Source organism: Miscanthus floridulus, chromosome 9 (genome assembly GCF_019320115.1).
Source record: "Miscanthus floridulus cultivar M001 chromosome 9, ASM1932011v1, whole genome shotgun sequence".
Taxonomy (NCBI): Eukaryota; Viridiplantae; Streptophyta; class Magnoliopsida; order Poales; family Poaceae; genus Miscanthus; species Miscanthus floridulus.
Window position 1 is genome coordinate 100,373,148 of NC_089588.1, and position 72,089 is coordinate 100,445,236.

The window sequence follows — 72,089 nt, forward strand, 5'->3', positions numbered from 1 at the left end:
TGGATCACCATGAACAGTTGTGATTTTTCTTTTTAATCTCTGGACAAAATTTGTAACTAGTCTTTCTCCCTCATACTAACTCCAAATATGATGATTTTTTCCCTAAACTTTTCTAAAATCGTGCCCTATCAAGTTATTATGTTGATTTGGTCATTCTTTTCGTTTTACAAAGTTTGAACCATTTAAATTTTTAAATTTAAAAAAAATGATAAGTTCTAACATGATTTTAAAACACCAAATGATTTCAGCTAAAAAAGTGATGAATACCAAAGTTGTATAACTCATCAAGATCTAAAACTTTTATTTTGATCATTTTTTCATCTGACAAAATGATAGTAAACATTATTCATAAATCAACATGTCTCTCGTATAGTTTATGAAACGATGAGTGATATGTGGATTTGTGAACAATATTTACTAACACTTTGTTAAATGAAGACATGATCAAAACAAAGTTATAGATAGTGGTGAGTTCAACAGCTTTTATGTTCATGACATTTCTAGTTGAAATCATTTAAAGTTTCAAAATCTTGTTTAAAGTTGTCATTTATTAAAATTCAAAATTTGAACTGTTCAAATTTAGTCAAATGAAAAGATAATCAAAATACAAGTTGTAGATAGTAATATGTTCAATAACTTTTATGTTCATGACTTTCTTATTGAAAATTATTTAAGGTTTCAAAATCTTGTTTGAAGTTGCCATTTATTGAAATTCAAAATTTAACCTTTTCAAATTTTGGCAAATGAAAAGATGACCAAAATATAAGTTGTACATCTTGATGAGTTCTACAACTTTGATGTTTATAAAATTTTCATTTGAGGTAATTTATTATCCTAAAATTTATTAGTTGTTTTGAAATTCAAAATTTAAAATTTTAAAATATTATTTTTGTAAAGAAGAAAATATAGAATTATATCTATATATATATATAATAAAATTGTTTATATATATATATTTGAGTAAACTGCACGGCCGGTCCTTAAAGTATTAGATGAGTTTCATGTAGGTCCCCAAACTACAAAATCGCACGTATGCTCTCTTAATGTATTTAAGTGATCTCATCTGGATTCAAAATAGACACGAGGAGGGTTAAAAGTTGACGTGGTCGTCCACGTGGTCAGCCATGTACCCACGCGCTCAAGACATGCTCGCCCAGCCCGCCATGGCCGCCGTCGGCCACGCTGGCCACAGCGACCCTGACCAACATCGCGCTCGACCTCGTTGCCCCGTGGCCACCCCTCTCCTACCGCCGCACCCTACCTCGGCGACCCATGCACTCGAGCGCTGCCCCAGCACCTCCGCGTACGCACGGCCGCGTGCTCCATCGCCTCTGTGGCTGGCCCTGCCTCGCGGTGCCGCTGCTGCCGCGTTCACGCGTTGCCACTGCCGCTCCTGCATGTTCACTGCATCTCGATTCCAAACAGCAGTAGTAGCTTCCCCCTGTTGCGTGCTCACTACATCTCAATTCCAGAGGGAGAAAGACAAGCGCTTCAAACACGACGATGATCGCGCCGCCCAGCTCTGTTCCATGTTTCTACGTGTTGTTTCTCCCTGTGGTTTCATCATGCTCGGCCGACGATGTTGACTTCATCTACCAAGGTTTCCAGCACGCGCACCTGACCCTGGACGGCTCTGCGTCAGTGCTGCACGGGGGCGCCCTCCAGCTCACCAACGATAGCAACTGCCTTGTCGGCCACGCGTTCCATGGCTCTCCCGTACGCTTCCTCGACGGTGGCGGGAGACCACTGTCGTCGTTCAGCACGGCCTTTGTCCTCGACATCGTCACCGTCGGGAGCGGCAGCGGCCATGGCCTGGCCTTCGTGGTGGCCCCATCCACCGTGCTTCCCGGAGCGGCCCCCGAGGTCTACCTCGACGTCCTCGGCCCAACCACCTACGGCAACCCCGACAACCACATCTTCGCAGTGGAGTTCGACACCGTGCTCGACCTGGAGATGAACGACACCAACGGCAACCACGTCGGCGTCGACGTCCACAGCCTCATCTCCAACGTGTCGGAGCCTGTCGCGTACTACACCAGCGATGGGGATGCCGGCCGAAACACCAAGGTGGTGCCCGTGATGCTGGAGAGCGCGCAGCCAATCCAGGCGTGGATAGACTACAACGGCGGCAGCGGCGTCCTCAACGTCACCGTGGCCCCGGTGTCCGTGGCAGACCGACCTCGCCGGCCGCTGATTTCGACAAAACTCGACCTACGACCGATCTTCAGGGAGGAGATGTACGCCGGCTTCTCCTCGGCGACTGGGAAGCTGGCGAGCTCGCACTACATCTTCGCGTGGAGCTTTCGGACCAACGGGCTCACACAATCCATCAATCTCCGGCGGCTACATGGTGGTCGGTGAACTACTACTATTATCGCACCCTGCCTCGGCGACCCACGCACTCGAGCACTGCCCCAGAGCCTTCGCGTGCTCCGTTGCCTCTGTGGCTGACCCTGCCTCGTGGTTCCGCTGCTATCCTTGCCTCGCGGTGCCGCTGCTGCCGCATTCACGTGTTGCCGCTGCCGCTCCTGCATGCTGCGCCGCGCCAGGCCAAGCCGATGAGGCAGTGCACGTGCGCCCCTCGCCGAGTCATATTCCGTTCGGTCCAGTCGCTACGCGATGACGGTGCCTGGCCCATCTACACCCATGCTGGCATGCTCTCTTAGCCTGGCCGGCCTTGATCGAGCCAGAAACTCGCCGCCCTCACCGCCATCGACGCCGGTAAACACCGCCACCTCCCCGTTTCCAAATTCGCACAACTCAAGGCCTCCTGTTCCAATTCCTTGCACACAACTATGCCCAGTTGTTGTTTAGCCCCTGGAAGGGACCCCGTTGCAAACCATCCACGGTGAGCGATGAATTTTGGAATCTCGCCGCTGCGGTCCGCCACGGTCGAGCGAGCTCCTGCAGCGCTCTCGTGCGTGGGTCATCGGGACGGGGTGGGGCGGCATCTGGCCAAAGGAACATCAGGGGAGGGGTGGCCGTAGGGCGATGTGGTCGAGCGCGATGAGGGTCAGGGTCGTAGCGCGGCTAGCGACGAGGCTATCGTTGTTGGCGGTGGCCATGGCCGGCTGGGCGAGCACGCCTTGAGCGCGCGTGTACGTGGCTGACCACGTGGATGGCGACGTCAGCTTCTAAGTCTTCTTGTGTGTATTTTGGACCTAGATCAGACGATCTAAATACGTTAGGGAGTCAAACGTGCGATTTCGTAGTTTGGGGACCTAGATAAAACCCGCTCAATACTTTAAGGATCGGTCGTGCAATGAATTTATAAATTTATATTATTTTCTTTATATATGAATGAATTACAGAATTAATAATTAAAATAAATTGAAAAATTATTAGGAAGTATATATGTGTATTAGGAAGCTTGTTCATTCCTTCCATGTACACTGATTGTATTCCTTATATACCAAGCCTGATTGGCTATATAATAGAGGTCACCCCCTCATTAGGGGTGAGGTGTTTTCCCAATCTCCTTTCTATACGGTATCAGAGCATTAGATCCTGAGCCTCCTCTCTTCTCCCTGCGCCTTCTCCCCCTGCCGCCCTGCGCCTTCCCCTCCTGGCCTGCTGTGCCATGGCCACCGTATCTGGATCCGGCGCCCCCACAGCCCCTACTGCTAGCCATGTGCCGCCCTCTAGTCCGCCTCCTGCTACCAATGGTGGCACCTCTGTGCCGCCCACTGCCACCGACAACTTCTCTGGTGCTCCTGCTAGCGACACGCCCGACGGCGATGGCTTCATCTCCCCTACCATCCAACCCTATGCCACCGTCAACGTCAAGTCCCATATTCCCGTGACGCTGACGATGAAGTCCACTGCCTACTCTAGATGGGCGTCGTACTTCAAGTCAGTGTGCGGTAAGTTCAGCCTCTGGTAGCACATCGATGGCACGATGGCCCCTTGCCCCCAGGATCCTGCTTGGGGTCAGGCGGACTGCTGTGTCCGCTCCTAGTTCTTTGGCTCCATCAATGACTCCGTCCTCAACCTCGCCATGACCAATGACAACCAGACCGCACGGGACCTCTGGCTCGCCACCGAGGGACTCTTCCGCGCCAACAGGCAGTCCCGGGTGATCTTCCTCAGCCATGATTTCCACTCCATGACGTAGGGCGACTCCTCCGTCGTTGAGTACTGCGGCTGCATGAAGACCCTCGTCGACACCCTTCGCGACGTCGGTCATCCCGTTCAGGACTCGTAGCTTGTCCTGAACCTACTCCGCAGCCTCAACCCCTACTTCACCACCACAGCCAATGACATCGCTAACTCCACCGCTGGCTTCCTGTCCTTCAACCAGGCGCGGGACATGCTTGCTCTAAAGGAACTTTGCCTTGCTAATGAGGAGAAGGTCTCCAACTCCATCCCCCTGCTTGCCGAGAACCCTTCATCCTCCTCCTCTGGCTGTCTAGGCGGGTGTTGCCCACCTGCTAGACCTGTTTAGCCCGGCGACAGTAGCACCAATGGCGGCAGCCGCAGCGGTAGCGACGGCTGCACCAGCGGCGACGGTGGCAGCAAGAAGCGGTGGCAGCAAAAGAAGGGCGGCGGCGGCTTCTAGGCCCCATCCGGCAACCCTCGCCCCACCAGCCCATGATTCTATTTTAGTCCTGGAGACACCTCCTATGGCGCTCCAGGCTTCCAGCAGGCCAGCAGTCAGGGCAGCGGGGGCTGGCGCGCCGGCGCCCCTAGTCTTCTGGGCCAACCCCCGCAGGCCCAAGCTGCCTACGTCCCCACTCAAGCGCCCACCTAGGATCAAGCAGGACTGGTCGCTACCTTAAACCAGATGGCGCTGTAGAATGGTGGCTGGGTCGTTGACTCAGGAGCCTCCGGCCACATGTCGTCTACGAATGGTATTCTTCTTTCCCGACTCCCTCTATCTCACTCCTCCATTACTATAGGTAATGGCCACACCCTTCCAATCACGTGCCGTGGCAACTCTACCCTCACCACCCCCACCTCCAGTTTTCAGCTTAACAACATCCTTGTTGTCCCTTCCTTAATCCGTAATCTGATTTCGTTCGTCAGTTTACTAAGGATAATAACCGCACCATAGAGTTTAACGCTTTTGGTTTTTCTATCAAGGATTTTCCGACCAGACGTGAGATTCTTTGCTGTAATAGCATCGGCGATCTTTACACCTTTCCTCCAGTCGCAAGCTCTATAGCACCCCACGCCGGTCTCGCCATCTCCTCCAATTTGTGGCATCTCCGTCTCGGTCATCCTGGTCCTACCGCCATCACTACACTTAGACAGAAAGCATCCATTACTTGTAATAAAGACAGTCACACTCTATGTCACTCATGTCAATTAGGGAAACATGTGCGGTTACCTTTCTCTAATTCCAGCTCTCGCGGTTCCACTCCTTTTGAGTTAGTCCATTGTGATGTCTGGACTTCTCCGGTAGGTAGTGTTTCTGGTTATCGCTACTACCTTGTCATTTTGGATGACTTCTCACATTTCTGTTGGATGACTCCTCTTGTTCACAAGTCTAAAGTCGCCAAACACATCATAGACTTCTGTGCATATGCCAATACATAGTTCAGTCTTCCCGTTCGCAGCATATAGGCTGACAACCGAACCGAGTTTGTCAATAAGACTCTCACATCTTTTTTGACTTCTCAGGGCATCCACCTGCGCCTCTCATGTCCCTATACTTCTCCTCAGAATGGGAAAGCTGAGCGTGTCCTCTGCACCCTTAATAATGTGACTCGCACCCTACTGATTCACGCCTCCATGGGCGCCCCATACTGGGCCGAGGCACTCGCCATCGCCACCTGTCTTCTGAATAGGCACCCTTGTTATGCTGTTCAGAATAACATTCCCTACCAACTCCTCTACTCCTAGCCCCCCGAATGCTCTCACTTGCGTGTATTCGGTTGTTTGTGCTACCCTAATCTCTCAGCCACGGCACGCCACAAGCTTGCTCCTTGATCTGCAGCCTGTGTCTTCCTTGGTTACCCTTCGTCCCAAAAAAGGGTACCGCTGCCTTGACCTATCCACCCGTCGAGTCGTCATCTCTCGCCATGTTGTCTTTGATGAGTCCATTTTCCTTTCTCCTCCCACCCTACTCACCCATCATAGCTCGACTTCCTCTTGTCGAGCCCCTCTGCTGCTCCTACTCTTGCCTCGGTCGCTCTGTCCTCAGATGTTGCGTAGCCACGGCCATCACCCGCTGTTTTGCAAGAACTTCCCGACGATGACCCCGCAATCCTGGTACGTGGCCCAGTCGTGTACCACGCTCCATCTATGGGAAGGACGCCGCCCTCTTCCTCAACTGCCGGTACGGCCCGCTTGGACATCGTCCCTGCTCCTGCAGTTGTGGGTTCCACCAGCCGCCCAACGCCTACAGCCAGCTGGTGCTGCCACTGCCTCATCACTACACCAGGCGGCCACCAGCGGCTACGGCACCTGCTTCGGTGCCTCCTGCAACGCCGATGCCCATGGTCTTGGCACCAGCAGCCCCGGTGCCCACACCTCTGCTGCCGCCACCTGCGCCCGTGGCACCTTAGGCGCCCGTAGTCCTGGCATCGTCGCCACCTCCTACTCCTACACGCCCTATCACTCAGACTATGACTAGGGCCATTCAGCGGGTGTCCTACCAGGGCTTGACTGGGGCCAAACTACTGCAGTGCTCTAGCTGACGCCAACTGGCGTGCTGCCATGGTCGACGAGTTCCAAGCTCTCATGGACAACGACACTTGGCGCCTCATCCCGCGGCCGCCCAGTGCCAATGTCGTGTTGGGCAAGTGGATATTCCGGCATAAGTTCCATGTTGATGGGTCACTCGCCCAGCACAAGGCACATTGGGTGGTCCAAGGCTTCTCTCAGCGCCACGACATCGACTACGACAAGACCTTCAGTCCGGTTGTCAAACCAGCGACGATACAGACCGTCCTCATCATCGCCGCTTCTCGCGCCTAGCCGATCCACCAGCTAGACATGAAGAACATGTTTCTTTACGGCCATCTCGCTGAGACTGTCTACTGCCAGCAGCCTCTCGGCTTCGTCAACCCCACCGCTCCAGATCACGTCTGTCTCCTCTAGAAGTCCTTGTATGGATTGAAGCAGGCACCGAGGGCGTGGTACCAGCGGTTCACCTCTACATTCGACAGCTCGGCTTCGTCACCTCCGTCTCTGACACGTCCCTCTTTGTCTACAAAGAGGGGCTGAGCATCGCCTATCTGCTGCTCTATGCCGATGACATCGTCCTCACCGCGTCGTCCTCGACTCTTCTCCAGCACATCATGGGGCGCCTTCACTCTGAGTTCGCCATGACAGATCTTGGAGCCCTGCATCACTTCCTCGGCATCTCAGTGACGCGTTCTTCCCAGGGCCTGTTCCTGTCTCAGCGACAGTATGCCCTGGATCTTCTTCAGCGTGCTGGCATGGCTGAGTGTCACTCTACAGCGACTCCCGTTGACACTCATGCCAAGCTCTCCGCACAGGATAGCGCCAAGCTCTAGGACGGCTCTGAGTACCGAAGCCTTGCTGGGGCCCTTCAGTACCTCACCCTGACTAGACCAGATTTGGTGTATGCGGTTCAGCAGGTGTGCCTCTTCATGCATGATCCGCGCGAGCCCCATATGGCCCTAATCAAGCACATCCTGCGCTATGTGAAGGGCACACTCTCCTCCGAACTTCACATCGGCACCGGCTCTGTTTAGTCTCTGACTGCCTACTCCAACGCCGACTGGGCTGGTTGCTCGGACTCTCGACGCTCCACCTCCGACTTCTACGTCTACCTCGGCGACAATCTAGTGTCTTGGTCCTCCAAGCGCTAGACCACGGTGTCTCGATCCAGCGCTGAGGCGGAGTATCGTGCTGTGGCTCATGCTGTGGCCGAATGTTGCTAGCTGCGCCAACTTCTCCAGGAGCTTCATGTCCCGCTTGCTTCGGCCACTATTGTCTACTGTGACAACATGAGTGCAGTCTACATGACAGCCAACCCGGTGCATCATCGGCGCACGAAGCACATCGAGATTGACATGCACTTTGTCCTTGAGCAGGTGGCCTTGGGTGAGGTCCCGGTCCTCCATGTGTCGTCCTCTCACCAGTTCGCGGACATCATGACGAAGGGCCTTCCAACTACATTGTTCACTGAGTTTCGGTCCAGTCTTTGCGTCCGTGATCCTCCCGCTACGACTGCAGGCGGGTATTAGGAAGTATATATGTGTATTAGGAAGCTTGTTCATTCCTTCCATATACACTGATTGTATTCCTTATATACCAAGCCTGATTGGCTATATAATAGAGGTCACCCCCCTCATTAGGGGTGGGGTGTTTTTCCAATCTCCTTTCTACAAAAATATTTGTAGGGGCGGCTAACTCAGGAATCGCCCCTATAAATAGAAACACCGAGGGCGGCTGGTGAGTGAGCTGCCCCTACAAATCCGACCCATTTGTAGGGACGTCTCGTATCACTAGCCGTCCCTACTGCTCCATTTGTAGGGGCGGCTGGTCTCCTTGGTCCCAAGCACGCCACTATAGGGGCGGCTCCATCACCAGCCGCCCATACAAAAAAATTATCCCGTTGCTACAAACGTTTCTGTAGTCGTGGAAAAAGCTAAAATCAGAACATTGTGTAAGTAATCAAAGGTCTATGCTGCACTGCAAAGCTACAGAAAATTAAAATTAATAAGGAAGGCTTGACAGATTGATCAACTGTAGAAACTTGATCAGTAAGCACAAGCAATATATGTGGACATGAGAATACACCATTTATCATTTTTCACATGTTCAAAACAAACAACAATTACTGATAAGTAGTAGTAGATGTAGAAATTATAGTAAGAAACATAAAAAAAAACTCAAATTTTGTGTGAATATGCAATACTGAAATAGTGAAATCTACTGGAAAAGGAAAGAAAAAAGATTGTAGGTTTGCTCCGCTAATGAGCCCATACAAAACTGAAAAATTGGTGCGATTGTATTTCTACCCTGAGCAAAAATTTGTTTAGCAATATAGTTAACCAATTATGGCAAACAATCGCAAATAAAGAGTGACTTTTTCAGTTGTCTCATAGCACTATTGTAATTTGTATATAATAGAAATACAGAACCAAATTAGGTCAGGACCACCATCTTTTATTTAGGCTTCATCAGAAATTCAGAAGCATATTATGTTAATATGAACTTTTGGAAACAAAAGATAATGCTATGTCAAATCTGGAACCTGACAAAATATGCAACTGAAAATTTTGTTTTGGACAACGGCAAGGAATTTCCTTCAAAGCATGAACCTTTTTTTTTGAACAAACATGAACCTGTATTTGCAATTAAGAAAATGCATTCATTTGATATAATAAAGTTGTTGCAATAGTATATGAATTTGTTGAAATTAGCAGTGCAACTAGCAAAGTACAGGATGGAATATCCTTCCATAAGTTACAATTATTTTCAGAAGTAGACTCCCTCTCCTAGTTTCTTTTGCTTCTGCGGAGTGCAGTTTCTCCTACCCTCTTGTTGGCCATGTTGTTTAGTTCTTTTGAACCTCTATTTGTACATCTTTTTTTTTCTCGAACACGCAGGAGAGCTGCGTAGCATTTCATTAAAAGGAGAAGAAAGAGTCGTACATAGACCCAGACACACACACGCACCTCCTAAAAACTTGATAAACTGATCACCTGAAAATTTTAAAAGAAATGACCGGACCAAAACAAACAGCCCCTAAGAGACCCCCCTGGCAGTGAGGGAGAGGCCCTTCGCTCCTGCCAAACACCATAACTCGGCTTCTTCCTTTGCAAGGAGCAGCGCCGTGTCCAGTCTGGGGGTGGCTCCATTGAAAACACAATCATTTCTATGCCTCCAAATGGTCCATGCACCAAGCGTGATGAGGGTGTTCAACCCTTTCCCTCTGTCACCGTCTACAGCAGCTTCTGCTTTCATCCACCAGTCCTCCCAGGAGAGTTCTGTTGCTTGTGGGGTGAGAATAGAGAGTCCAACACCATGCAAAAGATAATACAAAAATTGTCTTGCAAACACACAACCAATGAGAAGGTGCTGAATGTCCTCATCTTCTTGGTCACACAATGGGCATTTGCTTGGATGGGGAAGGCCGCGCCGGGCCAATCTATCTGCTGTCTTTTTCTTTCTTTTTCATAAATAATAAAAAGCTCTTATAGTGGGGGTCTCCCTTGCTGTATTTTTGGGTAAAAAAGATTTTGTACAGTGTGTAAATGCTAAGGAAGGATAGAAAAAAACAAAACAAAAAGAAAAGGCAAGATAGCAACATATTATGCCAATTTGTAGAGCCAAATACTTGTGTGTGTACCATAAAGCTATATGCTAACTTAAAATTACCAAGGTTTTTTCATTAATTAATTTTAGTGTGATGCGAATCAAAATTGGATAATATGAAATAGAATTGTAGTACAATACTTTAATGCTAACTGTTGCATGTGTTGAAACATTATTTGTTCTTCCAGGATGACTGGCTAGTGCAATCTTTTACCCTAAAATAGTTCTCAAAGAAGGACCATTGTTTAGTGTTTACAATGGTGGCATTTCTGCATTTGCTGAACACTTATCGTACTAGTTTCATTCTAATAGGATGCTTCAAATGGTTCATATTGTCAGTTCCCTGGTCTTTGTAGCGATATAGCAAATTAAATAATGAGGAAAAGAGTATTTCTACCAGAATATGACAAAGAGCTACAGAGTTGCAGTGAAGACATTGGTAACTCTCAGATATATAGGGAGAAGACTGTTGACTGGAAGTGTGCTTACCTGTGTTGAGCACTTGAGCAACTTCATAGTATATCAACCCTATATGGAGAATGGCGCCCCCCAAAGTGGAAGATAGAAAGTTATCAGTTGTAGAAGCTGCAGAAAGTTATCAGTTGTAGGAGCTGCAAGTAAGCACATTTAAATGAAAGAACTTCCAATATTCTGACAAAGTAAGGATTTCTGTTGGTAAAGCTATGCAAATTGTATTTTTCCTTTCTCTAATATAAAAACAGCTATATTTTGTAATCATACATTTCACAAGTGTGGCAGAACCCAAAAACATAAATGTGAAGCCTTTTTTGTAGGTTACTGTATAACAGCAAGAACTATGATGAGCAAGTGGTCAAACCATGTTGAGTTATTGGTGCTCTGAATTACTATGGTCAGTTGTTTACAGGGGAGGTTGTTGCTAAATCTACATTGATGGATCCAATTTTCTATAATCACATCATCACGGTAACTGAACATGAAACCGGCCTTCTAGATAAAAAAAGAAGGTACAAATGTCTTATCTATCCTTTAACCTTTGTGCCCCTGGATGTATTTGTTCTCAGCACCTAGCAGCCAACAAAGCTACCTGCAGGCTGCAGTGTAGGTCTAAAAATTTGACGCAGCTATATGACCCTAGGAGGTAACATAAATTAATTGACAAACTTCAAAAGTACACTGCTGAGAAATGAAACTTCCATCACCTTTCATGAACCCTTTTCTTTCAACAGAAAACTAAACAATTGTGGAAAAGTGGCCAAAACAAAATTTAACCCTGTTCAAGAAAAACAAATTTCAATTGAAGCTAGTCAAAAGAGAGAAAGGGAAAAGTGCATATAGAGCTACAAGGATTCAGGACTTAATGCCTTTATATTTTTCTTCCATGTAAAGGTAACAGTGACATGTTACTTTTAAATAAACAAAGACTCACAAATTATGATTGAACAGGGATAGGCACCAACTCTGCATCCAAGGAAATAACTAATAATGAAGGAATGATCACGCTGAAGCAAGAACAGAAAATACAAGCAGCATAGAACAATCATCCCAGTAATTCAACTTAGGATCGTCGCAGCACAGTTGAAATTTCAAGTTGCGCTACCCAGTTTCTCAAGAATATTCATATATTTGGTCACCCAACCAAACCAGCAAACCGATGTTAGCATTATGATTTGTGAAGCAGACATTTGATTGACACATCAAGTATCCAGCACCCAAAAATAACACCAGATGTTCCTGAGCAGAAATATATTAAAAGTATAATTTCACAACAGCACTTACTATTCGGGATTCGCGAAAAGCAATCAAAATCATAGGAGAGAAGCTACAGAGAACCTATGAAATCCAAACGTAGAATAAAATACACAATAAAAGGCTTAAAAGAAACAACCAACAACAACCTTGACACAAACACTGAGGACCTGATAACTTAACAAGTACATACCAGTACTGTGACAATTCAGTTTACTTTCCACAAACATGTGTACCACAGAGGAGGATACATATCAACAGAAGATAGCATGGTTCTGGATACATGAATAGGTTAAGCTAAGCAGAACACCCTAGAAGTTGACAGATTTGCCCTTGCAGTCTTGAGATTCAGGGAAGATCCTTCCTAAAGAAGGTCGGGAATAGCAGCAGGGTCAAGCTCATAGAAGCCACAGAGCTTGCCACCATTCTCTTTTGTCAGGCGGAATGATGGTATCCGATGAGAAAACCTCAGGTTCTCTTTCCTTGGTACCTCCAGTGCTCCTTTCTGCACATCAGGCTTGAACACAGAGAAGTGGCCATCAACTTTGGTCAGGAAAGCAAACAGAGTGGTAGTTCCAGTGCACATCCTGATCTCGCCAATGGCATACTTGGAAGGACGATATTTACTGGAATGAACCCAGTCGGGTGCCCAGTTCTTGTAGATGGCCCAGACCTCACCTACCTTTGGAAGAATATTGATCTGATGCTTTGTACCAATTTCCCACCTGCTTACCACTAAATGAGAGAAAGCACAGGTTTCACAATGCTCAGTTGTTGAATTCCGGATCACAAATTCACCACAGCTCACAGGGATGTCCTGCTCCAACCAATGCTTATCCACCCCCTGAGGAAAAGTCTCGAGCCAGGTCAAATGTACTTTGAATGGTTCCTTCTCAACTTTGTTTATCCAACCATAGATGTTGGGAAATGTATCAGTACTGCTGTAGAGAGCCCAAATTTGCCCACGCTCAAACTTCTCGCACGAGCGGTCTTGGACGAAATTGTAGAATTCAGAATCAGGATATGCAATACTGATAAACTCAGTAACTTTTTCCTTGTTGAGATCGATGAAAGAATCCAGAGTAATGGAAGGAAACACTGTGGCTAAGTCACAAGGAAGAGCAGCAGTATCCAGTTCCAGTAACCCTCCTACACCTACCTTTTCAGTTCCATTTGTTTTATAATAAGGTATGCTGTGAGAAAATCGAAGTAGCTGACTCGATGGTATCAAAATATGGGTTTTATCCTTGGGCTCCGCAAATAGGCTCACAAAGCCTTCAATTTTGACCAATGGGAAAACGATAATACCAACACTCGTTGAATCATCAGAAACTTCCACAACATCAAAGTCAACAGATTGATGATTATCAGTTTCTCTCCGCAGCAAACTTGATTCTTTGTAAAGAGCCCATATCTCGCCTTTCTTAGGATGAATTTCAAATGAAGTCCTATTTTTGCCTGCTACCCATGAAACTTTGTGAGATAAGTACATGGATGGGTCTTCTAGTACACATGTCTCTCCTAAGCGGAAGTTTCCACGTGCAACAGGCAATTCTTTACGAGTCCATCTGGTCTCTGGTAAATTCACTGTGTTGTGTTCCAGCCAAGTCAACTGAACATTATTGTTGGAAGCATCGACGTGATTTATCTGAGCATAATTTCTCGGCATGCAATCATGATCATCATAAATTGCCCAGATTTGATTAACTGCTATCCTGTTAACTTTTCTTAACGTTCCGAAGTCAAAGAAATCTGAACACTCATAGGTAATCACAGGATTATAATGCGTCTCATTAGCAATATCCATCCCATCCTTCTTGTACTTTTGCTGACTGCCTTCTTGTGTTGCATTTCCCTCGTCTTGGCTGTCCAATGTGCTGGGAACAGGTTCAACAGCTTGATTTTCACCAGCAGCAACATTATCACTACACACTTTATCATCAGTTGAATTAGTGTCAGCAAGTGAATTGTCCTTCCTTTGTCTGTCATTGTTACAAGGGTCCCTGCTGCGGATGCTACCAGTGCAGCCATAGGCAATCCCAGGATTGCCATGCGTCTGATTAGCAATATATGTAGCTTCCTCCTTGTACTTTTTCTGACTACCTTCATGTGTTGCATTTCCTTCACCTTGGCTGTCCATGGTGTCAGAAACATGTTTGGCAGCTTGAGTGTTAGCAACAGCAACATCATCATTATACATTTTATCAGCAGTGGAATTAGCATCAGAAAGTGAACTATCCTTACTTCGCCTCTTATTGATACAAGAGTCCCTACTATGGCCTCTGTCAGCACAATCATCATGCTTCCTCTTGCCAAACATCTGAAGATTGCATGACCCTGCAGCTTTTGGCACTATAGATGCATCCTCTCTACCAAAGTTCTGGTTGACAACATCAGAAGCAGGAGACTCTAACATCGTACTTCCAGTTGCACCTTTGTCTACAGAAGGTGATGAAGTGTGAGATTGGTTTACTGCTGAACACTGAACTACATTACTTCTTGTCTCTGAACTACCTTTCACATGGACACCTGAGATTCCAAACCACATTATATGTTCCTCAGTACATTTGGAATCCACTGTTGGTTCGGAATCCATGCTCCCTCCTGTACAACGAAGCTCTGTGTACTGTATCAGTTGATCAGGGACACCGCATTGTTGACGTGAAACCATTTGTAGTGAAACTTGAGAATTATCAGGTGCAACTGACAGGAATCTCGAGGGCACAGCCTGCTCAATCAACTTAAACGCAAAGAAATTTTTGCCACAGTCAACACACATGGCCAAAAAGTTCCGCTGGTAGTAGACAAATCGCTTCTGACAGTGTGGACATGCAGTCCAGAAAACAATTGCACAATCATATGGTTGTAAATGTCTAGCCCCGCTTCTTTTTCCAAGAGTTATGTCTGATAGCCCAGCAGTCTGTCTTTTGATGTCATAGCAAGATCGCTTCACATGATCAGACAATATCAGATGAGCTTCTGAAACCAACTTGAAAGCAGCTTCAGCACCAGGCAGAGTATTTTTGTTGGGATGAAGCCAAAATGCAAGTTCATCATATTTCTTCCTTATCACAGTGTCATCCGCTGTTACCTGTACTTGAAGGATACCATACCAGTCCAACTGCCTGTTGATCTTTGCCTCAGCCGCACAGTACACTTTGCAGACAGTTAACAACTGGGATAAGTTCTCCAGCTCTGGATAAAGCCTTTGAGCCTGAAGTGCAACCCTTTGGGCACCAGAAAAATCTCTTTTCTCCAACTTCTTTAAAGCAATTCTTCTAGCCCTTACGGCTTCTTCTCTATTGCATTCCATCATGCTATCTTGCAATTTATCCCAAACAATTTTCACATTTATGCAATAATCAGGTCCTGCATGTATAAAAAAATAATGTTGTTGGTAACAAAAATATGCGCCTCTGACAAAAGCTATAGATGAACCTGACAATTACACAAGGATACTACTATCATGGATATATAACAACATTAACCACACACATGAATTAAGAATTCAGAGTAGATGAAAATACATTTAAGTTTACTACTAGCAGAATTGGACATGACATAACAGACGAAAGCAATAAAGCACAGACAACAGTTCAGGCGTAAGCCTTGTAACCGTGACATTTCATTGGACTGGAGCTAGCCAGATATAACCTAAAATGGTAACTAAATCTTGAACTGACTGTGCCATTAGCCCATTACTTGTTTCTTGCAGTGATTTGATCCAAATTCGTTTACACTTCTATCAACACAAAAGGTATGATTTACTCACATTTCTTGTCTAATCAAGTCAGCCAGCTCCGATGCACGTACTGTTGAATAATGAATACGAATAGTCGCAGGTGACAGATGCGCAGAAAAGTTAGATATCACACAAACCACAGTAAACAGTCTTAGATCTGGCCATCGCATACACAGACATAAAACCCAATAAGAACAGGTACATGAAACAGAGATCCGAAACACCAATGTCTTGTATCAGGTAAAGACTTATTAGTAGTGGGCGCCTAGCCAAACCCAGCAACTCCTGCCGCAACCGCAACTCTGCCACCTCTTCACAATCGATTAAAATATACAGCATGTTAAAGGTGTTCCATTTCTTAATGCAGGAGTCAAGAAGTTCAGATACGAGATGCAGAAAGCCCCACCATCCGTGACTTAACTTACGAAAAAAAGTGCAACTTGCCCGCAGAGATCACTGCCTCTTCACAATCGATTAAAATAATGGCGAGCATGTGGGGCCGCAGCTGCATAAATCTAGCATCACCATCAACACTAATCCTCAGAATCCTACCGGATGAGGCGGCATTAACCCTCCAACGCGACTAAAAAAACGGAAATCTTTCTCTCAACGACCGGCCGGACAGGTCCCACGGGGCGAATGCGTGACCCGCGACCATTAACCTAGGCCAGCCTCGCGCGAGCGATCCAAGAAAGGGGAAGGGGGAAAGGGGACAAGGGGCGGGGTTAACTAACCGGAGCAGAGAGGTGCGCCTGAGCTGGGTGACTGGGGAGGACGGAGGGAGGCTGGCGACGAGTCGCCCGGCGTCGGGGGCGGCGGGTGGATCGGTGGCCAGTGGGGACTGGGGAGCGGCCGAGTGGTTGCGCCAGTGTTGAATGCGTTCACCTTGGAGCTGGACGTTCCGTGCGGCCCCACCTGGAAGAGACACAAGAGTGCCTGGCTGAGAGCTCGCCTGGAAGGTGGAAGCTGCCTGTGTGCCATTTGGATGAAGCCCTGAGAATCTTCCTGAGGCTAAGCGCACCGCTCCTCCGCTAAAGCAGCCTGTAAACTGGGCATGGCCCACATGGCCCATCAGCCTGTACAGGTTACTCACCTTGGAACGCTGCCAGCCGCCACGCTGCCAGCCGCCAGCCGCCAGCCGCCTGTATTTCGATCCCCGACTCAACGAACAAACGAACCTGCCGTTGCCGTCACTGAGCGTGGACTGCACCGCCGTCTCCTTCCTATCCGCTGAGCTCCTCGTCGATTCCTTGTAGCTAAGAGTGGTCATGGCCTAGAAGCATCCATTTGAGCTATCATATGCCCCATCTGGCAGCCCAAATAGCCGGATTTGATCTCGGCATGGCTGGCTGCTAGGGTTCGTCGCCTATTCCCTCCACTTCATCGAGGTCCTGTTCTATCCACCCCCGTCACCTGTTCCCTCCACGGCCATGGCAGGCTGCTTTGGTTCTTCCATGTGTAGAACGTGGGTGATAGAGGAAGAGGAGGACGAAGATGATTTTCATTTGATTGTTGATGACGACGTCTTAGAGCTACTGGAGTCGTTCGAGCTCGAGAATGCTGGACCACGGCGGGAGAGCGCCTCCAGATCTAGAGGTTGCACAGACTGCAGGGATAGGGATTACCTTCTCCGTCGATGGCGAATCGGCGACCGCGCTGTAGAGCTCTCCTCCGAGTCCGTCCGTGCCCGCCTCAACTCTCTCCGCCGCCGACGACAAGGTGAGTGGCGCCTCCCGGCCCCCTTCGCTGACCAGCCCCTGCACTGCCTCCTCCTCCCCTCCGCCCCCTATGCCCTCGGATTTGAGGGAGACCACCGGCTTCCCTAGGATGCCGTCGGGGAGAACACGGACACTTCGCAAGGCTGCCGCGAGAGGAGCGGTTGTTGCGGTGGAGAGGATGGCGGTGGAGAGGACGGACGCTGGGTTTGCAGATTCCCTGTAGCAAACGGAATGATTGGGGAGTAGATAGAGTTGTGCAGTGCGGGAGTCTGAACTGTATATTTGCAGTTCAGGACGGTTTGGAGCTGTGGTGCGGACAGCCTGAGCCAGGCAGCAGCACGAGCACCAGGCGTAGGGAAACGGTAGCCTGGCTCAGGCACCTTGATTTGCCTGCACTAATTACATACTGAACAAGTATTTTTTTATTGCTAATGGTCACTTAATGAAGTTCATAAAACAATGTTTACAGAATGAAACGCTATTTGCCTACTTTATTTCCTTTTTCTGGTAGACTATTGTATTATACCATACTAATATATTTTCTTTCATAGTGTTTTTTAGAGCTATTTTCTTTTGAATGTGAACCAGGAAAATAATATTAGTTCTAAAAAATTGCTATTATTAGCGAAAAATGAAATAACAAAAAAATACTGCAATATTAGTACTTTTCTCTCTCTCTCTCTCTCATATTAGGATGCAAAGCATAATTAAGTTATTAAGTACAATTAACTTTTTATTAAATTATTCTTTAGTTAATCAAGAAAAAATAATATTAATCTAAATCAACTAGTTTCTTAATCAAACTTTATAAGTATCTGTTAATCCCACATCATAGATATTTTAATACACATCCACGCCATGTATACCCTCTTATTAATGTTCTCAGGCACAGACCTCCAACCAAACAATATTTTTAGATTTGTTTGGCCAGACAAGAATAACTAACTTTCTAGGCAACTCCGAGGCAATATTTTCTTCCAAATAACTTCTCTAGGTTTCCATCAAAACAGGCACAGAGTGCGCGAGAGCTATAGCGAGCGAGGAACAGTAAGAAATAGGAAAAATGATGTTTGATGTCTCTATATAAATAAACGTCATTGTGTGTGTTTTGGATTATTCTAATTCTCTGTTTGGTAACTGAAAATTGTGATACCACTTTATGTTTCCAATTTTACTAGCGTGACATCCATTCATATAAAATGTACTCATTCGATCCCAAACAAAATGCACATTAAGTTTTTTAGGAGTTAAATTCTTTTAGATTTAGGCCCTGTTTGGCAGGGCTTCTCCACCGGCTTCAGGAGCTGTTTGAAGCCGTTTTCTACCAAACGGGGTAAAGTAAAATAGCTTCACTTGTGAAGCCCCTAAAAACATGCTATCACAGTGATTTGGGGTGGGATGGAGCCAAAAAAAGTGGCTTCTCCCGGCTCCTCCTCCAGGCCCCTAAAAACATGCTCTCACAGGGAAGCCATTTTGCCAAACGGTTTACCAAAACCGCTTCAGCTCCACCGGTGGAACTGTTCGTGGAGCTGAAGCAAAAAAAAATGGCTTCACTAGTGAAGTGAAGCCCTGCCAAACGGGACCTTAACTAGTTATATAGAAAATAGTATCAACTATCTATATCTCTAAATAATTTTATTATAAAAGTGTAATCCACGGACATTGTAATGATGTTTATTTTACACATCATAAAATATTATATTTTTTTATATATTTGGTCAAATTTATATAAAAAAACTTACTTCTCGATAAATAAGGTATTTATTTATTTTGGGATTGAGAGTAAGTACTTTTAGCATTTAAGATTTGTCCACAAATAACAAGCATTTATTGTCTACTTACATTGCATCATCCGGGATGATTCATCCCCTACTTTAATTTGGGCAAAATTTGCTACAGGCCACTGAAAGAAGCATTTATTGTCTACTTACATTGCATCATCCGGGATGATTCATCCCCTACTTTAATTTGGGCAAAATTTGCTACAGGCCACTGAAAGTGAGGTTGCTTTGCCAGTTGATGATATCGGAAAAAAAAAGATTTGCTGATGGACACTCCAGTTTGTGTCAAATCTGCTGGAGGATTCGAACGCATTGCCAGGAGGCGATAGAACAACTATGAAATGTCGTTTTTGCTCCTGACACTTTCTTCTTTCTCCTTCCCTCTCTATTGTCCTTCGTCGTGGTCATGGATGACACCATGGGCATCCGCCTCGACTCGTCGTTCAACCCATACGCCGGCCCCGTCAACTTCCTCCTTGCCTCCTACGTGTTCTGGCTGCGGGCATGCTCAGGCTCGCCTTGACTCCACAGGAGGGTACATACCAGCGTACCCAATGGGTATAGCCACCGGTTGATGTATAGCTTGATTTAAATATCACTGCTATAATGATGTTGGTACCAAGATTCCCACCAAATCAGTCGTCACAAAACTTCATTTCGCCAAATATGACATCGACACATCATTGTACGTTCTAATGTCCTAGCTTCCTTCATATGGCGGTGGAGGAAGTTCCCAGCCCATACAAAAGCGCAACTATTTCCTGAGCCGTGTGAAGATGAGTAAATAAAAAATATACGCATTTATAGATGTGCACCCAGAAGACCGCACATGCATGATAAAGCATGGCACGGCTAGATAGTAGCCACGGACAAGAAAGGCATGACTAGTAATCTGTACCGTACCGTGCCGGCCGTCGTGCAAAGGCAAGGGCCTAGGCACGGTCTTTCTTGGCCTTTCGCCGCGCCGTGCTAGCACGATAGGGATGACACGATGTGGCCATGACCATGGCCGTGCCAGCCCGAGCACGACAGCCATTAGAACACAAATCCACTCAATCAGTTCCAACTAAAATGATATCAATAATAAAACACAAGTCCTACATTTCAGTTGCCTAAAATTGTAGGAGACGTGTTCAGGTGACTCCTCCCCTTCCTTCCTGAATGTGTCTTTCTCCTCTTCCTCATCTCCAGCGACCCCAGAAAAAAGGAGGGGCTTGGGGGCGGCCGGCCGGACAGGCAGTGGTGGCGGGTTGGCCGGCGACGAGCGAGGCGGCGGGGTAGGACTCATATGGATGGGAAGTGCCAGCAGCGAGGGCGAGGGCGAGGGCTCGACGGCGTGGTCACGGGATTGGGATTAGGGGAGGGCGGGGTCGGCGCGGTGGCGGCGGTTAGTGGGCGGTGAGGTAGGTCGGCAGCGGGTCTTGCTGGTGTGGACGTGTGGTCGCAAGGAGAGCGAGTTCGTGGGATTGGGATCAGGGGACGGCGGAGATGCCGCGGCGGTGGTGGTTGGTGGGCAGCGCGGGAGCCGCTGGCCGGGGTGGCGGGTTGGGCTATGAAGTGGCGAGCTGAGGAAGATAAACAATGCACCATGATCTTTAGCCGTTAGATCATCATCCAGTGGCTCATGTTCATTGCCCGAGAAAAGGGGGGAAACAAGCACCTCAAGTATAGCTAATCCCATAAAAAACATCAAGATTACATATCCTCATAAATCAATCATAAGTACATGTTCATAGACTCCATAGATCAACCATTCAATCATAAACCAACATAACTCGCTGTGGGGAATCACATATCAACTCGTTGGACGGTGCTCACCATCGTCACTTGCCCACGTAGGCGCACGTCTGCTACCGTCGCCACCTGCTATTGCCTACTTGTAGTCATTGAAGGGATACAGTGTCGGGCCATCGGAGGAAAAAAGGTGAGGACATGTTTGGAACGCAGGAATACAAAACAAAGGAATGGAAAAAAATACAGGAATAGAATAGAGCAAAAAATAGAAAACTACGGGATTTGAAAACACAGGAATAGAAACTTTGGGGTGTTTGGATCACAGGAAAACAAAAATGCCACATGTGCCCAAGAACCAGGTTCCATGCTTGAGAACTTGACAAAACATTGTAGGAATTTTTCCTTTAGGTTTCCTTGGATGCTTTTTTCCCTACGTTTTGTGAAGCACGGTTAGTCTTTCCTTTGGAAAGGAATGCAGGTTTCCTTTGTTCCAAACAGTAAATTGAGGAAACATTCCTATGGAATTCATTCCTTTGATTTTCCTTTGGAAATCCTCCATTTCAAACAAGCCATGAGGCTTCTGGAAAGGGAAAAAGGGAGTGGCCGGTGACCGTTGAGAGGGAGAGTGTAGCCAGGACGGACGGTGTAGAGTACAACTAAAAAGGAGAGTGTAGTTGGAGCGAGGAATCGGGAAGAGGGCGAGCAACACCAAAATGGGCATATGGGAGGACAGGCCAAGAGGTCGATTTTGATTTGTATTGTAGGAGGCAGGCCTTTAGTGGCCCACATTCGTACCAGTGTTGTAGGCCAAGGTGGTGGCCCAAGCATGGTACTAGGCAATGGATTATGTCAGCACATACATGACTGTTTAGGAGCCATTTTGTGCTTGGGTCGTGTCTTAGCAGGTTGTGCCTGGTGCCTCCTGTAAAATCTAATTCTGTAGAACATCTATGTCCCCGTTTGGCAGGACTTATCCATCGGCTTCGGGAGCTGTTTGAAGCCATTTTCTGCCAAACAGGGTAAAATGAAACAGCTTCACGGGAGTCCCTTAAAACATGCTGAGACAAAGGATAGATGATGGGTGGAGCCAAAAATAGTGGCTTCACCCGGATTCACCTTGCCTGCATGGAACCTAGCGAGGATGAAAGCTCAGATTGCCCCCTTGAGGTTCACGGGCGCGGCCGCCGGGACATGCCTGTGTAGGTGCTTGGCCACCAGGGGGCGGGCACGCCCACTGGGGCATGCCGCCGCCCACGAAGAGGGGCGTGGCGTCCTAGGGAGAGGGATGCGTCCACCAGGGCGTGCAGTCACTGGGGAATGACGACAACTAAAGCAGGCGGGTCGTAGGCAGGGGACGCGGTCCCGTGCTCTCCTTGCGTTCATCTAGGGGAAGAAGATAGGAATAGGAAAAAAGGGCATTTTGGTCTTTTCATTCATTTTGTCCACTATAAGGAGTTGCTTTGCCAAACAAGATACCAAAACAGCTCCAACTCCATCGGAAGAGCCGTTCATGGAGCCAAAGCCAAAAAAACGGCTTTAGTGGTGAAGTGAAGCCCTGCTAAATGGGTATATGCATTTTAGATACTTCCCCTGACCATGAAATGATGTAATTCTCACTTTTCAAGGAGCCAAATGATTTGAAATTTAACCAAAGTTATATTAAAAGATACTAACATTTATTATACAAAATAAGTATAGCTAGCATAATTGTGAAATATATGTTCATAGTAAACTTAGTTGGAGACACAAATGTTAACACTGTTTAATATAAATTTGGTTAAAGTTAAACTAGTTTGACTTGTGCAAATTCTGTAGTTGCATTCTTTCTAGGACGGATCGGAGGGAGTACTCATATTTGTGCTGCTCTACATGTAAAGCATAGGGCCACACAACTTTCTATGGCTTATTCCCTCAATTGAATCCAAACTTGGATCAATACGTGTATGTTAGTATGTTTGGACACCAGGACGAGTTAAGTCAGGGTCGTTCATATATTTTGGTCCTATTTAATTATAGGTCATGTGTGTCATGTAAAAACCAAATTTATTATTTCTTGTGCATATATACAAAATCTTTTTGAGATGCTTGATTTCAATTTGCTGGTCTTATTTAGTTGCGCCGGAAGCCTCCTGTGTGGTAGCTACCCATGTAGTGATGTTGTCCATCCTTGCATTTCGAAGAGTCAACAAATTTCAAATTTAACTAGATTTATAAAAAAAATAATATTAATATTTGTATCTCTAATAGGTTTACTATGAAAAATTTAAGATCAGGTCAATCTAATGATGTTTATTTGGTATCATAGACACCAATAATTTATTTATATGTTTGGTCCAATTAAGATTGATTGATTACTCGGAGTGCAAGATGTGCACTTATTTTAATTTGAGACGGATGGAGTAGAGTATATGTAACAAGCAAAGTCTATAAAACAATGATACCCATAAAACAACGATAACATCAAAAGGCTAACAAAATGACCAAATTCAATTTTACAATCAAGTGTTTACTACTAAGCAAGTTGGCGTAGGCTAATAAGTCCGATTTGCAAACTGACCATCGAAAATGGTCTCCTACACCAAAGAAACAATTAAACATTTTTCACAAGCCTTTAGTCTGGAACACATCCGCCTTCCTTGTCCGACAACATAGAATTCGACTTCAACATTTGGTTTTACTTGATACATGTTGCAGATCTTCCCTCAAGTCTTAAAAGACACCAGCCTTCATTGTCCAACAACATAGAAATCGACTTCAACATTTGGTTGATACATGCTGCAGATCTTCCCTCCAGTCGAAACACACACACCTCCCTTTTCCAACGACGTAGAATTCGACTTCAACATTTGGTTGATACATGCTGCAGATCTTCCCTCCAGTCGAAACACACACACCTCCCTTTCCAACGACGTAGAATTCGACTTCAACATTTGGTCCATACATGCTGCAGATCTTCTTACATATCTCCTTGCTTTCTAGAGGAGCTCTGAACTTCCTCTTGTAATAGTCAATGGCCAAATGTTTTAGTCTTGTGGCATTGCATTTTGATAACAGCTCCACAAATTCCAATTCTTCATAAGAGCTTGTACAGTCACTGATTTCTACCTCTTCAAGTGTGCCGAGAGCAATGTAATCAATCCTGCAACTCGCTGCCGAGCGACAAGGGCAAGATAGCGGGCAAGCATAGTGCTGAAAATAAAAAATATATATTTGTATTAGTTGCATGGTTTGGGTCCATTAACATTAACATATCTAGTGCAAAGGACATAAGCTTAACTAGAAATTACCTGTGAGTCGTCATCAAGATCAAGCAATCGGACAGAAACCTTTGCATTTGTGCAGTTCCTCAAGAGATGGAACATGCTTGGTGCCAGGCCAGCATGGCCGTTCCGCTCCAGGTTTACATTTCGGCAGCTTGCTTGTCTCATTCAAGAAGCTTTCAAACCCTTCTGTTCCCTGTAATGACACATGAGTCGAAACAAAGAAAAGTAAATCACGCTGGTGCGCGCCAGACGTGGCGCCAGCGGCGCTGGTGGAGCCAAGGCGGACGAGGATGTCGTGGAGTAGCTCGTCGGGGAGGCCGCTGATGCGGTCGTCCTCGCTGGAGCGGCGGCGGCCTTCTTGGGCCACCATAAGCGGCGGCGGATCGGAGGCGGACGAGAATATCTGTGGGTTACGGTTTGCGAGGCAGGGGAACGATCGCGGGGAGACGACGCCGCGACAGGGTTTTGCGGATTCGCCATCGCCAGTTGCCACAACCACCGTTAATATTGGCTTCGGTTCCACATCTGCGTGTGCGCTTCGGTTCGAGTTCGACTAGGAGCCAGGAGACGAGACGGCTTCAAGCTTCAGACGACGCGGCTAATGTACGCCGCCTTCTAAATTTTTTCACAACTTTCACCCAACATGATATATTAGTTTGATTTTTACAGTAGTGCTATTGCATACTAGTACACACTACTAACCCATTTAGAAGTGTGGGGCTACTAACCTGTAGTTAAGTTTAATCCGATACTCCCTCTGTCTCTCAATAAATATATTTCTAGGGTTCTCGTAATTAAAAAAAATATTTCACTTAATTTATAGAAAAGAACACAAATATTTGTAACACCAAATGAGTATGTTACGAAAATACATTTTATTGTGTATTTAATGAATTAATTTGGTTTCATAAATCTTGACTCTCATTTCTATAAGTATGGTCAAAGTTCAAAATAATTGACTTAAGACAACTTTTGAAATTGATCTATTCAGAGGCGAAGGAAAATAGTTGTCATAGTAATTACATTGATTTGACCTGAAATTGATCTATTCAGACGCTAATGTACACCTTTTCTTTTAAATTTTTTCACAACTTTCGGCTCGATGGCGAGTAACATAGTAAACCTGAAGGCTACTAACCTGGAGTTAAGTTTAATCTCATACTCCCTCTCTCCCTCACCAACAAATAAATTTCTAGAGTTCTCCTAATAAAAACCTTTTATGTTTGACTTAATTTATAGAAAGGAACACAAATATTTGTAACACCAAAGGCGGAATATGTTATGAAAATATATTTTATTGTGTATTTAATGAATTAATTAGGTTTCATAAATCTAAACACTCTCTTCTATAAGTTTGGTCAAACTTAAAAATAATTGACTTAAGATAACTCCTGAAATTAATATATTTAGGGGCAGGGAAGTAGTTGTCAGAGTAATTACATTGATTTTGACCAATCAAATTGGTGAAAATTATACACAAATTATTTAGAAAAACAACTTCGACATTCCTTCTTTAACAACTATCGAGAGTTGTTTTTTTTTCGAAAGGACGACAAAAGCTTTGTCGCAAATTTTATAAGACGATGGTATAAGGGAAAAAAAACTGTACAGGAGAAACAAAAGCAAAACAAGTTTTCCAACTGGACCGCTTGTGTCCACTCTACTAGACTACTGGGCTAGTTATAAGAAATGGATGCACCAGTCCAAAGAAAGGCAGACTGATGCTCGCTTGCGTCTCTGAAAGGACATGCGACTATCAAGAATTGTATTCTCGTTAAACCTCGGGAGATACTAGCGCCCGAACGTCCGAACAGATGCATCAGGACGCCCGTGCCTCCTCCGTCACGTATGCCCGTGGAAAAATGCCGCTCCTTCCCCTGACCCCTCCTCTCTCTCCGCGAGTCCAAACGCCCACGCCACCTCCGTCACGCGCGCTTGCGGGGAACGACATGCCCGCAACTCCTTCCCCTGACCTCCTCCTCTCTCTCCGCATGGGTGGGACCCAGGAGCCAGGATGAGGACAAGCATGACCCGTCCGCACGCTCCCAACGTGCTCCATTTGCTGGCCCCCGGCTCATGTGCCCCATCCCCGGCGCCCGAGCCGTGCCCCCATAACTCTCTCTGAAACACTTAAATGCAACATACGTCTAAAGTAGATGAAACATTTGTAACATACACTTGAAACATATGTGTGAAAACATATGCAACATTCGAATAAAACACGTGCAACTTGCAATATGAAAACACTTACTGCAACATAAGACTGAAATAGCTAAAACATTTCGAACAAATGTGTGAAACATATGCAACATCGAGATCAAACGCTTGCAACATATGTCTGGAAACAGATGAAACATTTTGCACAAACGCTTGCAACATGCCATTGAAACACTTGCAAAAATATGCAACATCATGATCTACTTTTGCAATATCCATATGAACCACTTGCAACATACTTCTGAAACATCTGAAACACTTGGAATAAGCATTTGCATCATAGAGGGGGAGAGGCCAAGGTCGATCGATTCTGACCGTCAGGGTGGGAGTTGGTGGCGAGCGGTGGCGCGCGAGCACCACCAGCACCGGTTGCGCTCATGGGTGCCCTTGGCTTGGACGGGGACAACCTGAGGCACCCCAGCACGTGCGCCCAGCCACCATTGGCAGGAGCAGCTACAGTGGCGAGGCATCCCGACAACGCTGGGTAGGACTCATCTAGATGGGAAGTGCCAGCGGTGGGGGATGAGGGCTTGATGGTGTGGTCACGGATTGGGATTAGGGGAGGGAGGGGTCGGCGCAGTAGTGGCGGTGGTTGGTGGGCAGTGCAGGAGCCGCTAGCCGGGGCGGCGAGGGGAGGTTGGCGGTGGGTCATGCTGGTGTGGACGTGCGGTCACAAGGAGAGCGAGTTCATGGGATTGGGATTAGGGGAGGGCGGGGTCGACGCGACGATGGTGGTTGGTGGGTGGCGCAGCTGGCTACACGGGAGCCGCTGGCTGGGGCAGTGGGGGAGGCTGGTGGCGGGTCGGGCTGTGAAGTGGCGAGCTGAGGAAGATAAACAGTGCACCATGATCTTTAGCCATTTGATCATCATCCAGTGGCTCATGTTCATTTCATGAGAAAAGGGGAAAACAGGTGCTTGAAGTATAGCTAATCCCATAAAAAACATATCCTCATAAATCATTACAGGTACATTTTCATGGACTCCATAGATCAAACATTCAATCATAATCATAAATCAATAGAACTCACCGTGGGGAATCACATATCAACTCGTTGGACAGTGCTCACCATCGCCACTTGCCCACGCAGGCGCATGCCTGCTACCGTCGTCACCTGCTATTGCCCACTTGTAGTCGTTGAAGGGGTGCCAGGCCATCGGAGGAAAAGGTGAGGCTTCTGGAGACCAAGTAGGGGCTAGGGAAAAAGGGAGTGGCCGATGACTACTGAAAGGGAGATCTTGTTTGGACAGTAGTACCTCTTCAGCTTCATTCAATTTTCTTTATGAAATTCTAATGATAAATTTGTTCACAACTTGGCATTGGTTCAGGAATATTAGTTCGTAGCTAATTCTTTCAGCTAAGTAAACAATTTGTATGAGAAATTTTAGGAACATTACCAATTGACAGGGAATTTCGCTTAGTATTAGTGAATTGCATGCCAACTGTTGCAGCCTGTTAACTGATAGTTTGTTTCAGGGAATGCTTGATCTGAATATTTGAATATTCAGTCATTAGAAGACTGATACAACTGTAATTCCGTTAGCAGGTTCAACTTTTTTTAAGGGGAAGGCGTTCCCCACCTGATTTCATATATTGGCCCAAAATGACCCGTTATATAGTTTACAAGGTATTTTGTAAATGACAACAAACACCCCAGCACAAGGACGAACAGTGGCACAACCACTAGTACACCAAAAGGGAGAGAAGACTACACCAACATGGATTGAAACAAGCTCCTAGAGCATGGAATGAGAGGTTGAGGGACTCCCTACTCTCAAAAGGGTTTATGATGGGTAAGATTGACACCACTCTTTTCACCAAGAAGATTGGCAAAGACTTGTTTATGTTGCAAATCTATGTTGATGACATCATATTTGAATCAATCAATCAAGACTTTTGTCAAGAGTTTGGGAAGATGATGGCTAATGAGTTTGAGATGTCCATGATTGGAGAGTTAAGTTACTTCCTTGGTCTTCGAATCAAGCAATTGAAGAATGGTACATTTATGAGTCAAGACAAGTACATCAAAGACGTGCTCAATAAGTTTGGCATTAATGAAGCAAAGGCCATTAGTACACCAATGGAAACAAATAGAAATTTGGATAGTGATGTAAGTGGCAACATGGTGGATCAAAAGTTATATCGCTCTATGATTGGAAGCCTACTCTATGTGACCGCATCAAGGCCAGATGTCATGTTTAATATGTGCATGTGTGCAAGATTCTAAGCCTCACCTAGAGAAAGTCATTTGAAGGTTACAAAGAGAATATTGAGGTACTTGAAGCATACACAAAATGTTGGTTTGTGGTATCCCAAAGGAGCAAAGTTTGATCTAGTTGGATATTCCGACTCGGATTATGCGAGATGCAAGGTTGAAAGGAAGAGCACCTCGGGCACATGTCAATTGTTGGGAAGATCACTTGTTTCATGGCCATCAAAGAAATTAAATATTGTTGCATTATCAACCGCCGAAGCCAAATACATATCCACCAGTAGTTATTGTGCATAAATTCTTTGGATGAAGGCCACCTTGAATGACTTTGGAATCAAGTTCAAGAAAGTGTCATTGCTATATGACAATGAGAGTGCAATCAAGCTAACCAACAATCCGGTTCAACATGCAAGAACAAAGCACATTAATGTCCGCCACCATTTTATTAGAGATCATCAACAAAAAAGGGACATTTGCATTTAGAGTGTGGGCACCGAAGATCAACTTGTCGACATATTCACCAAGCCACTAGATGAAAAAGGTTTTGCAAGCTAAGGAATGAGTTGAACATATTGGATTTCACAAATATGTGTTGATGCACCCCCACTTATATGACTTGCCTCTCCTTCGAGCAACCAAGGTAAAAGTTGACTGGCATGGCATACATCCTTTGCTAAGGACTTGTTTAGTGCATCTAGTCATTCCTCATATGTCTTAGGCACATTCATGAAAATCAAATGAATTTGATGCTTGTATGGTACCACTATTGCTTCTATGCTTGACTTGATCTAGTGGTAATGTATGACATGTTTGTGGGCTTGTGAACCTAGTGTTTGATCTATAAAATGAGCTATAAGTGTTTAACTCAATATGGTACAAGATAACCTTTGAAATGAGGTATGAAGAAGCTTGTCCTTGGATCAAACCGAGTTAAATATCTTTGGCAAGTGTTCTAGATTGGACCAAATTTGGGACAATTATCCTCACCCCATTGATTGACATTGATAATCTTAACCTATCTAAAATTGAACCTTTATGGTCTTTGATGATAAAGGGGGAGAGAAACAAAGATATAAAGTGATAAGGGGAGAAGTAATCACTAAGGAGGAGAACTTTGACATAGGGGGAGAAATATGAAAGTAAAGGGATCAATTAAAATTTTAAGCACACAAGTAGGGGGAGCAAGCTCATAAACTTGATTGATGCATTGCATATGTTTGCTTGCATAGCACAAGTTTTAAATTTCAATATCCATGCTTGTGTGGTGGATGCTAGTTGTAGGTTTGATTGATGAAATGAAAAACTAGCATGCATAGGTTGAGTAACTAGACTTATGTTTATTTTGTGAAAACTAGACCCTTGCTTCTAATGTTGATCTCATGGGGTATTCTAGTTTTTTGTGTTTGTCTAGTTACTAAATGGTGCTAAGGATGGTATATTTGGTGCACTCCAATTGGTATCACGCTTCAAAGGTCTATCTCTTATACCTTAGCATCATTTGGTAGACATTACTCTCCCACAATTCAAATACATGCATGTGTGCAAGCTTCAATCCAAACTCTTAGCACATATGTAGGGGGAGCAAATGCTACCAATGGGGTTCATGAAACTTGTCCATATCCTTTTACATATGGTAAATATGCTTGGGCAAGCAACATGAATTCAATTGAATTTCAATTCATATCTTTGTGAAAGGGTTGTCATCAATTACCAAAAAGGGGGAGATTAAAAGCTCTAGTTTGGTTTTGGTGAATTGATGAAACATTAAGTGCTAACCTAGTTTATCAAAGTGATCATGAGATAGGTAGCACTATTCCAAGTGGTGGAGCAATGATGAAGATCATGATGATGGTGTGGTGACCATGGTGATCAAGTGCTCGGCTTGGAAAAGAAGAAAGAGAAAAACAAAAAGCTCAAGGCAAAGGTGAAACTTGATAGGAGCTTTTTGGTTTGGTGATCGAGACACTTAGCAAGTGTGATCACATTTAGGATCGATAGCCGTACTATTAAGAGGGGTGAAACTCATATTGAAATACGGTTATCAAAGTGCCACTAGAGTCGGCCACAATGCACCAGACCTATCTGGTGTGCACCAGACCAAGCACCAGATCAACACAGTACTTCAACAATTGGCAATGGCTAGCACCAATGGCTAGCTATGGAAGGCCACCGGACCTGTCCGGTGTGCTGCACCAGACACGTTTGGTGCCTGTGTAGAGAGCTGCAAAAGCTTCCAACGACTAGTTTTAACTTGGAAGCTATATATATACTGAAAGGTCCTTATGTGGTTTTGGTAATTGAGTGACAACCTAGGTGGACTAATTGTGTTTATGTGAGATACACAGGTGATTAGTCCACAGGTATATATGTGTGAGCAACATATGCCATGAAGGTGAAAATGGCTTGGAGATGTTGCAAAGCTCACACATGTGATGATGAAGGAGCTCATTGCACATGAGACATGACATTGAGTCATGTGATCAAGGTGGAGAAGATCAAGACAAGACTTGGCTTGATGGACCGGTTGCAAGCGTGAAGGACAAGTCGGAGGCTTTGGAGCGATGGACCGCGTGGCGGTGAAGCTTGAGCAAGACTTGGCGTTGATGGACGAAGGCAACGGTGAAAAGCAAGTGAAGTCAAGATCGATGAACCAATATGATCATGTGATAATATGAAGTGGATCATATCATTGTTGATCATGTTGGTGCATGTGTTGCATCGACATTGGAGGAGATGGAATGGAATGTGCAAGGCAAAGGTATAACCTAGGGCATTTCATTTCACTGGTCATAGGTGTGTAGAGAAGTTGATGACCGGGTTTAGGATAGATGGTCGTACTATCAAGAGGGGCAAACTTGTTTGCATATCGGTCGTCTAGTGCCACTCGAGTGATCTAACTTTGCATCGTCGCTAGGATTGAGTGGCATGGCAAGTTGAGTGGCTAATCCTTTGAAAAAATGATTGTGAAAATGCTAACACACATACACATAGTGGTGTACACTTGGTGGTGTTGGCACATTTATAAAGGAGATGAAGTTGGAGTTGATGTGGATCAACTCGGTGATGGAACGGAGGTGAGAAGGGTTCAAAACTCCACCGACGGAGTGTCCTCCCGTAGAGTGCGGATAGTCCGACGGTGCCACCGGCGCCCTATACAGAAAAGACAGGGTCTCATAGAGTGCACCAGCCGCTGGTCACGCAGTGACCGGATGCAGGGGTCCTACGTCCGGTTAGTGGCTGCAGAGAACGTGCAGGCATCGGTCTTCAACCGGATGCTGGAGCTGGAAGTGATCGGATGCTGATAGGGTGCGTCCGGTCAGGCTGACGTACGGTGACATAGGTGACACAGAAAAGTTGGAGGAGGATCGGACGCTAGGGTTGCTGCGTCCGATCAGTTTGAGTAGCTGCGTCCGGTCATCACTTGACTGTTGAGATCAAGCGACTGAGGTTGAACGGTGGTGACACATAGCGAGCATCCGTTGACCGGACGTTGAGGTCTTGCGTCCGGCCGATATGACCGGCGTGTCCGGTCAACCCAAAAAACGCCCAGTGAAGGGGTAACGGCTAGTTTAGCCCATGGGGCTATAAATAGAAGGGTGTCTTGACCATGGCTGGTGCTGAGCACCTCGGGGGACTTTGTGTCCATGCTTGTGAGTGCTTCGGAGCCCTCCATCTCATATATACTTGATAGTGATCATTCGATTGTGTGAGAGAGCGATTCTAGTGTGATTGCATCGTGAGGTTGCATTGAGTGGCACTACATGATTGAGTTGTAAGCCGATGGTGCTTGTTACTCTTGGAGGTTGCCACCTCCTAGACGGCTTGGTGGTGGTCTCCGTCGAAGCCCGCAAGAAGCTTGTGCAGTGCTCCGGAGAAGAGCTTTGTGAGGGGCATTGTGCTAGCCCCGCGGGAGCCACGAAGAGCAACTCTAGTTGAGCGTGTCATTGAGCTACCCTCACTTTTGGGGTAGGTTCTTGCGGTGCCCGACGTGCGGGCTTGGCGGGTGATGCCAATTAGCCGTCGAACCATCAAATGAGCGGCCGACACAACGGGGACTAGCGTGTTGTCAAGCACGTGACCCTCGGAAGAAAAATCACCGTGTCAACCTTGTTCTTCCCGTTGGTTTGCATCCTCGTTACACAAGCTTGTAATTACTTTCATATACATTGTGCTTGTGTAGTTGCTCTTGTATTTTAGTTAAGCTTGTGTAGCTCAATAGTTACCTTCTTGCTTGTGTAGCATAGAAGTGGCTCCCTTACGTGGCTAATTTGGTTTGTGTAACCTTGTTAGTCACATTGCTTAGTTTGTGTAGCTAAGTATTCACACTCTCTAATTTGGCATTGGTTGCCTTGTTATTGAGCATTGCTAGTGAGCTTAGGTGGCTTTGTATTTTTGTTTACTAGCATGTGTAGGAGCTCCCTTTTTTTGCTTAAAGTACTAGTGGCATAGGTTTGTGTGACCTTGCTTCTAGAATTGGTTAGGTGAGCTCTAGCTAGCCCAGCACCTTTGTTGCTTAATTAGTATCTTTGGAAGGTGTTAGAGAACATAAATAGAGGGGTGTAGTCTTGGCTAGACCGATAGTTTTAATTCCGTACTTGTTTCGGTTAGCCGACACGATTAATTTTAGAAATGACTATTCACCCCCCCTCTAGTCCGCCATCTCGACCTTACAAGTGGTATCAGAGTTAGGTCTCTCATTTGTGGTCTTCACCGACCCGAGAGGATGGCGTCTAGTGGGCTAGATGTTTGTGAGGCACATTTTTTATGGCACGAACTTTGCACTTTGGAAAAATCACATGCTTGATCATTTTCGTGCAAAGGGACCTAAGTTTTGGTGGATTGTCACTAGTGGTCTCACTCATGTCTTGGACCATAGAAATCTCACCAAAGCTCAAAGAGTTCTCTATAAACTTGATGCACATGCTTGCTGTTTTCTAATGGATGCATTGAGTTTTAATTTGATGAAACAAGTAAACTACACGGGAACCGCTCGTGAGATATGGGAGTCCATCAAGGACACCTTCGGTGATTCCTCCACATAGGATGATGGCAAATTCAAGAATGAAGATGAGCCTAAGAAGGAGGCACATGAGTGTGTTGAGCATAATCACAATTTGGTGATTGTGGAAGATTGCTCCACCTCATGGTCAAGTGATGATGATGATGATGATCGATCAACTACAAGTTCACTTAACAAGGTTGATGATGATGCCACAAGTGTTGCATATAAAGATTCTACCTCAAGCACACTTGGTGGTGATCTTGATGATGATGGTTCATGCTCGGGCCATGATTGTGATGCTACTACAAGCGCTTCTACATCACCATATTGTTTCATGTCACAAGGTGACACCAAGGTATCAAATGATAATGTGGTTGATCATGTTGATTCATATAATGAGCTTGTGAGTAGACTTGCTAGCATGACCATGTCTTTAGAAAATGAGAAAGCTAGAACAATAAAATTGGAAAATGAAAACTCATTTCTAAAGAACTCTTGTGAAGAACATAAGAAATTACTTGATGCTTTTAAATCTTCACATGATGAGCTAAAATTGAATCATGAGACACTAATTGCATCTCATGATGAATTACTAGAACAACATGCTTCTCTCATTAAAGTGTTTACAAAGAAACTTAAAAATAATGAGAGCTCATCACATGGATCAAATGATAAATTGCAAAATATTGCTAACCCTTGTGATGTAGGCAAGAAGCATGTATCCACCTCTTGTGATGATTTATTAGATATGCCATGCTCTTTACATATAGATGCTTGTTCTACTTCTATGTCTTGTGAGACTAACATTTTGAAGGAGAATATTGAGATCAAAAGTGAAGTGAAGAAATTGAGCAACAAGTTAGAGAGGTGCTACAACTCAAAAGTCACCTTTGAGCACATGTTAAAGACTCAAAGAAACTATGGTGACAAGTGTGGTCTTGGCATCAAGAAGAAGATGACAAAGGGCGAAGGAAAGAGAGAAAGAAAGATGAAGAAGCTACAACAAAGAAAGCTCTCTCATACCATGTGCTACCGGTGTCATGAAGCGGGACACCTTGCAAATGGTTGCCCTAACATTAAGAAGCTCAAGAAGATAAAAGAAGAAGAGAGGTTCAAGCATGTGAAGTGCTTCAATTGCCGCACTTGGGGTCATCTTACCTCAATATGCCCAACCAAGCAATTGGTGAAGCAACTAGAAGAGCCTCAACCAAAGCCACAAGTTGAGCAAGAGAAGACACCTGAAGAGCAAATCAAGATCAACCATGAAGATGGTGGTGATTTGATGATAAAGAAGAAGAAAACTAGAAGGGGTGGAAAAGCAAGAGAAAGAGCAATGCGTCCAAGGATGAATCTAGATGCAAAGCAAGTGAGCAAGAACGAAGAAGAGAAAATGGATAAGATTGCTCACATGAGATGCTATAGTTGTGACATGTTGGGCCACTTAGCTTCGGGTTGTCCAAACAAGCTTGAGAAGAAGGCTCAAGCAAACAAGGAGAAGCAAGGCAATGAGAAGCACAACATGAGCAAGGAAGAAAAGGCTCAAGCAAAGAGAAAGTACTACTCATGCCGGGAAAGGGGACACATGGCACATTCATGTCCCCTAGGTAAAACCCCTAAGCCTATTTCAATTAATGATGATTCTATGCATAGGAAGGGTGGTAATGGTACCTCTATGGTTGCTATTGCAAAATATCCTGTTATTCATACTAAGGCTATGCCTAAGTATGTTGCACCAAACTTGAGAGGACCCAAAGTTGTTTGGGTACCATCAAAAAGTGGATGATTGTTTGTAGGTACCATCGGTATTGGAGGCTTGGTTCAAATGATATTCATCTTGTTGATCATGTAGTTGAGCCAAGTATTGCTAAATGATGATCATTATCCCAATGCCATGACAAATTGAGTGAAGTCCAAATGTGCTACAACATACAAGTGTCAAATTCAAGTTGTTGGTGATTCATTGGATATATTTGATGGTTTGCAAATAATTGAGTTGAAGCTTACAAGTTGGATGATCATGAGCCAACCAAGGTATATCTCTTGTTGATCATTTCATTTGGGTGCATATGAGTTGATTGAAATGGACAAATATGCAAAGTTGCTTGCTATAAGTTGATTGAATGGATAATTGATTAGTAATCAAGGTTGGATTGATTTGTGTTGGATAAATTCATGAGATGGCTTTTAGTAAGTGGTTTGAATGGATATATGTCTTATGGAAGTGTTCAAACAAGTTAGTTTCAAGTTTGATTCATATTTGATGAAGTATATCTCAATTGTTGAAATCTGTCCTATAATTGAGAATCTGAGCTAGCTATGATCTTAGCCATGTTTGAGTAATCAACACTTATTGGATTGGCATAAAAATTGGTGTACATGCTCTAGACTTATGGTATAAGATGCTGTACAATTTTCATGAGGATTGGATAAGAAATGCTTCGGTTTTGGAGTGGATCTTGTCAGCTATAGTGCAGCAGTTTTCAGCATATAGCAGTGGTGGAAGAATTAAAATCTGGTAGCAATCTAGAAGTCAAATGAAGCTCAAATTTTTACAGATGCTATATAATTTAGTAAAGCACATCTCCACCAAATTTTGTGATATTTGGATTTGTACTTTGGGAGATATGCTTATTTCTTTGAAGGGTATAGAATCTGCCAGAAAAGTGACAAATATTGGATTAATCTAGAGTTACTTTGATTGAAAGGTTCTAAAATTAGAAACATGTTTATAAGTAATTGAGGCATATAAGTTTGGTTTTGAGAAGATCTAGAAGCATGACAAGCAAAGATTACAAGGCCATTTGATTGTGGAGTGTACTTTGCACACTTTTGATCCTCAAGATGAAGATCAATATCAAACTCAAGTTGAAGATGAAATTTAAGTTCTAGATATGATTGGAGATCATTTGGTAGAAAGAAAATGCCTTAAAGAAGGAATCAAGGTTACTCATCAAGTTAAGTCCATCACTTGGATCAATCAATCAAGTTATTTCAAGTGAGTGTCAAGGATGGTTCTTGGAGAGAAGTCACTTCTCCCTAGTGTAGGAGCTTGCCACCTATGTGTAGGTGAACCAAGTGTGGTACTTGAAAGGCTAACATGGAAGTGGTAATCCGAGGAACATTTGAGATGCTTAGTTGAAGCAATCAAAAGGGTTGATCAAGAAAAGCAAGTAACACCCAAAAGAGAGCTAGTCATAATATTTCAAGTGGTATTCTCACGATGATGCTCTCATGCAAGCATTGATCAAAAGATGAAGCAAGCCAACCACAACAAGAAAGTGTGCTTGATCATAAGTGATATTCATTTCATATGGGTGAAGAATGGAATTCAACATGGTATCTATTGGTCCTCACCAAGCTTATAATTGGACTTCACATTGCTATTGGAGTAATGAATTGGAATCTATGTGACTATCCTCTACTCCAACATAGCAAAGGTATCATTGTAATGTGCATGATCATTTCATCCCTTACTAGTATGCGGTTAGTGCATATAGTTCATACTTCATAGGATCATGCATACCAAATGAAATGTTTAAATTTATAACCTACCACTATTGCTTGAATTATTACTTGATCTAGTGGTTAGTATTTGAATTTGTTCATGAGCTAGTGATCCCAAGTACTTGATCTAATTTGGATTGCTAACAAGTGATAAGTACAACATTGGCAAGATAACCCTTGCAAGAGATGTGAAGAAGCTTGTCATTGGTTCAAACTGGACTTGAAAGCTTAGGCAAATCAATTTAGTTTAAGTTAACCATAGAAGCTCATGATAGTGATAAGAGTACAAGCACAAGACAATAATGCAAATGGATATCTAGTTCGTTTGTTTCAAGTGGTATCTAGACTCAAGCATTTCATCAAGAATCTACAAGTGATGTCTAGATCAACTCACAAGTGATATCATATAAGTGGTACTCGTAAAGATAGCAAATGTTCAAGAAATGGTTTTTATTGATAAATCCAACAAGTGGTTCCATACTAGAAAATTCTTTCAAGTGATATCATATCTACACATGGTATCAATCATGCAAGACGATGGTTCCACAAGTGATCCTCAACTTTAAGTGATCATCAGATGAAGAATGCATCCTTCACCTACAAGAGCTCAAGTGTATCAAATGGATGACCCATGCTATCATATAGGGGGAGGTGTCCCACAAATTAATATCAAGATCAAAGATTCTATGTGTGGTATCTCAAGAAGCCCTACACAAGATACAAGTAGTACAAGTTACAAGTGGTATCTACAAGTGGTGTCATTCCAACAATCAAGTGATGTCCATAAAAAATGCAAGATTCAAGCCTCAACCATCTACCCCAAATGCATACCTTTGCATCAATGAGAAGCACACCTTTTATGGAAATTGATGACAAAGGGGGAGAGATTGTACAAGATATGAAAGCTTTGGGAGAAATTGGGAGGTTGGACATGGACGTGGACAAAGAGGGAGCAATATTGAAGAAAAGAGATGGATCAAAATTCTTAGACAAGAGAAGCACACAAGTAGGGGGAGCAAGCTCACGAACTTTGATTGATTGCATTTGATATGTGCATATTCATGTGCTTGATTGCATTGCATAAGCTTTCAAATTCAATATGCATGCTTGTGTGGTGTATGCTAGTTGTAGAACTTGAATGATGATTTGATAACTAGCATGCATAGGATGATAGCTAGACACTTGGTATGCTTTTCAAGTAATGCTAGTACCTTGCTTTTAATGTTGATCTCACAAGGTATCTAGTGCTTTTATTTCCAAGTGATATCTAGCTAACCATGGTGCTAAGGATGAACTTAAAGGTGCAACTCCGATTGGTACACGCTTCAAAGGTTTATTCTATACACCTTAGTATCATTTAGTAGTAATTACTCTCCCACAATTTTAATCTATGCATATGTGCGAGTTTCAAATCAAACACTCTAGCACATATATAGGGGGAGCTAATACTACCATCTCGGGTTTGTGGTACTTGTCCAAAAATCAATTTCACATGGTAAAATTGCTTGGGCAAGCAACATGAATCCAAAAGAGCTTAATTTCTATATCTTTGTAGAGTTGTCATCAATTATCAAAAAGAGAGAGATTGAAAGGTCCTTGTGTGGTTTTGGTAATTGAGTGACAACCTAGGTGGACTAATTGTGTTTATGTGAGATACATAGGTGATTAGTCCACAGGTACATATGTGTGAGCAACATATGCCATGAAGATGAAAATGGCTTGGAGATATTGCAAAGCTCACACATGTGATGATGAAGGAGCTCATTGCACATGAGACATGACATTGAGTCATATGATCAAGGTGGAGAAGATCAAGACAAGACTTGGCTTGATGGACCGGTTGCAAGCGTGAAGGGCAAGTCAGAGGCTTTGGAGCGATGGACCGCGTGGCGGTGAAGCTTGAGCAAGACTTGGCGCTGATGGACGAAGGCAACCGTGAAAAGCAAGTGAAGTCAAGATCGATGAACCAATATGATCACGTGATGATATGAAGTGGATCATATCATTGTTGATCATGTTGGTGCATGTGTTGCATCGACATTGGAGGAGATGGAATGGAATGCACAAGGCAAAGGTATAACCTATGGCATTTCATTTCACCGGTCATAGGTGTGTAGAGAAGTTGATGACCGGGTTTAGGATATATGGCCGTACTATCAAGAGGGGCAAACTTGTTTGCATATCGGTCATGTAGTGCCACTCGAGTGATCTAACTTTGCATCGTCGCTAGGATTGAGTGGCGTGGCAAGTTGAGTGGCTAATCCTTTGAAAAAATGATTGTGAAAATGCTAACACACATACACATAGTGGTGTACAATTGGTGGTGTTGGCACATTTATAAAGGAGATGAAGTTGGAGTTGATGTGGATCAACTCGGCGATGGAACGGAGGTGAGAAGGGTTCAAAACTCCACCGGCGGAGTGTCCGCCCGTAGAGTGCGGATAGTCCGATTGTACCATCGGCGCCCTATACAGAAAAGATAGGGTCTCATAGAGTGCACCGGACGCTGGTCACGCAGTGACCGGACACTAGGGTCCTACGTCTGGTCAGTAGCTGCAGAGAACGTGCAGGCGTCGGTCTTTGACCGGATGCTGACACTGGAAGTGACCGGACGCTAACAGGGTGCGTCTGGTCAGGCTGACTTACGGTGATGTAGGTGACACAGAAAAGTTGGAGAAGGACCAAACGCTGACGCTGCATCCGATCATGATCGACCGAACACGTCCGGTCGTGACTGGTACCTTACTGGAAACGACCGGACGCTGGGGTTGCTGCGTCCGATCAGTTTGAGTAGCTGCATCCGGTCATCACTTGACCGTTGAGATCAAGCGACTGAGGTTGAACGGTGGTGACACGTGGTGAGCATCCATTGACCGGACACTGAGGTCCTGCGTTCGGTCGATATGACCGGCGTGTCCGGTCAACCTGAAAAACGCCCAGTGAAGGGGTAACGGCAAGTTTAGCCCGTGGGGCTATAAATAGAAGGGTGTCTCGGCCATGGCTGGTGCTGAGCACCTCGGGGGACTTTGTGTCCATGCTTGTGAGTTCTTGGGAGCCCTCCATCTCACATATACTTGATAGTGATCATTCGATTGTGTGAGAGAGCGATTCTAGTGCGATTGCATCGTGAGGTTGCATTGAGTGGCACTACGTGATCGAGTTGCAAGCCGGTGGTGCTTGTTACTCTTGGAGGTTACCACCTCCTAGATGGCTTGGTGGTGGTCTCCGTCGAAGCCCGCAAGAAGCTTATGTGGTGCTCCGGAGAAGAGCTTTGTGAGGGGCATTGTGCTCGCCCCGCGGGAGCCACGAAGAGCAACTCTAGTTGAGCGTGTCATTGAGCTACCCTCACTTTTGGGGTAGGTTCTTGCGGTGCCTGATGTGCGGGCTTGGCGGGTGATGCCAATTAGTCGCCGAACCATCAAGTGAGCGGTCGACACAACGGGGACTAGCGTGTTGGCAAGCACGTGAACCTCGGAAGAAAAATCACCGTGTCAACCTTGTTCTTCCCGTTGGTTTGCATCCTCGTTACACAAGCTTGTAATTACTTTCATATACATTGTGCTTATGTAGTTGCTCTTGTATTTTAGTTAAGCTTGTGTAGCTCACTAGTTACCTTCTTGCTTGTGTAGCATAGAAGTGGCTCCCTTGCGTGGCTAATTTGGTTTGTGTAACCTTGTTAGTCACATTGCTTAGTTTGTGTAGCTAAGTATTTGCGCTCTCTAATTTGGCATTGGTTGCCTTGTTATTGAGCATTGATAGTGAGCTTAGGTGGCTTTGTGTTTTTGCTTACTAGCATGTGTAGGAGCTCCCTTTTTTTGCTTAAAGTACTAGTGGCATAGGTTTGTGTGACCTTGCTTCTAGAATTGGTTAGGTGAGCTCTAGCTAGCCCGGCACCTTTGTTGCTTAATTAGTATCTTTGGAAGGTGCTAGAGAACATAAATAGAGGGGTGTAGTCTTGGGTAGACTGATAGTTTTAATTCCGCACTTGTTTCGGTTAGCCGACGCAATTAATTTTAGAAAGGACTATTCACCCCCCTCTAGTCCGCCATCTCGACCTTACATATACCCCCTTTGGGTGGCCATTTGAGGTGTGGGAGTTAGGAAACATACCAAGGTAGTTGAGGCTCCACTCTAGTGCTCTCCACATGCATTGTCCTTAGTGATTCACTTGGTGATTAGTGTAGGTGCTTTGTGAAGTACTTAGGCCAGTTAGGCCATCGCTAATTGCACTTGCTCTAGGTTTAGGCCTAGTGTATGTTTAGTGAAGTTTGCATACCTCTTACCACTCGGTGCTTTCGCTCACCATTGTTCTACACCAGAGAGTCTTGTATTCTTGTGAGGCCACACAAATCGCTTTTGTGGTGTAGCCGCCACCGTGTACCGAAGGGAATGAGGCCCGCGGCGGTTTGGCCGAAAACTCGATAGTGAAGATGGTGGGGAGAGGTATGGGAGGGGTCTTCTCAAAACCCTACTTACGCGTGGGGAAGGCAAAGTTACGCGACGGGAAGCTTGCCCTTGCGAGGCGCTCCAACGAGGATTAGGGGAAGCTTGCGTGCTTCTCGATACCTCGGTAAAAATAGCGGAGTCGTCAATGAGAGTTTGCATCTCTTTCTCAATTAAGCTTGCGCATTTACATTGTGTACCTTGGTGTGTGCTTTTACCTTCCTGCTTAGTTGATTGGAATCCTAAGTTGCATAACTCTTTTTTTTTGCAGATGGGCTTCCGGGTTGCTTGCGGCCTTGTGGGCCCCTTTGATTTACGGTGCCAAAAACACGCATCAACCATAAAAGTAGAATTTCCTAAAAAAACATAAAAGTAGGAACTTTTTTTGTATGATATTTTGTTCACATTTCCAGTCTCCTATTTTACATTTTTACTTCCAGTTCCATACTTTTAAACATAGCTTTGACGGTAATTTTCTATTACAATACATATAAAAGTTAATATTTTTTAAAAAATCATACTCAAACTCTTAAAAGTTTTGCCTTAATCTTTTCTAAAAGAACATGAAGTATGGAATTGGAGCCTGTATTCATCAACTTAGTGACCAGTGAGATCACCAATCACCCCAAATTGTTTCATAAAGTTCGAGAGAATCACCTCATCCCTATACTTAATATTAAAAGAAGAAAAATTTATCTTCTCACTTTTGTTTGTCAGCCCATCTGTTGAGTACCTGACAGAGGATTACCTAAACCTCTTAATTAGCACCATGGAAGTACAATTAACCCCATTACTGATTCTCCTAATCACCTAAGGGACACAGGGCTAAACTCGTCGTGTGCGCTCGTGCGCACACTCCGGACTATTACAAAGGGCCTAATGGTCCTTAGACAACCTACTTCGGGACAAGGCCTTTGCACCTGGAAGATAGGCTAGGAATGGCAAATCTGCGCCCAAGTCACCCGCACCCTAGGGGTTTGGCTTGGCCCGCCTGTTTCCTGACCTTAGAAGACGGCAACGCATTGCTCGGCTCAGCTTCTCGCCCCGACCGACATGAGGAATATTGCCTCGGAATCTGTTAGGTGTCTAGCTAGAACCTGACATGCGAACAGAGCAATAGGTCTTGTCGGGCACTTCCAGCCCAGGGTCACGTCTCGAGCATGACGCATCGTGACAAGGACGGGTGTGTGGTCATCACCGGTGGCCTGGGCCCACCACTTAGTCTCTCTCTCTGCATGCTGCCAGACCCTTACTGACGAGGACATCACTCCTTTCGGATGCACCCGCTGATCCTCCAACCATTATGTAAGGTCCAATGACCCGAACTCGAATGCGACAACTAAATTTAGAGGTGAGTTCATTCTTAAGTGATCATTTTCATACTTTTGAGAATAGATTGCTACGTAATGATGTTATATTTCTTAGGAACATTGGAGAGGGTCAGGAGAAACTTAGAGGAAGAGGAGGAGGCGAAGATGACCAGCAAGGATGTCCAACACAAGCCGGAGGCCCGGTCCAACACGACTTCGAGTCAGCCTCAGCCTCCAGGGCCAGTCTACCATAAACTGGTCACCCAGGATGCACCCGGACTTCGTTTTCGACGATCCACATATGGATGAAAAGATAATTTTATAAGCTAACTAATGGTTTTGGTTTGAGGTCCAAATTCCACCGGAGTCAATGAGAATCATCGAAATAAGTCAGCATCCAGAATCTGTCAGTGTACTGCGCCACCGTATTTGGTCCATTGGACCGTGTATCGTCTTTGAGCCCGTTAGGGGGGCATGTCCACATTAGGCGACGACCCTAAGAGCTTTATAAACATTCGCCGCCGCCGTCGTTAGGTTTTGGGTTTTGCTTAGATCATTTTGTCATTGACAGTCGCCGTTTATCGATTTGTGGAACCCCAACTCGTGTGCTTAATCATTCATCTGCAGTTTGTCCCAAGTCTTTGAGTTGCGTTTTTTCGAGTTCTTACTTGTGTTCTTCGTTTCGCAGGCAGGGATTAGCCTTTGTGGCGAGGTCAACCGGTTGAAGACACGGTTGATAACCTGAGGAGTCATGGTGCTAAGATTACAGGGTTTGGATCTTTTGATCGGAAGCCGGATCGATGTATCGTGCTCCACCAAAACGATAGTTATCATCAATCTGACGAAAGATCGGGAATCACGTCTCCATCACTTACCGTGCGATGGGCGCCACGAGGGAGACGAAGCCCAATCGTCGCTAGGCTCCAACAGAGAATATCAAGGATGGTTCAGGACTGTCAAGATCAGCGACGAGGGATGGCGCCAAGCTAAAAGGCTCTGGACGACTAGGGTACCGTTTAGTTCCACTCTAAAATGCTAAATTTTTCAAGATTTTCTGTCACATCGAATCTTTGGACGCATGCATGAAGCATTAAATATAAATAAAAAATAAAACTAATTACACAGTTTAGACGAAATTCACGAGACGAATCTTTTAAGCCTAATTAGACTATGATTGGACACTAATTGCCAAATAACAACGAAAGTGCTACAATGTCATTTCGCCAAAAATTTTGCAAACTAAACAAGCCCTAGAGGGAGATGAACAGCCTGTACATTAAAATACTAGCGCCTTGTTTAGATGCACACCAAATTCCAAGTTTTTTCACTCTCTCTCCATCACATCAATTTTTAACCGCTTGCATGGAGTATTAAATGTAGGTAAAAAAAATAACTAATTACACAGTTTAGTTGGAAATCACGAGATGAATCTTTTGAGCCTAGTTGGTCTACGATTGGACAATATTTGCCAAATAAGACAAAAGTGGTACTATTCATCGGGTTGCAAAAATTTGCAAAGAGAACCAGGCCTAGAGCAAACTTCCATGCCCGTGGCCCGTGGAGGCATGGCAGCCTACAAAACCACATGCAGACATTAGTACGGCACAGTAACCAGCACCTTATGACTGCAGGGTAGGGCCACCTACTAATAATAGGTCTGAAAATTGGACGCAACTATGGGTTAGAGCTAGTTTAGGCTAGGTGGAGCTCAACTAGCCCTAAAGTAGTCAAACAGGAGGACTAGAGTGGGTTATTTGCAACTAGCTCACCCTAAAAAACTATCCCCCAAAGAGGTGATTATTTAGGCTAGTTGGGGCTATTTGAGGTAGGGTCCACTGTTTTCTCTCTACTTTTATCCGCACCAATAATTTGGAAAGCACATTTATTATCATTTTAACCCTTGTATCCAAACATCTCTTAGACTAGAGTTAGTTCAGAGCTAGTCCTAAGCTAGAAACTAACTCTAACCTCTAGCTGTGCTAGAGTATCCAAACAGGGCCTATATGGCCCAAGGAGGTAACATAAATTAATTGACAAACATCAAAAGTGCTACTGCTGACAATATCAAAGGCATGAGAAGCTTATATAGGAAATGAAGCTTCCCTCGCCCTTCATGCTAACTCCAACACTTCTCTTTCAAAAACAGAGTAAACAATAGTGAGTTATGTAGAGAAAATGTGGTCAAAACAACCACGTTCAAGAAAAACAAATTTCAATTGAAGCTAATCAAAAGAGCAAAAAAAAAAAAAAAAAAAAAGAAAAGAAAAGAGGAAATGTGCGTATAGAGATACAAGCATTCATGACTTAAAATGCATTTATACCTTGTAAAGGTGACAGCAACATGTTACTTTTCCATAAGAAAGTAGACTCACAAAATTAGGATTCAACAGGGATAGGAACCAACTCTGCATCCAAGTAATGAACGGAAGAGCACGCTGAAACAAAAGCTGAAAATACAAGCAACATAGAACTATCATCCTAGTAATTCAACTTGATCTTCCCATTACAGTTGAAATTTGAATTTGATGTGGCGCTACAAAGTTTCTCAAGAATGTTCATATATTTGGTCACCGGACCAAACCAACAAACAAACATTATTACCACTATGATTTGTGAAGCAGACAGTTGATTGACACATCAAGTGATCAGCATCCAAAAATAAAAGCCAGATGCAGACATTTGATTGACACATCAAGTGACCAGATGTTCATATATTCGTTCCTGCAGCCTGCAGGCTTACGGGTTGCTTAATGGTACGCAACAAAGTTGATAATAGCTAAAAAAGGCAATAGATTACAATGCTAAGGGACATTAGCTGAAAGAAGACTTTGACAAATTAAAGGACAAAATTACAGCTCCAAAAAAAGTTAAGAAATCAGACAATAATTTATATATTTTTTCCTTATGAGAATGATGCTAACGAAAAATGAACTCAACATGCCAAGCATAACTCCATTCAGCTGAAGCTTCATTGATAGTCCAGTGATGTGCTCCCTGAATTCAGCATTATTCCTTCGTAGTGATACCAGCCATGACTTCGTAGCTTCTGAGCTATATCACGAACGACTGGTTAGCCTGAAGATGAAAAGTATAACTGTAAAAACATTATGCTTAGAAGAAAATGGTCTAGACAAAGTAGACATGATATACAAACCCAGATTAAATTAATTTTACTGAATGTATATTATCTGTTTCTCTACCGTGAGCAAGTTCAGCAAGTACAATGTTAAAAACAGTGATGCTGTTACAATGTTAATTTTAGTGAATGTATATTATTTGTTTCATGATCAATTCTTGCAAATTAAATTCCATCTCAAACAATAATACTCCTGACCATAAACACTACCACCACATAAAAACAATACTAATAGCAGTTTGTCAGGACACCTAATAGCAGTCTGTCAAGACACCCAATAGCAATAAGACCAATCCTAAACATGGCATGTCAAGAAATTATTCAGAAAGTTACTAAAAAGAGGAAATACTAAGAAACAATGTAGTAGGCTGCTGTGCAATGTCAAGAAAATATTCTGAGAGGTTCGCATCAAGGCTCAAATAGAGAAGTGATAGGCTGCGGTACAAGTAGCAGGCACGTCAAGTAGTGAAGTGAATCAGAAGATGTACGGCAATAGAGATTACTAGTTGATGAACTATGACTCCTTCAGCCTATCTTCTTGTACCCAGTTTTAGCCATCCTCACTTCCAACAAATATGGAGCAACCCAGAAAACAGATAGCATACCAGCAGGACATATGCATCTCCTTTGTACTAACAATCATCATCTTCATCGTCCAAAGTAAACAGCCCGGTCCGGTCATCAGTTCACCTACATTGATGAACAAGAAAAATAGCTAAAGTTCAGAGGTATCCAATTTCGGTATAGATAAGAGTAAAATTAATTAATATGTAAGCTGAAGCATGCAGTGATAACTGTAAATATTTGAATCATCAAGGTAACGAAACATGGAAAGGGAAACAACCTTAAAACTTTACATCGTCAAGGTAAAATCTTATTTCAATCAATAAAGGTATCATTAAAGTATAATCTAACTGCAGGTAAAAAATGAATCACTATCCTGGTTCTAAGCAATACAGAGGCATTCAGGAAATACGGCAGGCAAACAAGCTACGACGATCTATAAATAAAGCACTCTACATACTGAGAAAGCATGATGCACTTTCAAAGCAATACAGAGACATTTGCACCATGACAGTAAGAGTGTTTACTGAAACCTAAAGCTTGAATATGCCTTTTTTTCAAAGCTCATGACTAAACCTGTATAGCAATATTGGCCATGAAGTAACAGAATCTCTACTATGCCACTTTCACACAACATGCAGTAAAGTAACTTTTGAATTACAGCAGTATTCAGAAGCAAAAAAAACAGATAATATTCAAGCAGCAACATACGAACTAAAAAGGAACAGACAAGATCTGCACAAGCAAGCAGCAGCAGCAGCTCAATCTCACCTGATGCATAACAAACAGGTGGTCAACGGCGCCTCCAGAGGCAGAGCCCACCCAAGATCTCCTCTACCCCTCACGGCCACCACACCACCGCTCACCAACACCAACCGCAAAAATAATGCCAGATGTTCCTCAGCGGCAATATATTAAAAGCGTAATTTCACAACAGCACTTACTATTCAGCATTCTCAAAAAGCAATCAACATGATAGGAGAGAAGCTAGAGAAAACCTATGACATACGGACGTTGAATAAAATACACAATAGAAGGGTTAAAAGAAACAACCGACAACAACCCCAAGCAACCACCTTACCACAAACACTGAAGACCTGAGCATATAGCAGTACATACCAGTACTTTGGCAATTCAGTTTGCTTTCCATAAAGCACGTCAACTACAGAGGAGGATACATAGCAACAGAACACAGTATGGTTCTGGATACATGAATATGTTAGCTAAGCAGAACATCCTAGAAGTTGAGATGTTTGCTCTTACAGTCTTGAAACAAGTCAGGCATCCAAAGCGCCAGGGAACGTCCTTCCTAAAGAAGAACGTCAGGAACAGCAGCAGGGTCAAGCTCATAGAAGCCACAGAGCTTGCCACCATTATCTTTTGTCAGGCGGAATGATGGTATCCGATGAGAAAATCTCAGGTTCTCTTCCCTTGGTATCTCCAGTGGTGGCTTCAGCACATCATGCTTGAACACAGACAGGTGGCCATTGACTTTGGTCAGGAAAGCGAATAGAGTGGTAGCTTCAGTACACATCTTGATCCAGCCAATGGCATAGTTGGCAGGACGATCTTTACTAGAAGGAACCCTGTCGGGTGCCCAGTTCTTGTAGATGGCCCAGACCTCACCTACCTTTGGAAAAATATTGACCTGCTGCCTTGTACCAATTTCGCACCTGCTTACCACTAAATGGGAGAAAGCACAGGTTTCACAATGCTCGGCTGTTGAATTCCGGGTCACAAAATTACCACAGCTCACAGGGATGTCCTGCTCCAACCAATGCTTATCTACCCCCTGAGAGCAAGCCTTGAGCCAGGTCAAATGTACATTGAATGGTTCCTTCTCAACTTTGTTTATCCAACCATAGAGGTTGGGAAATGTATCAGTACTGCTGTAGAGAGCCCAAATTTGCCCACGCTCAAATTTCTCACACGAGCGGTCTTCATCGAAATTGTAGAATTCAGAATCAGGATATGTAACACCGACAAACTCAGTGACTTTTTCCTTGTTGAGCTCGATGAAAGAATCCAGAGTGACGGAAGGAAACATTGTGGCCAAGTCACAAGGAAGAGCAGCGGTATCCAGTTCCAGTAACCCTCCTACCCCTACCTTTTCACTTCCATTTGTTCTATAACAAGGTATACTATGAGAAAATCGAAGTAGCTCACTCGATGGTATCAAAATATGGGATTTATCCTTGGACTCCGCAAATAGCCTCACAAAGCCTTCAATTCTGACCAAGGGGAAAACGATAATACCGACACTCATTGAGTCATCGGAAACTTCCACAACATCATAGTCAACAGATTGATGATTATCAGTGTCTCTGCTCTGCAGCAAACTTGATTCTTTGTAAAGAGCCCATATCTCACCTTTTTTAGGATGAATTTCAAATGAATTCCTATTTTTGCCTGTTACCCATGAAACTTTATGAGAAAAGTACATTGATGGGTCATGTAGTACACATGTCTCTCCTAAGCAGAAGTTTCCACATGCAACAGGCAATTCTTTACGATTCCATCTAGTCTCCTGTAAATTCATTGTGTTGTGTTCTAGCCAAGTCAACTGAACAATATTGTTGGAAGCATCGACATCATTTATCTGCGCATAATTTCTTGGCATGGAATCATGATCATCATAAATTGCCCAGATTTCATTAACTGCTATCCTGTTAACTTCTCTTAATGTTCCGAAATCAAAGAAATCTGAAGACTCATCGGTAATCACGGGATTACAATGCTTATGATTGGCAATATCCATTCCATCCTTCTTGTACTTTTGCTGACTGCCTTCTTGAGTTACATTTCCCTCATCTTGGCTGTCTAATGTGCTGTGAACAGGTTCAGCAGCTTGATTCTTACCACCAGCAACATTATCACTACACACATTATCATCAGTTGAATTAGTGTCAGCAAGTGAATTGCCCTTCCTTTGCTTGTCATTGTTACGAGAGTCCCTGCTGCGGATGCTACCAGTGCACTCATAAGCAATCCCAGGATTGCCATGCGTCTGATTAGCAATATCTGTAGCTTCCTCCTTGTACTTTTGCTGACAATCTTCATGTGTTGCATTTCCTTCACCTTGGTTGTCCGTGGTGTCAGGAACATGTTTCGCAGCTTGAGTGTTAGCGACAGCAACATCATCATTATACATTTTATCAGCAGTGTCTTTACCTTGCCTCTTATTGATACAAGAGTCCCTCCGGCGGCCACTGTCAGCACAATCATCATGCTTCCTCTTGCCTAACATCTGAAGATCGCATGACCCTGCAGCATTTGGCATTGTAGATGTATCTTCTGTAACAAGTTCATTGGCATCATGGGCCTTTTTCTGCTCTGATGGATTTTGCTCAGAAGAAATATCATCATTGTCATCTGTACAAATTGAGTGGCAAACATTTTGTTCTAAGGAATTATCCTTTCGAGCAATCAACTCGTCTCCACAATCCATTTTATTATCTGCACCCTCAGTGGTCAAATCAGCAAACACACAGCCTGTCATGTTGCCGAGAAACATGTAAGACACAAGAGTGACAGAAGAAAATGCTGCACCGAGGTCAGCTGGGAGACATGCAGTGTCAAGTTCTAGAAAGCCTCTTGGGACACCATTTTTTTCATTTCCATTTGTCCTATAAAAGGAAATGCTGTGAGAAAACCTAAGTAGCTCACTTGATGGTATAAAAAATGAGGACATGCCCTTAGCTCTTGCGAATAAACTGACAAAATCCTTAATCTTGACCAGTGGGATAACTGTGGCACCATCATCAGCTGACATGTTAGACAGGACTTCCACAACCTCATACTCACAGGATCTATGGTTATCTGTATCTGAGCTCCATTGCTTGCTCCATCCCTTGTAAAGAGCCCATACCTCACCCTTGTTAGGATATATGTCATACGAGTTTCCTTTCTTACCCTTTGTCCATGCAACAATGTGAGAAAACATGAATCTGTCTTGTGATGTATCTACTGTTGGCTGTAAGCAGAAGCTTCCACAAGCAATGGGAAGTTTTTTATTAGTCCAATTCTCGTCTTCTTCATTAGTTGCCTCATGCTCCAGCCAGGTCAAATGTATTTTGTGGTTCTGAGCATCAAAATGCATTATTCGAGCGTAAAATCTTGGCATGACATCAAGTTTATCGTAAAGGGCCCAGATCTGACCAACTGCAAACCGATTGGCATCCCTGTAGGTCTCAAAATTAAAGATATCAGGACAAGCGCAGGCAATCATAGACTTGCCAGCGGGCCTCTGGGTAGAATAATCAGAAGTATGTTTCCTGTAAATTTGCTGACAGTCTTCATGTGCTGTATTTCTTTCCTCAGGGTGGTCAAATTCACTGGGGCAATGATCAGAAGATTGATTCTCAGCCCTAGCAGCGTTCTCATTACACATTGTATCGTCACTTGACTTAGCCTTGGAGACTGGATCACATATCCTCTGCCTCTTATTGTTACAGGAGTCCATGTTGTTACCAGCCTGACATTATTAGAATGCCCTAATCAACATGTGTTTCAGGAGCCAAGTATCTTAAAGCAGTAGAGATATAGACCTGCAGATCACTTTATGAAAAATGTATGAACACAACTTTTGCTGCATCAAGTCCTGCATGTATACAGAGAATCTGTTATGCTTGCAATAGAAACATGCTGCATGTATACAGAGAATCTGCAGGCAAACGATTGTACTCTTTTATCAGTTACACAACAAGTATGATGCTAGTGCGGAACAATCTAACATAACCATGTATATGCATCGTGAATTCAGGATAGATGAATAAAGTTATTATGATTCATTACATTCAGTTTACTAATGGTAGAGTTTAACATAATACAACAGACCTAAGAAAATGTGATATTAGCACATGATAAGCAATTCAGGCCTCGGTATTGTAAGTGCATACTGACTGAATTTGCATGTGCCCTCCCCATTCGTTGTCTCTCATGATGAATTGATGATGTGATCCAAGTTTGTTTGTGATCAAAACTACTGCACAACTTTTGAGTCATTTACCATTACTTTGCTAATTAACTAATCAGGCTAAGATTTAAACAGGAATAGTTGCAGTGTAAAAAAAAAACTAGATCAGAGTATTATTAGACCCATCACCAATCTCAACAAACAGAGATCCTAAATTTGATCAATAGATAAGCATAAATATATCGAGGACAAGCCAACTGAAATAAAGAAGCAACATGTCAACATCTCGCGTGAGGCAGGGAAAACTATCATCAGCTTCATCTAAGTACCCTCCACAGAAAATGTTTTCAGTTTGCTTGTGGGAGTCACAAATGGCACAAATGCACACCTGGGTAAAGGAAGCCACCTCTTTGGAGATCTTTTAAACAATAAACCTGTGACCAATCATCTCGAAAACAATAAAAAAACATATATGCATATGCTAGTGATGAGCTTCATCTAAGATATAATTTTGTCAGACACAGCAATTCCAGTTAGCAAAATGATAGTAGAAAATTTATACAGGATAGCCCATCTTTCCACCAAACCACCCCACCGCAGCGCTATAATCAACTGTAGTACTGCAGCAGCAGTAGCGCCCTCTCTTTCAGAAGGATTCAGACAGAAACACTGCGGATGCTATCAGCTAGACAGAAACACCGCGGGTGCTATCAGCTAGAAAAGAAACATTCAAAACGCCAGACAATTTCGTCTCAGGGCAACAGAGTTCGTCCTTTTGAGCATTCTACAGCCGCGATTATAGAGTTTCCCCAACCGGCCAGCCAACCCCAATGCGGTGCTAGGATAGGAGCCAACCAAAATGCCGTAGTTTGCGAGTGGCTAGAGCGAATCGAAATACTGAGACGAACGGGACAGACCCGACCGGCGCATTGCGGTGGACGCGCGACGCCCCAGTACGAACGGAGGGAAAGGGGAAATGGGTAAGCAAACGCAGCGGCGACGGGGGTAGAGGGTAACTCACCGGCGTGTTGGTGCCGGCCGCCTGGACGCCTGAGCTGAGCTGGGTGCGTGCGGGGCGGGGCGGAGCGGGGAGTGACCTGCTGTGGCCGGAGCTAGGGCGGCAGCGGCGGCCGGTGCGGCCGTGCGGGGGATGGTTTAGCGCAGTGGGCCACCAGTCGATGCGTGCGGGTGGTGGTTTCTGTTGTTGTCTTGTTGACAGTTGACATGCCTGCCTGCTTACCTTTTTTTTTTAATCGCGACAGCCTGCTTACCATTTTTTAGTGTGCGTTTTTTAAGCAGCACTGTTGAGTGTGCTTAACAAGACGAGAGGGGAGGAAAGAGACGAGATGGCGACGGAGGCACTGGTGTGGTCTAAACTCAAACACATCATCCAAAACTAACTGTTACTTCACTGATTGGTACTACCTCTGTCCCAGAAAGAATACAATTCTAACAAAATATCACATTTAAGTATCTTAAATTTAACCAATTATAAATAAAAAATATTAATATTTATGATACCAAATAAATATTATCAGATTAATTACGAAATGTATTAATTTAAACCTATAAATATGAATATTATTCACTATAATCTTAATCAAACATGAACCACTTTTCGTGACGCGCCACCTATAGTTACATTCTTTTTAGGACTGAGGTAATATAACTAAAGTTTAGTCATGTTTTATTTAAATATAATAACTCTTGAGTCTTGACAAAGATTAAAAAATACCCTTGGTTTTTTTTAATCTCTCACTCGTCTCTTCTTTCTTTCCGACACGCTATCCTGGCTTGTAGCCTCCTCCACCTCCGCACTAATCATCCATGTCATCCCGAGCAGTGGCTCCACGACATGTGAGAGCATCCTGTAAAGGCTGCAAATGCTCCATCTAAACACTACGCACTACTTTTGGAGGAAAAGCTGAGATGTGTTGTGAGAGAACAAAAAAACAAAAGCCTTCTGTGCAGACAGAGAAAATAGTTAGATCTGTAGCAAATAGAGCAATGTGGCCTGCAGTGCACGGAAGAGAGCTTTAGCCATCTTTAATTTACACATGACAGCTAACTTTTGATTGAGACTATATAAGGGCATGCAGCCAGAGTCCGTCAGCCCGGTACGAGGCCCATGTTTTTAGCCCAGCCCAAGCACGGCCCGGCCTAGCACTGTATGGACCTAGGGCGACACGGCCTAACGTACAGGGCCGTGCCTAGGTCGCACCCTAGTGAAATGTTCTAATAGCTAGAGGGGGTGAATAGCCTATTAAAAATTTATACAACAACACTTAGCAAAGATGTTAGATAATTAAATGACGAAGCGAGTGTTGCGCTAACTTACTAAAAATGCAAGCCACCTACCACAATTCTAGTGACTACAGTCTCTAAGCACATAATGTCTAAGTTACTACGCTAAGTTAGTGTACTCTCAAAGGTTAATTAAAGAGCCATACTAACCACTAGATCTGACACAAGCTTGTTCTCAAAACTAATTACACTAAAGAGCGAAGCAACACTAGAAATGTAAATGCAAGATAAGGGATGTGATGAGTATAGCGCCGCATTCAAAACTAATTACGCCATCGCCATCGCTCCAACGTGCCCGCTCACCGCCGTCGCAGCTCCACCGCTCGATTCCTCGCGCCAACAGCTCCGCCACATCCACCTCTACCTCCCTAACCACTACTACCTCATGTCTCGCCATGGTAAGGCCCTATTTCGCCTTGTCGACACCGCGCCATCACCGAAGCGCCACCGTGCTCTCGGCTCGCCGCGACCAGCTTTCATAGAAGATCCTTCGCTTGCTCTCTCTCTCTAGTTTCATCTTCCCCTCTAACCCTAGTAACTCATGCCATTGACCGATTAGCCTCTACCGTCATGTGTTCGCTGGAACACGGCAGCGCACCGCCATGCCATTGCCACCGCCGAGACCTTCACGCGGTTGGAGTTCACCGCTGCCTCGTCGAAACCCTAACCCACCCTAGCTAGCTTAGTTAGGTTACTGTGAAGCCGTGATGTGCCTCGCCTGAGCACACCACGACTAGAAAACGCCGGCGTACCGCCGTGCTGCCTCCGTCGTCCGCCATCGCCGTCGGCGAGGGTGCTCTAGTGCACTGCTGGTCCAACGAGGGGTAGCACTGGGTGCGGGGGATCACGGGGAATGCAATGGTGAAGATGCTACCGTCGAAGACCTCGCCATCGTGAGTTCTCGCCGGTCAATGCTGTCCCCTGTCCTAGTCTCGCTGACGGGTGGGTCCCGTAGACTGAGGGCCCCAGCTGTCAGCCTGTGTATGTTTTGATTTTCTGATTTATTTTCCAAATTTGAATGTATGTTTCAAAAATTCATATCTCAAGCTAGGAGTGTTCAATTTTGGTGAACCAAATTTTGTTTGATTCCTCATGAAGTGTATTATTTGATAAAAATATGAAATACACTGTTTCTTGTATATTTCTGGGAGAATAAAATGGAGCTAGATAAATGCTTTTTAAATGGTTTCTATCTTAAAAAATGCATAAGTTGAGCTTGGTATGTGCAAAAATTATGATTCCAATTTTGTTGAGTTTGCATTGACATGATCTAGCTAGAAAAAATACTAAACTTGTAGTGGTCATACTTTGGATATGGTTTTCTTATTTAATCATAAATAAATGCTAGTTTCTAGTGAAAATAAATAAGGCAAAAATGGATAACTTAGGCTCATGCAAAATTTTATACAATGATCTTGTGTTATGGTGATATAAAATATGTTGCTTGACACTTTTCAATAGGCTAAACTATTTTGGCTAAAATAAACCTAAGCAACTTGTCATTTTTGTACAGAGGGCTATACTTATCTAGTTGGCATGGAATTTGTATAGTAGGCTTTTGGGGTCATATGTATGCTACTGTAAGTTTCTCAGAATTTATAGAACACTGGAAATATTTATCTCATAAATCACCTTATTACATAAAGAAATGAATAAAGGTATCTAAATACATTAGTTTGGCATAAACATAATGTTTTATGTGGTCCTTGTGATGCATATTATCTGCTGATAATGGTAGTTGTGCTTGAAGTTGATTGGTTATAAGCAGCTACTTAATTATTATTTTATAATTCCGCTAGATGGCTGCAGGAGTAGTTTCTGTTGTATTGATAAATTCATGATGATAATTACATTTCTTGGGAAACTTGTTATTAACAAAGTTGTAGATAATTTACTTATCTTACTTGTGTCAAATTTTCTTGGTAATAAACTAAATGGTTTGAGAGTTATAGCTGTTAGAAGTCTGTGTCAGATTTGCTTGTCTTCTAGATAGATCTGGATGATTGAATTGTTTAACCTAGATAGCTATTAAATCATCTTGTGAAGACTAAATGAAAGTTGTAGGTAATTTTATAAGCTTTCCAAAAAGTCTAAGATCACAACATTTGGTTGAGTAAAACTCTAGTATGATCTAAACTTGTAGCTGTTGTGTTGTGGTCCAGAAATGGACTTAGTGTGGATTATTGAAATTTCTAGAGAAGAGATATGCACCTACTCGAATTTAGCTTGGTTATCATCTAAGTAACTTGATATAATCATTAGCATAGAATCATGCATGTTCTCATGTCATATCATTCACAATCCTTCTTATGCATCCATGATACTTACTTTATGCATATGGATGCAATAGGTGCAACGGAAGAAATCATGTTGGTGGAACTCTAAGCCGATCCACAAGAGGAGAACCAGGAAGCTCAGCACCAAGAAGCTCTAGGAGAAGGCAAGCCTGAAGTTAATCATCTCCTAGAGTGCCTTGACCACTAGCCGGACATGTTTGTGAAAGGCAAGCCCTGAAGCATTCTAACATCCTTTGTGTTCTAATACCAACTTGAGTCATTTTTATGTTAATGCATTAAGTACTAGGAGTTGATTGGAACCACTTGTTGCATATACTTTCCTTGTCTAGAAATATCTATCTTGAATCCTATGTAGGTCCAGGACCAACCTTTTGCTTAGCCATGCTTAGACCAGTAGAAGTCAGGTAATTTTCTATCACCTGCGAGCTATAGGTGGTGACTTGATCACGGTTGGCTATATTGTGCTATCGTGGAACATAACCTGGTGATGTTGAACAATTGGAGACCGGGTGGAATCTTATATGTTAGGTGTGGTGACTTATAGTGATTCCGTCTATGTCATTTAAGGACCGGTCATTGGAGGCCCTCTTGTCATGTTGAATGCATGCCTCTCACATAGTTGGTCAGATAAGTCGTTCCAACCATGAAGCCGAGTAGCTCAACTCAGGTCAGGGACACGAGCAATTAAAGTGCGCACCCTAGAGGCAGTAAGGATGTCTGAAGAGCCAATGGCATGAGTCCAAGTGCAGGTTCGAGTCTTGAGCTTCCTAGCAGATTGGTAGTATCTTTGAGGGTGCGACGCTGGTCTTACCCATGATTTGGACCTGAGTTGTACCAAAGGTGACCTAATGCGACCCCGATGGGGGGAGTATGGGTGTGTGTTTAGAAAAATTCCCCAGCTGGGTAGGAATCGATTCGAATCATCATCTCTCTCGGATAGTGAGAACTTGACATGAGCCCCCTTCATCGTAGTAATTGATGAAAGTGTTGGTTATGTGGATTATGAAAATGCTCAACTTGATATGGTTACTATTGTGATGATTTAATGGTACACAACATGTTTGGCATAGGATAGATGCTAATCTAGAATGGAATAGGAATAGTAACTGGTTATTCAAAAGTTAAAAGATACTAGATAAATATTGGCTTGTAGGCAAAGGATGTCAACCGGCTCCACTTATAAGCCTTGCATGATCCTTATTGTCTCTTATTTTTGGTTTATGATGGGTAAGTCTAGCTGAGTACCTTCTCATACTCAGGGTTTATTTCCCTATTGTTGCAGATAATGTGATGTACCATGGCTACTGTAAGCACTGCTTTGCTCCTACAGTGGATGAGGAATAGGACCATGGGCATGGTCATTCTATATATCATCTCACCCCTGTGCTTTTGTTGGAGATGACTGTGAAAACTGGCTATGTATCTAAACTACTGTTGATGTCATTCAGAACTATGTTGCTTCCGCTACTGTTAAACTAATGTTGTAATAACTATGTTGGAACTCCGATGTATGATAAACTATTTGTGAACTTGTTGTAACATGTAACTTGTATGTTGAATCATGTATGATCTTGGTTTGTATGTTGGTTGATTCAAGATCCTTCATGGTACTTGATGGACTACCAGATTTATATGGGCTCAAGTGTGATGGTTTGACTACCTCGGTGGTTGCTATTATACTTGTGCCCTTATAAATTAGACAGTTCTATTACTGTTGGCATCGGAGCAGGATTCGACACAAAACTTGTCACATGTGTAATTAAAACAAAGGTTTTTGTTTTATAAACTTAATTTCTACAACTGTAGTAATAAGTTTAGAGTGTTGAAGATTGAACTTAAAACTATAGTGTGCCAGTGGTTATCTCCTTTATGCCCAGTTAAGGACTATTAGGTGGCTAGTTAAGTACTAACATGGGGGGGGTTACTTTCATCGTCCATACGTTGTGCTATTATATGGGTGTCACTCACTTGAGTGGTAATGTATAGATCAAATGCCTCTACGCTAGGTAAGAAGGTAAGTTGATGAGTGGCATGACTGCAAGAACTGAGCGTGTAGTCGAGGAGAGCTAGCTATGATACGGTTGTATATGCATGATTGCATGTGTGTGTGGTGCATATTTAATTGTGGGTAGTGTAATTGATCATCGGGTAGCTTTGATACAGAAGTATATATATGGAAGTATTTAGTTTACTGCTTTCATATATATCTTGCTATCCTTGATATTCAACTTAGAGCCCAGATTTACCTTTCTGTACATATAATTGTTGGGTTGGGCTAAAATGAATCTTCTGCAGGTACACTAACAACGAAGCGTGTAGCTTGTTTAGTTATGATTATATTGAGAGAACGTATGTATGCCACCGCGTATGTCGTTTTAAGTTTGTGAGGACATATAGAACGAGCATACATCATGATAAATCATTCATTCATATCATTGCATTGTTCCTCCCCCTTGCAAGATCTTATTGTTAAGTAACTCTTTTCTATAATCATGTTGTCTCACTAAATTGTAACATTTTGCTACAGATGGAAGCCCCAGGAGCCCCTATTGTAAGCGACACCTTTTTGGCACTGTTTAGGATCTCCCACCTTACTATAGAAGGTACTACACTCTGTTGGGTATGTTGAACCGCCTCACTAGTTTTGGAGCGAAGTGGCAACTGAGGACAACGGTGGTACGATGTGTGGGTCACTGACCCTGCTGAAGGGTCGAGATGGCGACTAGAGGGGGGGTGAATAGTCTTTTCTAAAACTTAATCACGTCGGCTAACCGATACAAATGCGGAATTAAAACTATCGGTCTAGCCAAGACTATACCCCACTATATATGTTCACTAGCACCTTGCAAAGATAACAATTATGCAACAAAGGTGCCGGGCTAGCTAGAGCTCTCCTAAACGATTTTAGGAGCAAGGTTACACAAACCTATGCCACTAGTACTTTAAGCGACAAGGGAGCTCCTACACATGCTAGTAAGCAAAAGCACAAAGCTAACTAAGCTCACTAGCAATGCTCAATAACAAGGCAACCAATGCCTAATTAGAGAGCGCAAATACTTAGCTACACAAACTAAGCAATGTGACTAACAAGGTTACTAAAACCAAATTAGCCACGCAAGGGAGCTACTTCTATGCTACACAAGCAAGAAGGTAATTAGCAAGCTACACAAGCTATCTAATTACAAGAGCAACAACACAAGCTTAATGTATATGAAAGTAAACGCAAGCTTGTGTAACGGGGATGCAAACCAACGGGAAGAACAAGGTTGACACGATGATTTTTCTCCCGAGGTTCACGTGTTTGCCAACACGCTAGTCCCCGTTGTGTCGACCGCTCACTTGGTGGTTCGGCGGCTAATTAGCATCACCCGCTAAGCCCGCACGTCGGGCGCCGCAAGAACCTACCCCTTGAGTGAGGGTAGCTCAATGACACGCTTTACTAGAGTTGCTCTTCGCGGCTCCCGCGGGGCGAGCACAAGTACCCCTCACAAGCTCTTCTCCGGAGCTCCGCACAATCTTCTTGCGGGCTTCGACGGAGACCACCACCAAGCCGTCTAGGAGGTGGCAACCTCCAAGAGTAACAAGCACCACCGGCTTGCAACACGACCACCTAGTGCCACTCGATGCAACCTCACGATGCAATCGCACTAGAATTGCTCTCTCACACTATCGGATGAACACTATCATGTATGTGTGAGATGGAGGGCTCCCAAGCACTACTACACAAGCCACCAAGGCTCTAGTGTGCTCAGCTACCGGCCCAAGGCCGGCCATGGCCTCTATTTATAACCCCATGGGCAAATAGAGCCGTTACCCCTTCACTGGGCAAAACTCAGGCCGACCGGACGCTCCGGTCCGATCGACCGGACGCTGGACCTCAGCGTCCGGTCACGCGATACTCGCCACGTGTCCCCTGCGTTCAACGGTCATCTTCCGATCCCAACGGTCATCTGTCGACCGGACGCAGCACTTCAACTGACCGGACGTTGGACCCTCAGCGTCCGGTCGTTTCCAGTAAGCTCCCGAGCATGACCGGACGCGTCCGGTCGAACGCGATCGGACGCAGCCAGCGTCCGGTCACTCTCCAGCTACTGCTACACTTCACGACAGCGCGACCGGACGCAGCCTGCCAGCGTCCGGTGCATTCAGATCCAGCGTCCGGTCAGTTGACCGACGCCAGCATCTTCTCCATTCTCTTCACCCTTGCTCAAGTGTGCTAACCATAAGAATTTGTATCCGGCGCAATAGAAAATAGACATTCCATTTTCCCGAAAGCGCCGAATCCCGCCTCACAAGCTCGGCGGGAGGGAGAGAGGGACCCAAACCCATCTCACCCCTGCAAACACCACCTCCTTTGTAAATGTGCCAACACCACCAAGTGTACACCACCATGTGTATGTGTGTTAGCATTTTCACAATCATTTCCCAAAGGATGTTAGCCACTCAACTTGCCACGCCACTCGATCCTAGCGACAATGCAAAGTTAGATCATTCGAGTGGCACTAGATGACCGATATGCAAACAAGTTTGCCCCTCTTGATAGTACGGCCATCTATCCTAAACCCGGTCATAAACTTCTCTACACACCTATGACCGGTGAAATGAAATGCCCTAGGTTATACCTTTGCCTTGCGCATTCCATTCCATCTCCTTCAATGTCGATGCAACACATGCACCAACACGATCAATAATGATATGATCCACTTCATATCATCACATGATCATATTGGTTCATCGATCTTGACTCTACTTGCTCTTCACCGTTGCCATCGTCCATCGGCGCCAAGTCTTGCTCAAGCTTCACCGCCACGCGGTCCATCACTCCAAAGCCTCCGACTTGCCCTTCACGCTTGCAACCGGTCCATCAAGCCAAGTCTTGTCTTGATCTTCTCCACCTTGATCACATGACTCAATGTCATGTCTCATGTGCAATAAGCTCCTTCATCATCACATGTACCTGTGGACTAATCACCTGTGTATCTCACATAAACACAATTAGTCCACCTAAGTTGTCACTCAATTACCAAAACCAAACAAGGACCTTTCACCTGCCCATGTGGACAACCCTTAGTGGCAAGGATGGAGTATCGAGTTAGATGGACAGACCCCTTGGGAGGGTGCCCAAGTGGCTGCTTTTGAAGTTCTCAGCGAAATCTGTTAGGAATTCGGTGATGAGCTTGTCAATGGGCCCATTAGATCTTTCCCTCAGGTGGATGTATCACAAACCGCTTGGACCCAGCCAGATGGTAATGCTTTGGTAAGAGATCGAGATGAAAGAGCAGGAAGTAGTAATGCTGCCATGAGTGCCATGTATGCAGTTATGAGGATGTTTTACTCTCATCAGGATAGCTACATTAGCTATATGTAAGAGCTCCAAAGAGCACAGGATGCACAGCGCAGGATGCGAGGACATGTGCGCAGGCACCAAAGGGCAGTTAGAGTAGCTCATAATGAGGTAGGTAATTATATGATAGCCTTGGAAGCTCGTCGAGAGCAGTTTGTCCATGCTGTTGCTAAGAGAGATGCAGCCATAGCAGAGGTTCAGGGGATCCGTGCAGAGAGAGATGAGTCTATTAGTCTTGCTGAGTCTAGGGAGGCTGCCTGGATCATAGTAGTGTTTGAGGTTGCTAGGCAGGCAACCTGGTTTGATAACATAGAGATAGAGTATAGACGCCAGATCAGAGAGTAGTAGGAGAACATTAAGGAGCTTCAGGTGGCTGTCCACCACCTCAATAATATCATCCATCCCATTCCCGCCCCAGCTGCTCCAACAGAGGAAGACCCCAAGGTTTTGGTAGCTGAGGATGATGGTATGGAAGAGGATGCTCTAGCCAAGCCTGAAGATGAGGAGATTGAGCCTTTTGAGGATGACCAGGGTGATGGTGTGTCTGATGTTGATAGCGATCATTCCGAGGCTTAGTTAGCTCTAGTACTTTGTTAGATGTGTTAGCCATTTATCCTATTGAGCATTTGTGTAATGAACTAGTAAACTAGTGCGAACCCATGTTGTACTATTGATGTCATTGGAATCATGCATGTAATACGTGTGGTGATTGCATTTTTTAATGAATTCCCAATTGTTATTGGCAAGAAAATTTTGGCATGTACGGAACGCGTTGCGAGTATGATAAGTGGTCCCATTTGTGATGTTATGTTGTGGAAATGAATTATTGTGCCTCTGTGTTATTGTATGAATTTAAGATTCTCTCCAGTAATTACAATATGGCATGATTATACAATTCTTCTGCAATCTCTTGACATCATCCAATAATCACTTATTGTTGCAATTTTATAGATGACTCGCACTCACGGTGGGCTAGCACTAGCCATTAGGGTGATGATGATCTCCCACCACCACCGCACCCCACGCTAGCAGAAATGATGGCCTAGCTCCTGGAGACCCAACGGTCTATGGGGGAAGTACTACGTAGGCTTGCGTACAACGCTGGTCGTGGACGGGGATGGGACCAACACCAGGGGCCCAAACCAAATCAGTATTGTGATTTTAAGGACTTTTTGGACACTAAACCTCCTATCTTTAAGGAGGTAGAGGAGCCATTGCAAGCCGATGAATGGCTCAATACCATTGAGCAGAAGTTTCATCTCATGAGAGTTACAAAGCATATGAAGGCTGAATATGCCTCACATCAGTTTCATGGTCTAGCAGGCATTTGGTGGACTCATTACCTGTCTACCCTCCCTGCTAATGCTCAGGTTATATGGAATGAGTTCAAGGCTACTTTCAGGGGGAATCACATTCTCCTAGGGTTGATGAACATGAAGGCTACTGAGTTTATGAAGCTTACTCAGGGCACCAAAAGTCTCACTGAGTACTTGCATGCCTTCAACAACCTCTCTAGGTATGCGCCTGAGTTTGTGAATACCAATGCTAAGAAGATTGCAAACTTCAAGAGTGGACTAGGTCCAAAGTTGATGAAGACTCTAGCAAATAACAAGAGTGAGCCCTACAACAAATTCGTGAGTGATGTGCTCACATAAGAGAATCAAAATATTATTTATGTTGCATCCAAGAGCCACAAGAGGGCCTTTGAAGCCGGTGCATCTCAGCAGAGAGCTCAAGTGGTGGCAAGAAGCCAATACTGCCCACCTACTCCAAAATACTGACCACCTCAGAAGAAGGCCCAGCCAAGTCAAGCAAATAAAGGGTATCGTCGGGCATACTCTATTGCTCTACCGCCTAAGGGTGGTGCAGGACAAGGCAGCTCAAAGGCTCCACCTAACAATCAACCATGTTTCAATTACAACAAGACCAGGCATTGGGAGAGGGAGTGCCCTTACCCGAAGGAGAACAATCAGAAGCCAACAGCTGCAAATGCACACCCGGGGTATGTGCATTACACCACCATGGAAGAGATTCCCTATGGCAAGGTTGTCATGGCTGTTATGTTTCTTGTGAACTATCACCATGTAGTTGTTTTGTTTGATTCTAGGGCTTCACATTTATCCATGAGTCTAACATTTGCATCCAAGTATGATCAGAAAATATTTGTAGTAGACAAAGGTGGTTATTGTATAAGTGCAGTCGAGAATAACATTTCTACCAATTAGATAGTTAAAGATGTACTTATCCAAATAAGTGAACGAGAGTATACTGCAAATTTAGTGATATTACCGGGATTGGGTATGGATGTGATCTTGGGTATTAATTGGATGAAGAACCATGGTGTCCTTATCGATACATCGACTAGAACCATTATGTTGAGAGACCCTAGGAATAATGATGCTTTTCTAGTACCCCTTCCTAGGGAGTTTAATCTCCAAAATGTGGCCAATGCTATCTAGCCTATGGCCCTTGCTGATATTCCTATAGTATGTGAGTTTCTGGATGTCTTTCTTGATGAATTGCCTAGGTTACCACTCGACAGGGATATAGAGTTCAAGATTGAGTTAATACCAGGTATAGCGCCCATCTCCCGAAGACCTTATAGAATGTCACCTAATGAGTTAGCAGAATTGAAGATCCAATTGCAAGAGCTCTTAGAAAAGGGTCTCATTCGCCCTAGTTCATCACCATGGGGTTGTCCGGCCATATTTGTGAAAAAGAAGGACAAGTCTTTACGGATGTGTGTGGACTATTGACCACTCAATGTTGTTACTATCAAGAATAAATATCCCTTGCCTCGTATTGATATCTTATTTGATCAATTGGCAAAAGTAAAAGTGTTCTCTAAGATTGATTTGAGGTCAGGTTATCACCAAATCAAGATCAGGCCTAAGGACATACCTAAGATGGCTTTTTCCACTAGGTATGTACTTTATGAGTATTTAGTCATGTCCTTTGGGTTGACCAATGCTCCTACCTATTTCATGTATTTGATGAACTCGGTATTCATGCCCGAGCTTGATAAGTTTGTGGTCATATTCATGACCAGGTTGCTTTAGAAGGATGAGAATTTTGTATGGACACCGGAGTGTGAGGCAACTTTTCACACTTTACGAACTTTGCTAACTACTGCTCCTGTTTTAGCACAGCCTGATATTGAGAAACCTTTTGATGTGTTTTGTGACGCATCGGGTACCGGTTTAGGGTGTGTTCTAATGCAGGAAGGCCGAGTCATTGCTTATGCCTGGTGACAACTTAGAAAGCATGAAGTCAATTATCCAACCCATGATTTAGAATTAGCAGCAATTGTCCATGCTCTAAAAATTTGGAGACATTACCTGCTTGGTAATGTTTGACATACCTACACCGATCACAAGAGCCTCAAGTACATCTTCACCCAACCAGAATTGAACATGAGTCAGCGAAGATGGTTGGAATTAATCAAGGATTACAACCTAGAAGTATATTATCATCCGGGAAAAGCCAATGTGGTTGTAGACGCCTTAAGCCAGAAGTATCAGTGTAATCCTTTGTTGGAAGAAGGTTTCAACTTATTGCATCCGACAGTCTTACATAATATCATAGTTAGTTGCTCTCTTGAGGCTAAAATCATTGAGCTCCAAAAGACCGATGTGGGTATATTCCATATCAAAAGAAAGAGGAAGAAACCAAGCATTTTTGGCTAGATGAGAGGGGTGTGCTATGGTTTAAGGATTGATTTGTAGTGCCAAAAGATAGAGAATTGAGAAACCAAATTCTAGAGGAAGCACACTCTTCTAATTTGTCCATTCACTCTTGTAGCAGTAAGATGTACCAAGACCAGAAAATACGCTTCTGGTGGACAAAAATGAAGAAAGAAATTGTAGCATTTGTTGCTAGATGCGATAATTGCTATCGGGTCAAGGCCATCCATTTGAAGCCGGCTAGACTACTTCAGCCACTGTCTATCCTAAGTTGGAAGTGGGATGACATCAGTATGGATTTTATAGTTGGGCTTCCAACCACTGAAAAGGATCATAATTCCATATGGGTAATTATCGATCGCTTGACAAAATCTGCACATTTCATCCCTGTTAAGGAAAGGTATCGACCCCATCATTATGCAGGGTTGTACATTGCCCAAATCATATGATTGCATGGTGTGCCTAAAAGCATTATGTCAGATCGAGGACCATTGTTTGTTAATCATTTTTGGGAACATTTGCATAAGCAGCTAGGTACCCAATTGATCCATAGCTCTGCTTATCTCCCTCAGACAGCTAGTCAGACTGAGCGAGTGAATCAGATTCTGGAGGATATGTTCAGAGCTTGTGTGATTTCTTCCAAGGGTTCATGGGAGAAATGGCTACCTTTGGCTGAATTCTCCTACAACAATAGCTATCAAGAAACCATCAAGATGGTTCCTTTTGAAGCTTTGTATGGTCGAAAATGCAGGACTCCTCTGAATTGGGTTGAGCCTGGTGAAAGAAGGTATTATGGGATTGACTTTGTCAAAGAAGCCAAAGAACAAGTTCAAATCATTCAACAATATATTGAAGCTGCTCAGTCAAGATAGAAGAGTTATGCAGATAAAAGGAGAAGTCACATTGCATTTGAAGCTAGGGATTTTGTATATCTGAAGGTGTCTCCCATGAAGAAAGTGCAAAGGTTTGGTGTGAAGCGAAAGCTTGCACCTAGATATGTAGGTCCATACAAGATCATTGGACGAAGGGGACCAGTAGCCTACAAGCTCTAGTTACCTCTGGAAATGAGAGCTATATTCAATGTTTTCCATGTCTCCCAACTCAAGAAATGTCTTTGTGTGCCCGAAGAAGCTATTGAACCCGCTAGTGTCAAGATCTAGTCGGATTTGACCTATGAAGAAAGACCTATTCGAGTGCTTGAGACAATGGAAAGAGTGACCCATAGCAAAGTCATTAAATTCTACAAGGTGGTATGGAATAACTATAGTGAGCAAGACGTTATGTGGGAGCGAGAAGAATATCTTCGTGAGGTCTATCCGGTTTTCTACAAGAGATGGTTGGCGGTGCAAATCTCGGGATGAGATTTCTTTAAGGAGGAAGGGAAGTAACACCCTAGGCATTAAGCATGCATTTGGCATTGGCATTGCATGATCACAAGTATCATTGATCATTCATGAGCATGAGCATCTCAAATTTTATCTCTATGATTACTTATATCACTTGTGTTTGTCACTAAATGCTTTACATATGCTAGGGTTTACATGTGACCAATGTATAAAATGCTTGTGGGACCCTAGGAGTACCTTAAACATGCTTAGAATGTCACATGGAACAACTTTGGTATTCATGACTTGGACCAAGTTGGCCTCCAAGTCATGGTTATAGTGTAATCTACCATTTTCAAGTTGCATGTTTGACCTAAGTTGAAATATACCCTAGAGACTTTGCATGGCTTTGCACCCTCAAGAAAAGTTGTAGAACTCAACTAGGGTAACAACTTTTATTTTTGGGTCATGGTCTAATTAAACTCCTAGCTTGCTCTAAAATAGTGCATATGTAGCAAGAAAAAACTATTTTAGTACTTTGAAAATTTTATAAGTCACATTGTTTACAAGTTGCATATGTTGTTTATAGTATCAGAAAAAATGCTTGAGGGAAGACGGTCATGAAGACGAGCTAACCCTCGACTAGACCCCTACTATGGGTGGGGGCTCGATGAAAGTTGGACTCGCAAGGAGACTGAACGCATGGTCGTAGAACGACAGACCCCCATAGAGGTCGAAATCAGGAAAGACCTTTTCCAACCCACCAAATCTCACGGCTATACCCCTGAGGGGTCCGATCACGATGAAAGGGAATTCCCATCCCCAGGACATGCCATGGGCGACAAAAGAAGGCCAAGGCCCTCAGAGTCCTCCCATTTAGAAAAGCCTCTGAAGGAGTATTCTCGTCCTCCGTAGGCTCAGGGGCTACTATCGGGGACCAATACCAGGTTACCCGAAGAGAAGGAGCTAATGGCCATCAACATTGATTCATCTGAGTAGCCAAAAGTGCGACTATAGCTCCAACTAACCCTAGGTGCATGGGCTTCGCCTCGCCTAACCTCTAGGGGTGGGCTCTGCCTCGCCCGACCCCGAGGCCATGGGCTCCGCCTTGCCTGACCCTGAGGCCATAGGCTCCATATTGCCTGACCCTTGGGTTTGTGCTCCGCTTTGCCCGACCTCGAGGTCATGAGCTTTGCCTCGCCCGACGGGGACCCATACCACCGTCAACCACTCTAGATCTAAGCGTATAGGCCTGGGTTAAAACTCTAACATCAGGGAAGAGACTAGCATGCCTCGATGTAACACATGGCCACAACGGGCCATACCTGAGGGTTCACATCAAGAATAGCATCGGGCATGCTAGTGTTGTTCTGCCTAACCCTCATACGAACGATGATAGACGCATCAGTTCACCACGACATCCACCAGGATAGGATGGAACACCATGACTGACAGAAGACGCTTGTGCATGGCGCCAGTGATGAACAGGGCCGCGACATGGAGCTATCCCTGTTGACATCTACAGGATCGGTAGGACCCACATGAAGGAGAAGAAGGACCCGATGATCCTAAAGGCCTTCTTCTCTCTCTCGTTTTTCTCTTTTCCTCCACTATAACCCGTGCTTTCCCTTGGCCTATAAAAGGGAAAGTAGGGCATCCCATGAAGGAGATCCAATTCAATCCAATACGATCCGATCAGATCGACCCATCGAGACCCGATCTAGATCAACACAAGAGCACTACATGAGCACATGGCTGGGCAGCAATCGAGCTCTCAGCACCCGTTCACTCCTTTCACCAGAGACTTGGGATCCTTTCCCTCTCTCGCCCATTTGTAACCCCTACTACAAACTTTTAGTGCTAGTAACATGAGCAACATCGGCGAACTGAACATAGGGACTTTCTACCCAAACCAGTATAAACCTCGTGTCCTCTAAGCACACCATCTGAGCCAGACATGCAATACTAGAAATTTACTCATCGGTGGTAACTCGAAACACCGACACAATGAAACAAGTGATCTTCCCAATAGTTGACATGTGCCTGAGGTGCTCTTTCTTTCAACCTTGCATCCCGCATAATCCGAGTCAGAGTAACCAACTAGCTAAAACTTTACTCCTTTGGGATACCACAAACCAAAATTTTGTGTATGCTTCAAGTAGCTCAATATTCTCTTTGTAGCCTTCAAATAACTTTTTCTTGGTGAGAATTGAAATCTTGCACACATGCAGACTTGATGCGGTCACATAGAGTAGGCTTCCAATCATAGACCGATATAACTTTTGATCCACCATGTTGCCACTTGCATCACTATCCAAATTGCCATTTGTTCCCATTGGTGTACTTTTGGCCTTTGCTTCATTCATGCCAAACTTCTTGAGCATGTTTTTAATGTACTTGCCTTGACTCACAAATGTATCATTCTTTAATTGCTTGATTTGAAGACCAAGAAATTAACTCAACTCTCCAATCATGGACATCTCAAACTCATTTGCCATCATTTTTCCAAACTCTTCACAAAAGTCTTGATTGGTTGATCCAAATATGATATCATCAACATAGATTTGCAACACAAACAAGTCCTTTCCAATCTTCTTGGTGAAAAGAGTGGTGTCAACCTTGCCCATCATAAAACCTTTAGAGAGTAGGAAGTCCCTCAACCTCTCATACCATGCTCTAGGTGCTTGCTTCAAGATATACAATGCCTTCTTCAACTTGTACACATGGTTGAGTTTCTTGTCATCTTCAAAACTGGGAAGTTGCTCAACATAAACTTCTTCATTGATGTAGCCATTTAGAAATGCACTCTTGTCATCCATTTGATAGAGCTTGATGTTGTGGACACAAGCATAGACTAGCAAGATTTTAATTGCTTCCAATCTAGCAACTGGGGCATATGATTCTCCAAAGTCAAGACTTTCAACTTGTGTATAGCCTTGTGCTACTAACCTTGCTTTGTTCCTTACTACTATCCCATCTTGATCTTGCTTGTTTCTAAAGACCCATTTGGTTCTAATCACATTATGGTTCTTTGGTCTTTCCACTAACTCCCATACTTGATTTCTTATGAAGTTGTTCAATTCTTCATGCATTAGATTTACCCAATCAATATCCTTCAATGCTTCTTCTATCTTCTTTGGTTCTATGGATGACACAAACAAGAAATACTCACAGAATATAGCCAATCTTGATCTAGTTTGTGCACCTCTAGAAAATATCTCCAATTATAGTATCCAATGGATGATCCCTTGCAATATGAGTTGGTTAGAGTATTGGAACATTGCTTGCACTTGCTAGATCATTAGATTGAGATGATGTACTAGCCACTTGATCTAGCACATTGTCATAAGAGCCACTTGAACTTGCTTGATTTGTATCATCTTGCACATTTGAGTTAGAGAGCACTTGCACTTGATCATCTTCTTCATCAATCACTTGCCTAGGCCTCAATTCACCAACATCTATGTTCTTCATGGCATTTGAAAGTTGAATGCCACTAACATCTTCCAAGTTCTCATTCTCATCTTGGGAATCCTTGGTTTCATCAAATTCAACATCATGAACTTTCTCAAGAGTACTACTTTTCAAATTCCAAACTCTATATGCTTTGCTTGTAGTGGAGTATCCAAGTAAGAATCCTTCATCACACTTCTTGTCAAACTTGCCCAATCTAGTGCCTTTCTTCAAGATATAGCATTTGCAACCTAAGACCCAAAAATATGCAATTTCTACCATTCAAGAGCTCATAAGTTGTCTTTTCTTTTAAGGGGAGACAATAGAGGCAGTTGCTACAATAGCAAGTCATGTTGATTGCTTTGGCCCAAAAGGATTGACTCACATTGTACTCAATAAGCATAGACCTTGCCATATAAATGAGTGTTATATTCTTTCTCTCAACAAGGTCATTTGATTGTGGAGTATACTTGGCCAAGAATTGATGTCTAATTCTAAAATCATCACACAACTCATCAATTCTATTGTTCTTGAACTCACAACCATTGTCACTTCTAACTCTCTATGCTTTTCTTAGGATGGGTGTTTCCAACTTGTTTGCCAGCTTGACAAGAGCTACAAAGCTTATCCTTCTCAAACACAACATCTTTCAAGCCTCTAACCAAGTCATGCTTAACCAATTTATTCAATTGTTTCATTCCAACATGACCAAGCCTTCTATGCCATAACCAACCCATACTAAACTTAGTGAACAAGCATGTTGATAATTGAGCTTCACTAGCATTGAAATCAACCAAGTATAGATTCTCATATCTAAAGCATTTGAAGATCAAATTATGGCCATCTACACTTATGATCTCTATATCATCTACTCCAAATATATATTTGAATCCAAGATCACACAATTGAGCCATGGATAGCAAATTGAAGTTCAAGCTCTCAACTAGCAACACATTGGAAATGCTCATGTTATTGGATATTGCAATCTTACCAAGCCCTTTGACCTTGCCTTTGCCATTGTCACCAAATATGATACTATCATAGCCATCATTGCCATTGGTATTGATTGAGTTGAACATTCTTGCATCACCGGTCATGTGTTGAGTGCACCCACTGTCAAGAACCCAATGCCTTCCTCTAGCTTTGTAATTGACCTATAAAAGAAGATCAATTCTTTTTTGGTACCCAAACTTGCTTGGGTCCTTGAAGGTTAGTTACTAAGCTCTTTGGCACCCAAATGGCTTTCTTCTTTGAGCCCATCCATGGTGCACTAATGAACTTTGCCTTCACACCATTAGTATCCTTAGTAAGCACATAGAAAGAATCAAGCTTAATTGAGGATACATTGGCTTGAAACTTATTTTTCATGCACTTTTGCTCTACATAACCAACTTACTTCACACCATGAGGTAGAAGTAGATGTGCTACAAGAAGGGTTAGTAGGAGCAACAATGATAGGCTTATAGAATGATCCATCAATTATATCATAAGTTAAGCCTTTGTCACATGTTACAACATGCTCCTTCTCATTTTGCTCATTAAGTAAACAGGAATGAGCTTTTTCAAGCTTCTTGTGAGCCTTGCCAAGCTTCTCATGGGCTTCCTCTAGCCTCTCATGAGATGCATTGAGCTCATCAAAGGTTTGCTTAAGAGCTTTTAGTTCCTTGCGCAAGTCTTTGCATTCCCTTCTCTTAATGTCAAAATATTCTTTAGCATCTTCTAACATGTCAATTAGTTCATCTTTAGTGGGTTCATCATCATTGTCACTTTCACTTTCATTATCATGTTCCTCATCACATTCATCATCATAAGCATGTACCTTAGTGGCCTTAGCCATGAAGCATGATGGACCGTCGAAGAGAGAGGGCTTCTCATTGATAGCAATGCTTGCAAGAGCCTTCTTCTTGGTGGTCTTGTCATCATTACTATCATCATCATCATTTGAGGAAGCATCACTATCCCAAGTGACCACATATGAACCACCCTTCTTCTTCTTCTTGAAGGTCAGCTTGTCCTTCTTCTCTTTCTTTTCCTTCTTGTCCTTCTTCTTGCTCTTCTTGTCATCATCATCATCATTATCGCTATTGTATGGACATTGAGCAACAAGATGACCCTTGCTTCCACACTTGAAGCACCTTCTTGATTCTTCATTGTTCTTGGATTAAGATTTATTCCTTCT

General features: G+C 43.8%; 3 protein-coding genes across 10 annotated transcripts; 1 reads left to right on the top strand and 2 right to left on the bottom strand.

The window, feature by feature from the left end:
* Positions 1–1,503: 1,503 nt before the first annotated feature.
* On the top strand, positions 1,504–2,361 carry LOC136480404 (L-type lectin-domain containing receptor kinase SIT2-like). The gene has a single exon (XM_066477956.1). The coding sequence runs from the start codon at positions 1,504–1,506 to the stop codon at positions 2,359–2,361; it is 858 nt and encodes a 285-aa protein (XP_066334053.1).
* Positions 2,362–9,433: 7,072 nt separating this feature from the next.
* On the bottom strand, positions 9,434–16,677 carry LOC136484017 (uncharacterized). Of its 3 annotated transcripts, XR_010765723.1 has the most exons (5): positions 16,441–16,677; positions 12,158–15,333; positions 11,418–11,488; positions 10,726–10,821; positions 9,434–10,136 (listed from the first exon to the last, which is right to left on the bottom strand). XR_010765723.1 is itself a non-coding variant. In XM_066481188.1 (3 exons), exon 3 carries the CDS (start codon positions 15,278–15,280, stop codon positions 12,329–12,331), a length of 2,952 nt encoding a protein of 983 aa, XP_066337285.1. In that variant the 5' UTR covers positions 15,281–15,333; positions 15,737–16,017; positions 16,441–16,677; the 3' UTR covers positions 11,793–12,328. The 3 variants fall into 3 exon arrangements, 2 of the variants coding, with proteins under 2 accessions (XP_066337285.1, XP_066337284.1); XM_066481188.1 differs by lacking the exons at positions 9,434–10,136; positions 10,726–10,821; positions 11,418–11,488 and adding an exon at positions 15,737–16,017 and having other exon boundaries at positions 11,793–15,333; XM_066481187.1 differs by lacking the exons at positions 9,434–10,136; positions 10,726–10,821; positions 11,418–11,488 and having other exon boundaries at positions 11,793–15,333.
* Positions 12,107–52,729, bottom strand: LOC136484016 (uncharacterized). 6 transcript variants are annotated; one of them, XM_066481180.1, is made up of 4 exons: positions 52,526–52,729; positions 47,361–51,189; positions 46,631–46,715; positions 45,854–45,964 (listed from the first exon to the last, which is right to left on the bottom strand). In XM_066481180.1, exon 2 carries the CDS (start codon positions 51,049–51,051, stop codon positions 47,899–47,901), a length of 3,153 nt encoding a protein of 1,050 aa, XP_066337277.1. In that variant the 5' UTR covers positions 51,052–51,189; positions 52,526–52,729; the 3' UTR covers positions 45,854–45,964; positions 46,631–46,715; positions 47,361–47,898. The 6 variants fall into 6 exon arrangements, with proteins under 6 accessions (XP_066337282.1, XP_066337277.1, XP_066337279.1 ...); XM_066481182.1 differs by having other exon boundaries at positions 46,514–46,715; XM_066481183.1 differs by having other exon boundaries at positions 45,862–45,940.
* Positions 52,730–72,089: the final 19,360 nt, after the last annotated feature.

Excerpts from the sequence above, each read along its gene's own strand:
- LOC136480404 (XM_066477956.1), top strand. The coding sequence starts at position 1,504 with ATGATCGCGCCGCCCAGCTCTGTTCCATGTTTCTACGTGTTGTTTCTC.
- LOC136484017 (XM_066481187.1), bottom strand. The coding sequence starts at position 15,280 with ATGATGGAATGCAATAGAGAAGAAGCCGTAAGGGCTAGAAGAATTGCT.
- LOC136484016 (XM_066481185.1), bottom strand. The coding sequence starts at position 51,051 with ATGGACTCCTGTAACAATAAGAGGCAGAGGATATGTGATCCAGTCTCC.